Genomic DNA, 72,089 nt, shown 5'->3' with positions numbered 1-72,089 from the left:
ATAAATCATCAATAATAATTTTCCACAATAAAGAGCTCACAGCTCATGTCAAAATAATTCATCAATAATATTCTTCCACAATAAAGAGCTCACGGCTCCCTCACAACGAGTATAAAAATATTCAGGAGTAAATAATTTAGGAAAATAATATTTCAAAATCTTTACTACGTTGCTTCAATATCAAGTTTAAAAATATCAAATACTTCATATTAATAATATTTAATTTAAAGAAAATCAACCTTTAAATAATGCACAGAATAAAAGAAACCAAGTTTCAACTAAACAGGTAAAACAATTAGTAAGAAAAGATCAAACAAATTTGAAGTATATATCTCACATCAATGATGGAGAATATAACAAGATAAAATAATTTAATAAATGCGCAACAGTGATCTACACAATTTAAAAATATAATCTTTCTCAATTTAACCCGTGTACACACTCGTCACCTCGTGCACACGACTTTCAATACATTTCAATAATCACATCAATACCAATCCTAGGAAAAATTTCCCCCACACAAGGTTAGACAAGTCACTTACCTCGACTTGCTCCAATTTAATCAAGTATTATGCTTTTTTCTCGAATTTTCGACTCCGATCGACTCGTATCTAGTCATAATTAATTCGATATAGTCAACAAAAATTATAGTAATCACTTTCATAAGAAAATATTACATTTTCATTAAAAGCCGAAATTAGCTCAAAATTTTCCCGTGGGGCCCACATCTCGGAATCCGGCGAAACTTATAAAATCCGACAACCCATTCAATTACGAGTCCACCCATACCAATTTTACCAAAATCCGATAACAACTCGACCTCCAAATCTTAAATTTTTGTTTTTGGAAGATTTTACAAAAATCTTGATTTTTCTTCCATAAATTCACGGATTCATGATGTAAATGAGTATGGAATCATGAAATATAATCAATATAGGATAAGGAACACTTACCCCAATATTTTTCCTTGAAAATCGCCCAAAAATCGCCCAAGAACCGTGCTCCAAAAATTCAAAACGAAATGAATGAAATAACCATTTTTGGTCCTTAAGTTTCTGTCAATCTGTCACTAAAACTCCATTTTTCGTCACTAAAAGTCCACCAGAAACAGCTCTACCAGTCTTACTTCAATTGATCATAACTTTATGTACAAATGTCCAAATGATAAATGGTTTAACTTTTTGGAAACTAGAATCCACCGACTACAACTTTCATGTTTTGCGCATTTTCTGATTCCTTATGCATTGCGAGATATAAGCTTCCAAACTTGGCTCCACGCACGGAATTTCTGCAACAGAAATTTCTGCAAACAGAAATTTCCAGCACTTTGTCCGAAATCCATTCCGTTTACCTTCCGAAATCCACCCGAGACCCTCGGGACCTTAACCAATTATTCCAACATGTCCCAAAATACCATACGAACTTAGTCGAGGCTTCAAACTATATCAAACAACATCAAAATGACGAATCGTACCTCAATTTAAAATCAATGAACTTTGAACTTTCACATTCTATATCTTGTATCGAAACACATCAAATCAATTCGGAATGACTTCAAATTTTGCACACAATTCATAAATGACATAACTGAGCTATGAAAATTTTCAGAATCGGATTTCGACCCCGATATCAAAAAGTTAACCTCTCGGTCAAACTTTCCAAAAATTCAACTTTCGGCATTTCAAGCCTAATTCTACTACGGACTTCCAAATAAAATTCTGATCACGCTTCTAAGTCCAAAATCACCATACGGAGCTGTTATAATCTTCAAAATTCTATTCCGGGGTCGTTTGCACATAATTTGACATCTTATTTGAACTTAAACTTTTAATTTTTTATCAAAATTCCATATCTCGGGCTAGGGACCTCAGAATTTGATTCCTGGCATACGCCTAAGTCCCAAATCACGATACGGACCTACCAAAATTATCAAAACACTTATCCGAGTCTATTTGCTCAAAATGTTGACCAAAGTCAACTCAGTTGAGTTTTAAAGCTCTAATTCACATTTTAATTCATTTTTTACCTAAAAACTTTCCAAAAAATTTTTTCGGACTGCACACGCAAGTCGAGTAATGATAAATAGTACTTTTTTCGAGGTCTTAGAATACATAATTAATCATTAAATTTAAAAATAATATTTTGGGTCATCACACGCGCCGCGGGGCACAAGGTGCTAGTGCAAAATTCCTGCAGAGTGAAAACAAACCTGCTCTCTGAACTTTCTCACTTGCGCGGCGCATGGGGCTACGCGAGACGCGCCACGCATGTGTAATTTTCTTAGAGTATTGTCCCACTTCGGCTTGAAAAGGATAGTTTCGTCCGGACTCATTCCTACATGGTATAAATACATCAAAGCACAAGAATGGAAGAACATTGGAGACTCAAAGCACAAGAATGGAAGAACATTGGAGACTCAAAGCACAAGGATTCATCATTCTTTCCTCAACTCAACACCCGAGTTTGGATTGAATTCATGTTTTCTTATTATTCAACTTTATTTGTGATGATTTTCTCCATGAATATGGAGTAGTTTCCTTAGGGTTTGATGGTTATGGTATTTTGATTGATATTTATAAATTTTAACTCTAGTTCTTTGCTTGAATTCGTTTATGGAGCTTTGAATTGTTTGCAACTTTGTTCACCAGTTTATTTAATCGAAAGAGGAATATTTTGGTGATTATCTTTGTATTATTTTGTTTGGTTTAATTCAGTGATTCTTTTAACTAATCAAAAGAGCTTGTTGAATTGTTGATTAAATCAAGATAGGAGAATATTCGAGAGACGTTTTCCTAAAGACTAATCCATTAACGCGTGCTTGCATATTTTCACAGTACTTTATATTAGTTCACATTGTAGAGATAAGATTTAATCGAGAGAGGTGTCTTGACTACACATTTGAATTAAGCATCGATTGAATTCGTGAGAATCATTAGAACATTAGAGTGAATTGAACTAGAGTTGGATCCCAAATAGCTATCTTGCACCTATCCTGTCACGACCCTTATTTCTCCTATTGACTATTTCGGTGTTGCTCAACTCTTGTCTTTCTGTGATCAATTGTTACCTGTTTAGTTTTCATAGTTAATTTTAGTTATAAGTCATCCCAACCAAAAATTTAATCATCCTGAATAGCGTTAAGCTAGAAATTACTTGAGCATTATTTAAATCCAATCTCTGTGAAGACGATAATTAAACTATACTATTTTTGACTAGCAAACATCAATTTTGTGTTGTGTTTTGTGCTCGTCACCATTCTAGTTTTAACTAATCTATCTTATTTTCTCTTTCTTATTTATCACGATAAGAGGGAGAGAAAATTCCCTTCATCTTATTTTTTCATAGAAAGAGAGATGAGAAGATTGCGATGTGTCGCATATTAGAGCGTATGATCAATATATGCGTAAGTGTGTTTTTCTGCTGAGGTTTTTCAGTCCACATGTACTATGTACTTGTTACACCCCATATTTTTGTACGTGAAAGTGCATCGTAAGTCAATTGATGTAAGCTTAAAAATGAGATCCTCTTTGAAAGTATATAAAGTGATTTAATGATGTTGCGTCCCATTTTCGCAAGCCTTTAAGAGTTATCATTCGGGGATAAATATTTCTAAGGGGACATATTGTTACATCCCGTACTTCATATGTCACTGTCATTATAGGATTATCTAATATAAGTTCAAAAAGGACGAAATCCTTCTACAAGGATAAGAAAGGTTTACCGAAGTCTTAAGTAAGTTAAAATGAATATGAGACTTGTTAATCATGATTTAAATGAGTTTAAAATTATTATTTGACTATATATGATGTTTGGATATGAAATATAAAGTTTGGAAAAAATCGAATTTAAGTTGCAGAAAAAAATTGAGCTAAGATTTGCCTTGTAACGAGCCGTTTTAAGAAATTAATTCGTAAGCTTTATGATGTCATTTTGGGACATATATCATACCAAAATGAAGGTATTTGAACCTAGTTTCCAACGGTCCAAACCATTTATTCATACGATATCGGGATAGAGAAATATGGATTTTTAAATAGAGTCACCAAGTCACGTCGCCGCACTTCGGAAAAACTGGCAAGTTTATAGGCTAGGTTGTGAGGCAGTTTTCTCCCAATATATTGAGAGTTACAGGGAGATCTTTATATTGAATTAAATCCCCATGTATCTTGTTTCTAACGCCGCAAACCGTTTGTCAATACGACATCGGTGTAGAGAGATATTTGCGTTTTCCCGAGACTGCGTAGGAAGCGCCTATGGGACCCACTTGGTCGGGGGCGACCTTCACTTATTCTTATCTCATTTTTGGGATGAGCTTTGCTCAGTTTTCATGCTCCTTACAGCCTCACACTCTCCAAACCCTCCCAAACAGTTCCCCAAAGACTCTAAACAAATTCCAAAGAAATACATCATAATCAAACATCAAAGTTAGCCTAAGTGAAGAGGAGAGTCTCTATGGTGTTGTGATATGACTAAGGGTGATTGTAAGATAAGGTATGTATAACACCCTATTTCTTGAGATAAATCTTATCTATGTGTTGATTAAGTTATTTAGATGAAGATTACAAGATAACACTTGAAAGGGGAAGAGATGTTGTTATCTTTTATTGGGTTGTTTTAAGGCTATATATATGTTGTTATGGCTGTAAAATGGTGAAAATAACTTTATTATGATATGGTTTCTGTTGTTATGCATGTATATATGTTGATCAAGTGAATTGATGAAAGAAACATATGAAACTTGAGATTGCAAGTGAAGATTAGCTTAAGTCACTTCTATGGTGTTGTAGTGACATTGAGGGATGTTATAAGCAAAATGTAACTTGGATTTCAACTTGAAGCTACTGTAGGAGGTATGTATATTGTGTTCTTGTATGTGTTTAAGGTTATCTTGACATTGACTAAGTTAAATGGATGGACTAGACATGAACTAGTGAATAAAGTTGTTAATTGAGGATAATTGGAGTTGTGGATTATTTTCTTTGTTATAAATATATGGTATAAGGCTGGAATCATTGATGAATGACTTCATTATCATGTTAATGATACTATTAATTTAAAGTAAGAAGTCTACAAGGGGTGATATGGGGTATACGAATTCTAATTGGAGCTTGCCGCTCGTCGTGAAGTAGTTGTGACTTGTTCTTGTTATATGGTGTCTTGTTATTGATAATTATGTATTGATGGATTGCTCTAGTCATTGTTGTTGGTATATGGTATTGGAGGAAGCTCTTGTTACAGGGGAGATACTGCCCAAAGTTGCGGACTTAGCCTTTACTCAACACTGATTTTGAATCTCCTTATGTTATGGTAGATTGAGTTAAGTTATTTGAAGAATTGCTTTGAAGGTATTAAGGACTCAATGGAGTTAAGGTATGTTAAGGCTATCCCTTCTTTTCTTTTGGCATGATCCATATGATGCAACGAAACGAGCAACCACGCAACTTTCACAAATGATTCTATTCTTAGAAGTAATATGGGTGTCTATGTTCTTGATTCCCCGTGTGTCCTATTATTCCATCGTTTGTTCATGGATCTTAGAAAATACGTAAGTTGATAAAGTTTATTTCATGATATTAACCAAGGCATATTGATCTTATGATATTCCGAGAGATCTTACTAACTTACTTCATTGTGCATTGCATTCATTTATACATGTACATTGACCCATGCCCATATGGCATTATATACGCGTATATTATATGTATATGGGATTTGGAAAAAGGTTATGGCGTTATATACCCATCATCACATGATCAGCTGGTATACGTTGATGATTTCGCCCACAGTGGCTGAGATGATATGATGGGATGCCCTCAGAGGCTTGATGCTGTTATGTACGCATATACCTATGCATGGTATGGCTATGGCATTTATACGCACATGCATGACATTATAAATTTTTCATGATTCACAGAGCTATTCAGAATTACAGGTTGAGTTCTTTACTCCATGTTTCTTTCATGTATTTTATATACTACTATCATGCCTTACATACTCGATATTTTATTTGTACTTACATCCCTTTTGCCTGGGGACATTGCATTTCATGCCCGCATGTCCCGATAGACAGGTTGAGAGTCCTCCTAGTAGGCTATCAGCTCTGCGGAAGGTGTTGGTACACTCCACTTGATCCGTAGTTGCCATCTGGTCAGTATGATTTGGACTAGTATTGATTGGTATGGTGGGGCCATATCTCGAACTTTATGACATTTATGTACTCGTAGAGGCTTGTAGACAGATGTCATGTATATGGATACTTGTATGGCTTTCTCGGCCTATGTTTTGAGTATACAAATGATTATGTCGGCCTTATAGGCCCGTATATCGCATGCATAAGCTTCTATATAATGTTGGGTCATCACATGTCTAGTATTCTCTTATGTTTAATTCTAGTTATCTCATGACGGCCTTTCCGGTTTATTTAACCATGATGGTATGATAAGAAGGATACATTACGTTGGTACTCGGTTGAGTTATGCACTGGGTGCCTATCACGGCCCTACAGTTTGGGTCGTGACAAAAGTGGTATCAGAGCAGTTCTGTCCTAGGGAGTCTACAAGTCGTGTCTAGTAGAGTCTTGTTTATGGGTGTGTTGTGCACCACACTTATAAGTAGGAGGCTACAGGGCATTTAGGACTGTCACTCTTTATTCTTACTCTAGATCATGTGGTAGAGCTCAGTTGTAAGAATTCAAACTCCTAAATTTTATTTTATTGGCAATACAACGATACCTACATCTAGAAAGACAATTGGTAAGAGATTGAATGTGGTTGTGGAAGAGTTGAGTCAGAGAAACTTGCTTTTGCATCATGCTTATGATGAGTAAATATGAGGTTTTCAGCAGATCATGTGTGTACTAATATGTGTAAGCTTCTTGATAAGGAGCCCTAAGGCAAGAATATCTATTCACCCATATGGTAAAAATAAATAAGAGAATCAGAAGGTAGATACAAGTTTCGGCAAGCAAAAGAAGCAAGATGAAGAAGGGCACGAGGTACCTAGTTAATGAAGATTATCAGTATTTGCAATTCAGACAGAGAAATACAAGCATTATGAGTTACTTTCAACAGTAATAGAGTTATATACAATTTTCCACACTCATCTTAATTATGCCATATGGGAGCCAGCAGATATAGTTTAAGAGAAGGATAGGATATCAGGATCCGGTTGGGGTTAGAATAACCCAAAAATGGTGGATGGATTGTTATCATTAGCTAACATTTTCGAAGATAGTGCAAATGTGGTAATAGATCTCCTTGTGAGACACCCAGATGGTGAACTCTAGAATAGTACAGTCAGATATGAATACTAGAATGTTCAGAAATTTCAGAAGATAGGCAGTGAAATCCTAGAAGGGATAAATATTTACCTTAGTATGACTCCAGCCCCGAGTAAACAAAAAAAAAGGGAGAACGTTAGGCATTCTGAAAAGCCAGTGAGATGAAGCAAGGGGAGCTAAAAGTGAAAGAACGTTTTGTTGAAGTTTTCAGAATAAAGTGATAGACAAAAATATTATCCGGAGAATAAGAAGAGAGTAAATGAAGCATCATGAGTAAGATGTGATATATGGGTGATAACAGTAAATCAAAATATGACGCGATGACAGAGTCTATAGTCAAGTGAAGGAAAAGACAAGAGGAGACATGCCTTGAAACAATAGAATAGTATAAGCCATAAAGTCATATCCTTCTTTCGAGAAATAAGTTGGCGACTCCAACGTGATTACCAGAAGGAAACGTTAGACCCCGGAGTAATAGAAATTAGTATGAGCTGGTGAACAAGATAAAATGAATATGAATTAGGGATCAAATGATTTGACAATAGCCGGCATCATGAGAATTTTAGAGATCACATTCCGGTAATAATAGAATGGACAAAAGAAGAATAACCTTTAAAGGTCATTCAGGAAGACGCTTCTTAAAGCGAGCACTGTGAGCAAAGTTAAGCTTAATGGACTAAGTGTATCAGTTACACTAGGTGTCACCCTTGTGCATAAGAACTTTAGTTATCCTTGGTACATAAGGGTTACCACAAAGCGGGTAAGATGTCAGTAAAGATGTGGGGGAAAAAAACGCCAAAGATGAAGAAGTAATTATGGAATAGTAAAGGAAGAATGCGGTAAAAAGGTGAAAAGAATGAGATTGCATTTGTTCAGACCCTGCAGATATGATATGACTCCAGAACATTATGCAAGCATGACGTCGGGGAGAAGCAGTAAGGGTTACGCGCCCGATGTTATTAATAAATAAGTATGAATAAACACTTGATACATAAGGAGCCAATGTGAGAGATAAGTTCAAACAAAAGACATATCCCAAGGGAGATTACGTAGAATATAGAAATGAGAATAGACCAACGAGTAGTTAGTAGTTGATTCACGAAGAGTCTAGTTATGGCTAGATAAGAAGATACAAAAAAATCAGTAGATTGTGCAAGATAAACATAGTAAAACCCAACATAGGGAATTCAATCTCGCAAATATAATGACATTGTGATCCTTAAGAAATATTCAGATAGGAGTTGGGGTTGTTAAAGGTACCATATAAGTGTTACGAAAATAAAAGATGGTGCAACTGAGAAGACAATCAAAAATTTTAGTTCAAAAGCAACCCTACAAGCACAAGGGTGCAGAGGTAAGTAACTAAGGATAATTATAGGCGAGTAAGAACATAAAAAATTCTTTTGGGTATACGATGTAATAAGCTCGCAGCTTTACAGGAGTCAAAGGGTCTCCCTTAAATACTACAACGAAAGACTAGCTGAGGAAATAAGGAAGAAGGCTTCAATTTAAGCATAATGACATAAAGAAGAAATGGTCTTGTAATAACGATCTCACTACAACATTCTATGTACTCCATAAGAAAGTGGCACCTATCGTGGCTAATGAACGGGAAGAAAAAAAATCAAAAGGTGATATTTGAGATCATATGAGTTAACGGAATTTCTAGTATTCGTGGGCAATAAGAAAAGCCAAGTATTCATGCAACAAGTGACAGAACGACCAGGAAAAGTAATTGCTTATATTTAAAGGTAACTGAGAAGGCACAAAAGTAAATCTATGGTGCTAGCAAGTTAAATGAAAGCTGCGAGTAGTATGAATAGATATGTGTAGGTCGGAGTCTAAAGTATCGTAGAGCGACAAGGGTTTAGGTAGATAGGAGTAAGGATAAGTAAAGATGAGTGAGAAGGTGACAAGAATAGGTAATGCCTGGGATTAAGCCCATCAAAATAAGAGAGCTGATGGTTTCCGTAAGTTATAGAAAGCTCAGTATAGCTTGAATTGACTCGGAGGAGTCTAAGACTAAGAGCAACTAGAAGAGATGAAATATTGCCCTGGTAGTAGAATAAGGGTGTAATAGTGATAGATAAGAGGATGACGTTTAGGCTTTTGAATGAGTAATGATTTTAAGAAAAGGGATTTCATGAATTGTATGGGATTAGAATACCCATATAAGATTTTCATGAAATGCATGGGATTAGAATACCTATATAAGATGAATCACACCGGGATGCTATGAAATGCTGTTATTGAAGTATAGTATCACCCCTAGGTGGATCAGTAAAATCACTTCAGATGTTCCCCGATGAGACGTGAGCCCTAGTGACAATGTATTACGTAAGAGGTCTCAAGTTATCAGTGGTAGATATAGATTAACATTAAGGTAAATCAACAATAGATTGATAAAATATGATGCCATTCTTTAGATGAACAGTAATAAGGAAGCATTAAAGGACTTAGATTTATACATATGGGATAAGAAGTGAGAGAGTAACCGGGAGTTAGGTAGCAGACATCGGTAATAATAAACCGAAGTAAGTGTTATAGTACGGTATGACTTACCTAGATGCACTAATGCCATAAGGACAGATAACCAAGGCTAGGAAACAAAATATAGCAATAGTGGTACATTCAACAAAGTACCAAGCGAAGAACTTCAGTATACCTATAGATGCCCAGAGGGACAGCTTGTCGTAGTCCTGTATATTTTCAGAAAGTGAGATCTAGAGATTGGCTAAAAGATGGAAGAAATGAGAGAAGAGTCGCATAGGCGCACATACAAGGACAAAGTCGTACAGACTACATGATAGAAGGTAGCAATAGTTACGAGATTGGAAGAATTCTGACCACGAGTCGTGGCGTGAGAAAGAGGCCTAAAGGGGGGAATGCCCTAACCTTTGGATTTATTCATAGAACAGTTGCCTAGATGGCAAAAGACAATATTAAAGTAAACATAAGAGCCATAGGTTATGAGAATGATATGCGCATCAGTCAACATTTGAGGACGAATATTCCAAAGGGTGGAATGATGTTGCACCCCATGTTTTTGTACGTGAAAGTACGTCGTAAGTCAATTGATGTAAGCTTGAAAATGAGATCCTCTTTGAAAATATATAAAGTGATTTAATGATGTTACATCCCATTTTCGCAAGCCTTTAAGAGCTATCATTCAGGGACAAATATTTCTAAGGGGACATGTTGTTACACCCCGTACTTCAAAAGGTCACTATCATTATAGGATTATCTAATGTAAGCTCAAAAAGGACGAAATCCTTTTACAAGGATAAGAAAGGTTTATCGAAGTTTTAAGTAAGTTAAGATGAATATGAGACTTGTTAATCATGATTTAAATAATTTTAAAGTAATGATATGACTATATATGATGTTTGGATATGAAATATAAATTTTGGGAAAAATCGGATTTAAGTTGCGGGAAAAAATCGAGCTAAGATTTGCCTTGTAATGAGCCATTTTGAGAAATTAATTCGTAAGCTTTATGATGTCATTTTGGGACATATATCATACCAAAATGAAGGTATTTGAACCTAGTTTCCAACGGTCTAAACCATTTATTCATACGATATCGGGGTAGAGAAATATAGATTTTTAAAATAGGGTCGCCAAGTCACGTCACCGCACTTCGGAGAAACTGGCAGGTTTATAGGTCAGGTTGCGAGGTAGTTTTCTCCCAATATATTGAGAGTTATAGGTAGCTTTATATGGAATTAAATCCCCATGTATCTAGTTTCTAACCCCGAAACCCTTTCGTCAATACAACATCAGTGTAGAGAGATATTTGTGTTTTCGCGAGACTGCGTAGGAAGCCCCTATGGGACCCATATGGTCGGGACCCGGCCTTCACTTATTCTTATCTCATTTTTGGGATGATCTTTGCTCAGTTTTCGTCCTCCTTCCAGCCTCACACTCTCCAAACCCTCCCAAACAGTTCCCCAAAGGATCCAAACAAATTCCAAAGAAATACACCATAATCAAACATCAAAGTTAGCCTAAGTAAAGAAGAAAGTCTTTATGGTGTTGTGATGTCATTAAGGGTGCTTGTAAGCTAAGGGAAGCTTTGGTTCGAGGTTTTTCAGATTATTTAAGGTATGTATAACACCCTATTTCTTGGGATTAATGTCATCTATGTGTTGGTTAAGTTATTTGGATGAAGATTATAAGATAACACTTGAAAAGGGAAGAGATGTTGTTATCTTTTGTTGGGTTGTTATATATATATATATATATATATATATATATATATATATATATATATATATATATATATATGTTGTTATGGCTGGAAAATGGTAAAAATAACTTTATTATGATATGGTTTCTGTTGTTATGCATGTATATATGTTGATCAAGTGAATTGATAAAAGAAACATATGAAACTTGAGATTGCAAATGAAGATTAGCTTAAGTGACTTCTATGGTGTTGTATTGACATTGAGGGATGTTATAAGCTAAATGTAACTTGGATTTCGACTTGAAGCTACTGTAGAAGGTATGTATATTGTGTTCTTGTGTGTGTTTAAGTTTTTCTTGACATTGATTAAGTTAAATGGATGGACTATACATGAACTAGCAAATAAAGTTGCTAATTGAGGATAATTGGAGTTGTGGATTATTTTCTTTGTTATAAATATATGGTATAAGGATGTAATCATTGATGAATAACTTCATTATCATGTTAATGATACTATTAATATAAAGTAAGAAGTCTATAAGTGGTGATATAGGGTATACAGATTCCAATTGGAGCTTGCCGCTCGTCGTGAAGTAGTTGTGACTTGTTCTTGTTATATGGTGTCTTGTTATTGATAATTATGTATTGATGGATTGCTCTGGTCATTGTTGTTGGTATATGGTATTGGAGTAGGCTCTTGTTACAGGGGAGATGCTTCCCAAATTTACGTAAACAAGCTACTAGTTTATATTGCGGACTTAGCATGTACTCAACACTGATTTTGAATCTCCTTATGCTATGGTAGATTGAGTTGAGTTGTTTGAAGGGTTGCTTTGAAGGTATTAAGGATTCAATGGAGTTAAGGTATGTTAAGGCTATCCCTTCTTTCCTTTTGGCATGATCCATATGGTGCAACGAAACGAGCAAGCACGCAACTTTCACAAATGATTCTATTCTTAGAAGTACTAGGGGTGCATATGTTCTTGATTCCCCATGTGTCTTATTATTCTATCGCTTGTTCATGGGTCTCAGAAAATACGTATGTTGATAAAGTTTATTTCATGATATTAATCGAAGGCATATTGATCTTATGATATTCCGAGAGATCTTACTGACTTATTTCATTATGCATTGCATTCATTTATATGTACATTGACCCGTGGCCTGATAGCGTTATATACACGTATATTATATGTATATGAGGTATGGGAAAAGGTTATGGCGTTATATACACACCACCACTTGATCAGCTGGTATACGTTGATGATTTCGCCCACAGTGGCTAAGATGATATGATGGAATGCCCTCAGAGTCTTAATGATGTTATGTACGCATATACCTATGCATGGTATGGAATTTATACGCACATGCATGACATTATAATTTTTTCATGATTGATAGAACTATTCAGAATTACAGGTTGAGTTCTTTACTCCATATTTCTTTCATGTCCTTTATATACTACTATCATGCCTTACATACTCGGTACTTTATTTGTACTTAAGTCCCTTTTGCTTGGGGATGCTACGTTTCATGCCCGCAGGTCCCGATAGACAGGTTGAGAGTCCTCCTAGTAGGCTATCAACTCAGCGGAAGGTGTTGGTGCACTCCACTTGATCCGGAGTTGTTTATCTGGTCAATATAATTTGCACATGTATTGATTGGTATGGTGGGGCCATATCTCGAACTTTATGACATTTATGTACTCGTAGAGGCTTGTAGACAGATGTCATGTATATGGATACATGTATGGCCTTCTCGGCCTATGTTTTGAGTATACAAATGATCATGTCGGCCTTATAGGCCCGTATGTCACATGCATAAGCTTCTATATCATGTTGGGTCATCTCATGTCGTGTATTCTCTTATATTTAATTCTAGTTATCTCATGACGGTCTTTCCTGTTCATTTACCCCATGATAGTATGATAAGAAGGATACATTACGTTGGTATTCGATTGAGTTAGGCACCAGGTGCCCATCGCGACCCTACAATTTGGGTAGTGACAGTACTTTTGTGGGGGAAGTGCACAGTTAGCCACTAATTAGAGATGTCTTTACTCTTTAGCTACTTTTTAAAATGTATTTACTCTTTAGCCGGTGCTTAATAAATTTTTACCCGTACGGACGAAAATACCCTTGTGCTAGACATGAGTGCTGTGTAAATATTAAGGACATGGTGTCCTTAACTTTATGAATGTTGTGTAAATATTAAGGACAAAGTGTCATGTATTTGCACCTTCTATTGTTAAACTTTAGGACATCATATCCTTAACTTCATATGTGCAGTGTAAATGTTAAGGACATGGCGTCCTTAACTTCATGTATGCAGTGTAAATGTTAAGGACATAATGCCCTTAACTTGTATTTGCACATGTCACGACCCGAAATTCCCACCTTCGGACCGTGATGGCACCTAACATTTCACGTGCTAGGCAAGCCACTGTTAGAATAATATTAGCCATTTTTCAACAATTTTTAAATTTATTAATAACAAAGAAATAAATGCGGAAGTAAGGTCTGAAATATAGTGAATAATCCATAAAAATAGCGGTGTCTAAATACCATCCCAGAATTAGTGTCACAAGTGCACGAGCTTCTAGAATAATACAAATAAAGGTCTGAATAAAATAAAGCTGTCTGAAAGTAAATACACAGCTAAAATAAGATAGACGGGGACTTCAGAACTGCGGACGCTGTGCAGTTATACCTCAAGTCTCCTCTGAGTAGCTGAAATCCGAGCAAGTCTATGGTACGCCGCTAGGACCAACTCCAAAATCTGCACAAGAAGTGCAGAGTGTAGTATCAGTACAACAGACCCCATGTACTGATAAGTGCTGAGCCTAACCTTGACGAAGTAGTGACGAGGCTAAGGCAGGTCACTTACATTAACTTGTGCGCAATAACAATAATAGAAATAATTCAGGTGATTTATTTTAATAGTTGAAATCAACTTAGCAGTCATATCCAATTATTATTTCCATCAATTTTCGTTGCAGCGTGCAAACCGCTCCCACAATATATTCATATTCAATCCTCCAATATATTTATTTTAGTCAAGTATATATAGACTTTTAAATAAGTTTGTTGCGGATCAAATACGAACATTACCTATTTAACCGAACAAGTTGCATTTGATTCGATCGAGATATCTCTACATGTGCAAAAATAATTTAATACGTATACATACCTTGAAATTGCACTAAAATTGCACTCATTTACCATTGATCCTGAATACCACATTTACATTACCTCTCTTCAATTTTTTACATTCACACTTTGCTCCACTATATATTATTATGTTCGCCAATAATCCATTCGCAACATTGCACGCAAATCAATAGATAACCAAAACTTAATCCGTTTGATACCTTTGGGTTTGCTTTTAGGAATTATAGTTGAAAGGTGGTGACTATTTTTCGGATTAGTTTCTTCATCTATCATGCTGCTATAAACTCATTTTTCTTCTATGTCGGAAAATTTGATTGGCAATGGATGTGGATTACGCGTGAATCTACTACATCCAATCCTACACATGACTGAAGGTAATTGATCTAATCTAATCAAAACTACCTTCAACTTTATATACTACTTAGTTATCTATTATATTTAATTTTCATTTTGAATTCAGCCACAGAATCAACAAACAATACCTTACTTCGTCAATTAAAAACTTGGTGACAAGTATGTTTACCTTCAAAATCGGATAACAATTGAATTTGTACGTAGTTTTAAGGATACATGATCTAACTTGATACAAAATGAGAAATCAGATTAATATTGAAATAAACAATGAAAAAGTAAATGCAAATCACACAAGTTGAACAATCTTAGCCTTGAAGATTAGTCACGCTCGAGTCAGAAACGCTTTTATCGATGCCAGAACAGAATGACAAGATAATGAGAACTAGAAATAATAATAATAATATATTACTTTGGGATGCGTATTACAATGTGTTGAACGAATTATCAGATCCTCTTTATATAGTAGAGGAGTCTTACTCTAGGTATATTTCTATAAAAGGTAAAAATCTCTTGATTTGCTGATTGCCGGTTCCTTGCTGTTACGTGCCGAGATTCCCGCCGTAATATCCGACCGGTCGCGGATATTTCAGTCTTCTGTTAGTTATCTCAATAATGTTTCTTCGAGTTAGTTCGAGGCTAAGGTCGACAACGGACTCAATGTTCCTCGAAGGCAGGCTTTCCCACCTCGGGTTCTAGCTCGGTGGGACTCGAGGTCGATCTTTAGTCCTTGGTTGCCACGTTACAAGCCTAACCTACCCAGTTGTAGTTGAGCTCGAATTCGACCGTATATAGATAATCCTCTCATTTTTCGAAGAGTAGACGACGAGAAACAACATGAACTTCCGATCCCGACTTCGATATTTTGTGACAGAAACGACTAAACCGTCAAAACGTCTCGTCAGTCAAGTCTTAATGGCATTAAATGCCTGTCAGTTTTCGATTAGTCACTCACAGATGTGAACATTCACTGAGAAACTATAAATACCCCCTCATTAGCTCATTCAAACTTTACTTTCAAACCTTCTACCCTCGTATCTAAGAAATTTCAACACTCCCAAGCATTAATTTTCTGGTTACTCTGAAATCCTTTTATAAGAACTTCTGTTCTTTTATCCCAAACCATCAAGCATACTCTTTTAACTTCCTCTTTTTTCTTCATTTTCCAAAGAAATGGTGAAGACTTCAAAATCCATTCCCCAAAAAGAAACTCCCTCTGCCTCGCGACCGACTGTAGAGGAAAATATTTCGTCTAATGCTACTGAGGAACCGACACCGGAACCTCCCCTGAAGATGTTCGTTCCTGCGGGGTGCCCAACCGGTGCTGATTTCAAGGTCGAGAAACCCTACTCGGTACCGGGTTGGTGTGAACCGATCTCGAGATATATTTGCTAGGTCACCAACAGTTTCCTCTCTAAGGTCAAGGAGGATTGCAACTTGGTTAATAAGCACGTGGTGGTCCCCACACCCGAGGAAGCGATTACCACCCACGTGGAGGGTTTTTTAAGTGTTTACACTTATCCCTTCACGCTGGGCCCCTTGGATCCGATCATCATTGTATTTTGTAAGAGGTACGAGGTGACCCTCGATCAAATTCATCCTTCTTTATGGAGGATAGTAATTCTCCTCCGCTTCTTCTTAAGCAAAATCGAAGGGTGCTCCTTCACCATCGACCATCTCATGCGTTTGTATAGTCCCCGACTCTATCGAGGGGGACTAATCAAACTTGCCCATCGGGATAATAAGGCCTCATTCTCGATCATCGACAAGGATCGGGACCGAGGCTGGTTAGGCCGATTCATCCGAGTGAAGACCTCAGATTTAATCCCGACCGAGTATATGCCATTTCCTGAGAAATGGAACATGACACGTAAGTATAACCTTGCTTTCAAGATTTCGTTTATCGCTTTTCTTCTTCCTCCCTTCTCATCGATGTTTTGTGGTGGTGCAGCTATTGCTCGGATACCGGATGTAGTTCCTCGACTCAAGGAGTGAGTTGAGGGCATCGTGTCGCAGAAACCATATTCCTAGCACGTATGGCGCGAACTTTCGAAGGACTGGTGGGAGGCCCGTTCTCATGGTGAGATTTCGTTCTCGTGTAGACAACATTTAGGTTTCCTCCGTGTTGCTGAGCCCATACTCATTTTCTTTTTCTTTGTAGGTCTTCCCAAGGATGTTGCAATGAGGCCTTCATCTGGTGGCGAGCATTACCCCTCTAAGTCCCCTGCTCCGAGACAGGGTGAAGAGAAGAAGAGAAAAGGGGCTCTAAGCTCTCCGAATTTGGAGAAGAAAAAATCGAGGCGGAGGCTCGTACAAAAATCTAAAGAAAGTACCGGCGCCCGAGAGCTCCCATCGGACTCACTCCACCTATTGAGGGATGAGTCCGAAGAAGAATAAGAAGAAGAAGACTCTGAACTGGTGGCCCGCGTGCGGTCGCAGCCCGAGGGATGAGGGGCCTCTGAACCAGAGAGAAATGACACCGAATCGCCCCAACTTAGGGGGGCTGATGAAGAGGCAATGACCGAAGCCTCTGAATCACAGAGGGGCGAGGCCGTTTTGCCTCAAGTTAGGGAGGCCAACAAGAAAACTGCGCCGGTACTTCTCGGGCAGAGGACAATGCTCCGGAGAATGTACTTGGAGTGATAGATCTTTCTGAGTCGCCTTCATTTACTAACTCCATGATCAACGATGCTCAGACGCTGAAAAGTCACCTCCGCAAAGGGCCCCAAGGGGTGGCAGACCCCTTTAACAACTTTTTTAACGGTGAAGACTCCACCGCCATAGAGGACGTTACCGGGTTGGGTGACTTACCGGTGCCAAGGACAAATCCATCTTTGGGGAACGGCGGACCTTCCTCTAGTCTGAAATTAGTCGACTGATTCCCAGCTCCGAGTGCGAATCCAGACCAGAAGCGGTCAATCATTATGTCTATTTCGGAAGATGCCCGGGTTCTTTCGGCCCCCGTAGGGTTGCCAGTTATCTTCGGTGTCTGGTGACCGAAGAGGATCAAGATATAATGAACGAGGTATAGGTGCCCTGCCTGTTCATCGAAGCACAACATACGTTAAATCGGGAAACTTTGAATGCCTCTTTATTATGTACTTAGATTTAGTCGCAAGCAATCGTAACTTTTTTATTTGTGTTTACAGGCCTCGGTGCTTCACCACGAGACTTTTCTTTGATATCGGAAAGAGTAAAACCAATATGAGGTCAAGACTCGAGGGTTCACCGAGAAGAGGGACGCTTACAAACTTCTTTGTGAGAAACTCCAGGCTGACCTAGAGGCGGCTCGAAAGAAGCATGCCGACCTGATCGAGCAGGTAAGAAGAGTATTTGAAGTTAGTGACGATGAGTTAGACACGGTGGCTAACGATCCGAACCCGCAGGTTCAAAAGAAGCTTGATCAGATCGAGCAGCTCCAGGCGGAGGTGGATGCGGTAAAGGCTGAGGCCGAAGAATGGAAAAGAAACATGGACCGCTTGGCCTCAGAAAAGGAGACTGCCCGGGCACAATTGACTTTGGCTGAGGTCCATCTTCGAGCTGCAAAGGAAAAGGCCTTGGTGTAGGCCAAAAAGGTCGAAGGGCTCCAGTCTTAGTTGAGTTTGGCTGTCTCCGGTCAAGAAAATCTGGCCAAGGAGCTCGAGGCGGCCAAGTCAGAGGTCGTCGTGGTCAAAGCCGAAGTTGATGAAAGGGTGGACAAGTACAAGGCCGATGCCGAGGCGGCTCAGGACTTTGTAGAAAATACGGTTGAGCATATGAAGTGGCAATCCCGAAGGGAGGCCGTCGAGGAAGTTCACGCTCGGGGCTTTGATTTATCAGCTGAGATCAAGGATGCCAAAGTGCTCGAAGCCATGGCTAGGAAGCTCGCTGATCCCGAGGAGGAAGATTCTGAAGATTCGGGTGAGTCCGAGGGCAGCGGAGACCCCGATGGTGATGATGCTGCCCCGACGAAGACTAGGCCGCGTGGGATCCTTTTAGATGTTTTTGTCTTCTGCTTTTTGCATCACCCTTTTGTTAAGGCTGTTAGGCCTTTGTAAAAATTTGCATCGGGGCTATTTTGGCCCTTGTAAAAAGAATTTTTTATATGTATATATAAGGCTTTTCCCTCAGCTTTTGAATTTCCCTTTGCTTTATTATTTGTATTCGCAAAGATTGAAATGCCTTAGCATGAAATGGTTAGGTTATGTTCGGGGGTTAGAACAAACCTTGCCTTTAACATTATTTTATTTTTAGACATCGTGGGGATTCGGTATTACCGAAATGTTTTCCCAAAGTAGTTTAGATTATTGTTTGCCAAGGGTAGCCTTTAAAATCGGTTATGAAATATTTTTGAAGGCCTTGTTTTTGTTACGAGTCTCGGACATTTTCGAGCCTCGTTAGTATGGCCGTAGCCTTTTTAGTTCGGGTGTTGCCCAGTGAGCTTGATACCCCGAGTTATCCGGGCTTACATAAGATAACAGTCCCCGAGTTGGGGTGGCCATGGTCTTTGAAATTCGGGCGTTACCTAATAGGTCTTATGCCCCCGAGGTCTTATAGCTCGGACTGTCCGAGTTTATTTTCGGACGGCAGTCCCCAAGTGAGAGTGATTGTTCGAACTCGGATTAAGGTGGCCCTTGGGCTCGATACCTTTAGGGGATCGTATGTAGGAAATTCTTTGAGAAATGCAAGAAAAATTTAAAGGACAAGATGTTTGTGCGCAAAGAAGAGAGTTCTTTTCATATTGTGCATAATAGTTATACATGTATACATGCTTGATGCCAGGGTTCGAGCAGTCTATGTGGGCACAGTTCATTTGACCGTTTGGCCCTTACAATAAAACCTATCGATTGAGTCTTTTTCCTTGCTAAAGTTTATATCCGAGGGTAATGCCCCTTAGTGTTCGGGGCTGATCGAAGAGAGGCCTCGAATGTTGTTGTGATCATCGTCACTGGTGTGTGGCCGACCTTTAATTCTAAGTTTGCATGATTTACTTGTTTCCTCATTAAAAACCTTGTCGGAAAACCCATTTGGGACAAAATCGATTCAAGGGAAAAAGAGTGCAATACGTGCTTTCAGACCTAAAATCTCGTATCGTCCCTAGTTGGTTACCTGCAAGCATTAGCTTAAAATGTAAATAAAAGAAAGAACGAGGTCATACCTTAGCAGTAATATCACTTCAAGTGAGTTATATTCCAGTTGTTCTACAGTTGCTCGCCGTTCATTGTTCCGAGTTTGTAGGATCCCTTTTCGGTGATCTCGATAATTTGGTACGGTTCTTCTCAGTTCAGCCCCAATTTCCCTTCATTCGGGTTTCAGGTGCTCAGTGTGATCTTCCTTAGTACCAAGCCCCCAGTATTTAAGTGTCAAAGGTTGGCCCTTCAATTGTAATAACTTTCGATCCGCTATTTTTGGGCGGCCAACCGGACAAGGGCGGCTTCGCGCCTTTCATCTAATAGCTCCAGGATCGTACTCATGGCCTCGTCGTTTGATTCCTTTGTCGCATATCGGAATCTGATACTTGGTTCTCCGCCAAGTATCAGAGCTTCGGCGCCATAAACCAAAGAAAATGAGGTGGCCCCGGTACTGGACTTCGAGGTCTTACGGTATGTGTCACGACCCAAAATCACGCCTGCTGTGATGATGCCAATCTCAATACTAGGCAAGCCGACAACCTCAAGAATAAAAACATAGTATCTAAATTTAATAGAAAACCCCACACATACTGATATAAATACAATCCCAAAACTTAGTGTCATTGAGTATATGAGCATCTAAATGATAACAAAGTCTGACTGCTAAAAACACTGTCTAAAAATATAGAACAGTACAAAAACTGAATGGAAAGAGAGTCAAGGTCTGCGGACGTCAAGCAACTACCTAGATAATCTCCAATAGATAAAACCCCGAGAACTAGCAACCGTCGTGTCCGGAAGTACCTGGATCTGCACACGAGGTGCAGAGTGTAGTATAAGTATAACCAACTCAACAAGTAACAATACTAAATAAAGAACTGAAACTAGTGACGAGTTTCACAGTTAAGTCCAACTACAGTAATTTCCAACATAAGAAGGTAGGAATGCTTTCAAGTTCAACATTTAAGACAAAACAATAATTATATATCAAGTTTATCTGAAATAGAAGATGATATCTCTCAAAATTTCCCGAAACAATGATATATGACAGCTGAAGTGCAACAATAATGAAATCAGTGCATCCTCTCAGAGCAACAATCACTCAGTCCTCCCATTCACTCCAACCTCACAATCACTCTTTCCTCTCAATCATTCAGCACTCGGCACTCGCACTCAGTAGGTACCTACGCTCACAGGGGGTATATACAGACTCCGGAGGGGCTCCTTCAGCCCAAGCATTATAACAAGCCAATCATGGCATATAACAATGAAACATGTTGCGACGTGCATCCCGATCGCATAAATATCCTCACAATCAGGCCCTCGGCCTCACTCAGTCATCAACCTTTCCAATCTCTCAGAAATCATGATAAACAGCCCAAACAACAATGATATGATGTATCAATAATGAACAATAGAGACTGAGATGAAATGTGCAAGTAAAACTATGACTGAGTGCAAAACAATAATTTAGCAGATTATTCAATAAGTACACGACCTCTGTGGGTCCCTACAGTGTAAACACATGTTTTAAACATGATTTATAGATTGATTTCACTAATACGTAGAAAATGAACGAATATCAACAGATTATTCAACCACACAGTTCCATGGAATTTATCAAGTCACAATTCCTACGGTGCACGCCCACATGCCCGTCACCTAGCATGTGCGTCACCTTAAAACTAATCACATATCACAGAATCTGGGGTTTCATACCCTCAGTACCAAATTTAAAACTGTTACTTACCTCAAACAGTGAAATTCTTTATTCTGTTATGCCCTTGCCTTGCGAATTGGCCTTCGAACGCCTCAAATATAGTTACAATTAATTCGATTCAATCAATAAAAATTATAGGAATTAATTCCATATGAAAATATAAAATTTCTAACAAAATCCAAAATTGCACTCAATAATTACCCGTGGAGCCCACATCTCGGAACCCGACAAAAGTTATAAAATATGAACGCCCTTCCAACCACGAGTCCAACTATATAAATTTTACCAAATTCTGACATCAACTCGACCCTCAAATCTTCAAATTAAACCAAGAGGGTTTTCACAATTTTTCCAACTTAAATCACCAATTAAATGTTAAAAACAATCATGGATTCGGGTAATTTGACCAATATTGAGTTAAGAACACTTACCCTGTTGTTTTCCTTGAAAATATCTCAAAAATTGCCTCTTCCCGAGCTCCAATTTGTCAAAAATGAAAAATGGGACAATCCCATTTTCAGAGCTTAAACTTTTTGTCCAGACCTTTCTTCTTCGCGAATGCGACCACTGCCTCGCGTTCGCGAAGCACAATTTTGTTCCGCCCAAGTTTCCTCCTTCGCGAACGCGGCATCTCCCTCACGTTCGCGAAGCACAAAGTGCTACTTCCCCAAAATCCCTCTACGCGAATGCGAGAACCCACTCGCGAACGCGATGACCAAACTTCCTAGGCCGACTTTCCCCTTCGCGAACGCGAGGACCCAATCGCGAACGCGTAGCTTTGCCCCTAAAACCTTCGCGAACGCGTGCCCTCAGTCGCAAACGCGAAGCACAAAATGGCCAGTCCAAATTTCCTTCTTCGCAAACGCGTGAGTCCTTTCGCGTTCGCGAATAACAACACCAAAACCATCAACGGCAGTAGCAAAACATGAAGAAATGATCTGAAACCATCCCGGAACTCACCCAAGGCCCCCGGGACCTCAATCAAATATACCAACAAGTCCCAAAATATCATACGAACTTAGTCGAAGCCTCAAATTATATCAAACAACGCTAAAAACACGAATCATACCCCAATTCAAGCTTAATGAAACTAAAAAAATTCAACTTTTATATTCGATGTCGAAACCTATCAAATCAAGTCCGATTGACCTCAAATTTTGCACACAAGTGATAAATGACATAACAGACCTATTTCAATTTCCAGAATTGAATTCCGACCCCGATATCAAAAAGTCAACTCCCCGGTCAAACTTCCAAACTTAAATTTCTATTTTCGCCATTTCAAGCCTAATTTTGCTACAGGCTTCCAAATAATTTTTCGGACATGCTCGTAAGTCCAAAATCATCATACGGAGCTGTTGGAATCTTCAAAACTCTATTCCTGGGTTGTTTACATATAAGTCGACATCCGGTCACTATTTTAACTTAAGCTTTAACCCTTGGAACTAAGGGTTCCAATTCATTCCAAAACCTCAGCGGACCCGAACCAATTACCCCGGCAAGTCACATCACAACTGTAAAGCATAAATTGAACAGTAAATGGGGGAACAAGACTACAATACTCAAAATAACTGGTCGGGTCGTTACATTCTCCCCCTATTAAACAAACGTTCATCTTCGAACGAGTTTAGAATCATACATGGAGCCTCAAATAGGTGTCGATATTTGCTCCGCATCTCCCGCTCAATCTCCCAAGTAGCTTCTCCGACTGGCTGGCCTCTCCACTGCACTTTCACTGAAGCTATGTTCTTTGATTTCAACTTTCGAACATGCTAGTCTAAAATGGCCATGGGCTCTACATCATAAGTCAAATTACCGTCCAACTGCACTGTGATGAAATCCAAAACATGAGACGGATCCACGACATACTTCTGAAGCATAGATTCATGAAACACTGGATGAACACCCTATAGACTAGGCGGCAATGCAAGTTCATAAGCCACCTTTCCAATCTTCTTAAGTATTTCAAAAGACCCAATATACTAAGGGCTCAACTTGCCCTTCTTCCCGAACCTCAACACACCCTTCGTGGGTGAAACCTTGAGCAGAACCTTCTCCCCAACCATGTAAGCAACATCACGGACCTTCCTGTCGGCATAACTCTTTTGTCTAGACTGTGCCGTGCAAAACCTCTACTGAATCAATTTAACCTTCTCCAAAGCATCTTGAACCAAATAAGTACCCCAATAGTCTAGCCTCACCCGGCTCAAACCAACCCACCGGAGACCGACACCGTCTCCCATATAAAGCCTCATACGGAGCCATCTGAATGCTCAATTGGTAGCTGTTATTATAAGCAAACTCTGCCAGTGGCATAAATTGATCCCAAGAACCTCCAAAATCTATAACACAAGCGCGTAGCATATCTTCCAATATCTGAATAGTGCGCTCGGACTACCCGTCCGTTTGAGGGTGAAATGTTGTACTCAACTGAACCTGTGTACCCAAACCTCGCTGAACTGCTCTCTAAAACTGTGATGTAAACTGTGTGCCTCAATCTGAAATGATGGACAATGGCACACAGTGTAAGCGAACAATCTCACGGATATAAATCTCAGCCAACCGCTCCGAAGAATAAGTAGTACCGACTGGAATAAAATGTGAGGACTTGGTCAACCGATCTACAATCATCCAAACAACATCAAAATTTCTCAATGTCCGTGGGAGTCCAACTATGAAGTCCATGGTAATACGCTCCGACTTCCACTCCGGAATTTCGAGTCTCTGAAGTAATTCGGCCGGTCTATGATGCTCGTACTTCACCTGCTGACAATTTAAACACCGAGCTACAAACCCCAACAATATCTTTCTTCATTCTTCTCCACCAATAGTGTTGCCTCAAGTCCTGGTACATCTTAGAGGCACCCGGATGAATGGAATACCGCGAACTGTGGGCTTCTTCAATAATCAATTCACGCACCCCATCTACATTTCGCACACAAATACGGTCATACATCCTCAATACCCCATCATCCCCAATAGTAACATCTCCGACATCATCGTGCTGAACTATGTCCTTAAGGACAAGCAAATGGGGATCATCATACTGGTGCTCTCTGATACGATCATATAAAAAAGACCGAGAAACCACACAAGCTAGAACACGACTGGGCTCTGAAACATATAATCTTACGAACTGGTTGGCCAAGGTGTGAACATCAACTGAAAGAGGCATTTCACCAAGAGGAATGAATGCAATGCTACCCATACTCACTGCCTTTCTACTCAAGGCATCGACCACCATATTGGCCTTCCCTGGATAATACAGAATAGTAATATCATAATCCTTTAGCAACTCCAACCATCTCCGCTGTCACAAATTTAGATCCTTCTGTTTGAATAGGTGATGAAGGCTCCGATGATTTGTAAATACCTCACAAGACACACCATAGAGATAGTGTCTCCAAATATTCAATGCATGAACAATGGCTGCCAATTCTAAATCATGAACATGGTAGTTCTTTTCATGTGGCTTCAACTGACGCGAAACATAAGCAATCACTATACCTTCCTGCATTAAGACACACCCAATACCGATCCGAGAAACATCACAATACACTGTATAAGAGCCTGAAGCTGAAGGAAAAACTAGAACTGGAGTTGTGATCAAGGCAGTCTTGAGCTTCTGAAAGCTCTCTTCACACTCATCCGACCACCTGAATTGAGCACCTTTCTGGGTCAATTTAGTCAAAGGCGATGCAATAGATGAGAAGCCCTCCACAAAGCGACGATAATAACCGGCCAAGCCAAGAAAGCTCTGAATCTCAGTAGCTGAAGATGGCCTGGGCCAACTCTGAACTGCATCTATCTTCTTCGGATCCACCTTAATTCCTTTACTAGACAATATGTGTCCCAAGAATGCCACTGAACGAAGCCAGAACTCACACTTAGAGAATTTGACATATTGTCTCTCCTCTCTCAGCCTCTGCAATACAATATCTAAGTGATGGGCATACTTCTCCTGGCTACATGAGTACACCAGGATATTATCAATAAATACTACGACAAATGAATCAAGATATGGCTGGAATACACTATTCATCAATTGCATAAATGTTGTTGGGGCGTTGGTCAAACCAAAAGACATCAAAAAAATTTCATAGTGACCATAACGAGTCGTGAATGCCGTCTTTAGAATATCTGAATCCCGAATTTTCAACTGGTGATACCCGGATCTCAAATCAATTTTGGAGAATGCCCTCGCTCCCTGAAGCTGGTCAAATAAATCATCAATACGCAGCAAAGGACATTTGTTCTTGATTGTAACTTTGTTCAACTGCCTGTAGTCGATGCACATCCGCATAGTACCATATTTTTTTTTCACAAACAAAACCGGTGCACCCCCAAGGCGACACACTAGGCCTAATAAACCCCTTATCAAGAAGTTCCTGAAGTTGCTTTTTTAATTCTTTCAATTCAGCTGGTGCCATATGATACAGAGGAATAGAAATAGGCTGAGTGCCCGACACCAAGTCAATACCGAAATCAATATCCCTATCGGGTGGCATACCCGGCAGGTCTGCAGGAAATACATCGGGAAAGTCTCGCACGACCGGTACTGAATCAATAGTAGGTGTGTCTGCATCAACATCTCTCACAAAGGCCAAATATGACAAACACCCCTTTCCAACCATACGTTGGGCTTTCAAATAAAAAATTACCCTGCTCGGAGCATAATCTAGAGAACCTCTCCATTCGACCTTTGGCAATCCCGACATCGTCAACGTCACAGTTTTTGCATGACAGTCCAGAATAGCATGACATGGAGACAACCAATCCATACCCAAGATTACATCAAAATCAACCATACTGAGCAATAAGAGATCAACTCTAGTCTCCAGTCCCCCAATAGTTACCACACATGACTGATACACACGGTCCACAATAATAGTATCGCCCACCGGCGTAGATACACGAACAAGTGAAACTAAAGACTCAAGGGGCATATCCAGATAATGAGTAAAGTACGATGATACATACGAATAAGTGGAACCAGGGTCAAATAATATAGAAGCTTTCATGTGGCATACTAAGACAATACATGTGATCACTACATCTAAAGTAACAACATTTGGCATGGCAGGAAAAGCATAGAATCGGTCATGACCGCACTTGATTGGCTCCCCCTCTGAGGCGACCCCTAGTTGGTTGAGCCACACCACGAGCTCGCTGGGCGGGTGGCGTAGTAACTGGTGCTGAAGTCGTAGCCTGACTCATCTACTGCACTGGACCTCTAGGGCGACGAGGACACTACCTCCACATATACCCAAACTCCCCACACTCAAAGCAACTCCCCGGTGCTGGTGGGGATTGAATCGGGGCCCTAGAACCAAAATAACCGCTAGAAGCACCCGGTGCAAATGAACCCTGAACTAAATGAGCATGAGACGAACTCTGGTCTGGAAGGGCACTGAGAGATGACTAACCCTAATGAAAACTGTATGAACCATGGCTGGATGATGCACCATGATGAACTGGACACCCCGTCTGAGCGTGTCTGTAAGAACGACCCCTGCCGTGGTAGAACTGACCCTCTGAAGGAACACCGCTGAAACTACTCGATCCACGAGGCCTCTTGGCCTCCCTCTCTCCCCGCTCCTGTCTATGGGCCATCTATATCTGTCGAGCAATGTCAACTACCTCATCAAAAGTAGTTCCAGATACCCTCTCCCGAGTCATAAGTAACCCAGAAAACTGAAAAGTAGTGAACGAGACCCCACTGGTCTCCAGAATACCCGCTGTCTGAAGCATCCACTGGCACTTATCCAGAAAACCCTAAGCATCATCCGACTCAGCAGTGCTAAATGATGGAGGTCAAAGCCTCCCAAATCTCTCAAGTCTTCGCTGCTCATCATCAGCCATAACGGGGACTACCGGAGCCTGAGCAGCTGCAACCGGCTGGGCTGGTAGTGCCCCCAGTATCTGAAGCCCCTGCACTTCCTACTCTAGAGTACGACAACAAGGGTATGAGTACCTCCCTTGGCCTGAGCCGAAACCACCTGAGCAAGGCCAGTGCAAACAGTCAATATCTGTGTTAGAGCCTCCTAAAGGCCTGGAATCACAGTAGGCACAGGTGGTGCCTGAGCTGGTCCCACCGGCTCAACTATATCTAGAATCTACTTCTGAGATGGAGTAACTGGTGGTGCTACAGGTGCTACTCCAATTGCTGTACGAGTTACACCCTGACCTCTACCTCAGCCCCGGCCTCTACCAAGGCCCCGACCTCTCGCAACCCTAACCGGTAGCAGTGGTGGTTGACCATCCAATTCGGTAGTACATGTCCTCACCATCGGTGAGAGAATAGAATAACATAAATTTAGTTTCCGAAATCAACAAATTCGCACGACAGAATACAAGAAAGTGAAATTTTCCTAAGGGTTCGGCAACCTCTCGAAGATAAATACAGACGTCTCCGTAACGATCCGCAAGACTCTACTAAACCTGCTCATGACTCGTGAGACCTATGTAACCTAGGCTCTGATACCAACTTGTCACGACCCAAAATCACGCCTTTCGTGATGGCGCCTATCTCAATACTAGGCAAGCCGACAACCTCAATAAACCACAATTTCTTTTAAGATTGAAAACATAATATCTAAATTTAATAGAAAACCCCACACATACTGATTTAAATACACTCCCAAAACCCAGTGTCACTGAGTACATGAGCATCTAAATGATAACAAAGTCTGACTGCTAAAAACACTGTCTAAAAATATAGAACAATACAAAAATTGAAAAGAAAGAGAGTCAAGGTCTGCGGACGTCAAGTAGATACCTCGATAATATCCAACAGATAAAACCCCGAGAACTAGCAACCTCCATGTCCGGAAGTACCTGGATCTGCACACGAGGTGCAGGGTATAGTATGAGTATAACCAACTCAGCAAGTAACAACACTAAATAAAGAACTGAAAGTAATGACGAGCTTCACATCTAAGTCCAACTAAAGTAATTTCCAACATAAGAAGGTAGGCATACTTTCAAGTTCAACATTTAAGACCCAAACAATAATTTCATATCAAGTTTAACTGAAATAGAAGATGATATCTCTTAGAATTTCCCGAAACAGTGATATATGATAGCTGAAGTGCAACAATAATGAAATCAATGCATCCTCTCGGAGCAACAGTCACCCAGTCCTATCATTCACTCCAACCTCACAATCACTCTTTCCTTACAGTCACTCATTCCTCTCAATCACTCAGCACTCGATACTCAACACTCATCACTCGCACTCAGTAGGTACCTGCGCTCACTGGGGGTGTGTACAGACTCCGGAGGGGCTCCTTCAGCCCAAGCGCTATAACAAGCCAATCATGGCATATAACAATGAAACATGATGCGGCGTGCAACCCGATCCCATAAATATCCTCACAATCAGGCCCTCGGCCTCAATCAGTCATCAATAATGAACAATAGATGCTGAGATTAAATGTGCCAGTAAAATTGTGACCGAGTGCAAAACAACAATTTAGTAGATAATCCAACAAGTACACGACCTCTGTGGGTCCTTACAGTGTAAACACATATTTTAAACATGATTTATAGTTTCATTTCTCTAATACATGGAAAATGTACGGATATCAACAGATTATTCAACCACACAGTTCCATGGAATTTATCAAGTCACAATTCCTACGGTGCACGCCCACACGCCCGTCATCTAGCATATGCGTCACCTCAAATATAGTCACAATTAATTCGATTCAGTCAATACAAATTATAGGAATTAATTCCATATGAAAATATAATTTTTTTAACAAAATCCAAAATTGCTCTCAAAAATTGCCCGTGGGGCCCATGTCTCGGATCCCGATAAAAGTTACAATGTATGAACACCCATCCAACCACGATTTCAACCATACAAATTTTACCAAATTCTGACATCAACTCGACCCTCAAATATTCAAATTAAACCAAGAGGGTTTTCATAATATTTTCAACTTAAATCATCAATTAAATGTTAAAAACAACTATGAATTCGGGTAATTTGACCAATATTGAGTTAAGAATACTAACCCCATTTTTTTTCTTGAAAATCTCCCGAACATCACCTCTTCCCGAGCTCCAATTCGTAAAAAAATAGAAAATGGGACGAACATAACTTAAACTTTCTGTCTAGACCTTTCTTCTTCGCGAATGTGGCCACTGCCACGCGTTCGCGAAGCACAATTTTGTTCTCCCCCAAGTTTCCTCCTTCGCGAACGCGGCATCTCCCTCGCATTCGCAAAGCACAAAGTGCTACTGCCCCCAAAGCCTTCTACGCGAACGCGAGAGCCACTCGCGAATGCGATGGTCAAACTCCCAAGGCCGTTTTTCCCTTAGCAAACGCGAGGACCCAATCGTGAACGTGTAGCTTTGTTCCTCAAATCTTCGCGAACGCATGCCCTCAGTAGCGAATGCGAAGCACAAAATGGCCAGTTCAAATTTCCTTCTTCGCGAACGCGTGAGTCCATTCGCGCTCGCGAAGAACAATACCAGAACCAACACAACAGTAGCAAAACATGAAGAAATAATCTAAAACCATTCTGGAACTCACCCGAGGCCCCCGGGACCTCAACCAAATATAGAAACAAGTCCCAAAACATCATGCAAACTTAGTCAAAGCCTCAAATCACATCAAACAACGCTAAAAACACGAATCATACCCCAATTCAAGCTTAATGAAACTAAACAATTTCAACTTCTACATTCGATGCCGAAACCTGTCAAATCAAGTCCGATTGACTTCAAATTTTGCACACAAGTCATAAATGACATAGCAGACCTATTTCAATTTCCAGAATCGTATTCGGACCCCGATATAAAAAATGCCAACTCTCTGATCAAACTTCCAAACTTAAATTTCTATTTTCGCCATTTCAAGCCTAATTTGGCTACGGGTTTCCAAATAATTTTTCGGACACGCTCCTAAGTCCAAAATTACCATACAGAGCTATTGGAATCATCAAAAATCTATTTCGAGGTCGTTTACATATAAGTCGACATCCAGACACTATTTTAACTTTAAGTTTTAACCCTTGAAACTAAGTGTTCTAATTCATTCCAAAACCTCACCGGACCCGAACCAATTACCATGGCAAGTCACATCACATTTGTAAAGCAGAAATTGAGCAATAACTAGGGGAACGAGGCTGTAATACTTAAAATGAATGGTCGAGTCATTACTTCGGGTAGTATTTCCTTTCATTTTCCTTAAGCATCGGTTAACCTCTTTTTAAGGTTTTGGAGTATAGTTTTGTTGGTAGATTCAGCTTGTCCACTCCCACTAGGGTGATAGGATGTCGATAGAATCCTTTTGATCTCATGGTCTTCAAGGAATTTGGTTACTTTGCTACCGATGAATTGTTTTCCATTGTCGCATACAATCTCGGCCAGCATTCCGAATCGGCATATGATGTGATCCCAAATGAAATTGATGACCTCCTTCTCCCTGACTTTCTCGTACGCCTGGGCTTCCACCCATTTAGAAAAATAGTCAGTCACAAACAATATAAATTGAGCCTTACCGGGTGCCCATGGAAGGGGGCCGACGATGTCCATTCCCCACTTCATAAACGACCATGGTAATAAAACTGAATGCAGTAGCTCCCTGGGTTGTTGAATCATCAGAGCGTGTCTTTGGCATCCATCACATTTTCAAACAAACTTCTTTGCGTCTTTTTCCATGTCAATCCAGTAATAACTAGCTCTGATTATTTTTCGAACTAGCGATTCGGCACCCGAATGATTCCCATAAGTACCTTTCGTGGATTACCCTCAAAACGTACTTGGTATCCCCTAGCCCTAAACATATTGCGAGTGGGCCATCGAATGCTCTTCTAAATAGGATTCCGTCTTCAGACAAGCTAAATCGGGCTGCCTTTGTACGCAGGGCCCTCGATTTTTTTAGATCCGAGGGCTGTTTTTCTGTCCTAAAATACTCTACATACTTATTCCTCCATTGACAAGTTAGGCTCGTCGAGTTGATCTCGGCATGGCCTTCCTCTACCACCGATCACATAAGTTGTACAACTGCCCCCGAATTGAACTCGTTATCTTCGACCGATGACCCTAAGTTAGCGAGAGCATCAATCTCACTGTTTCGATCCCGAGGTACGTGTTGTAAAGTCCATTCTTTGAACCGATGTAATGTTACCTGCAACTTGTTGAAGTATCTTTGCATTCGTTCTTCTCTGACCTCGAATGCTCTATTAACTTGGTTTACTATAAGGAGGGAATCACACTTGGCTTCGATTACTTCTGCCCCCAAGCTTTTGGCTAGTTCAAGGCCTGCAATTATGGCCTCATATTCGACCTCGTTGTTAGTCAATTTCACAGTTTTAATAGATTATCTAATTATATTACCTGTTGGTGGCTTCAATATGATGCCAAGTGATGGACATTTTGGTGTGTTTTAACATTGGCCCCTGCGGGATATCAACCCACCAATGATCATGTTAATGACGTGTTGAGGCTCTTCGTGTTCTATCTGCTTGTTAGAATCCCTGTTCCTAAAATGATTTTTGGCTCGGTCGCTCAAGAATTCTCGGAGATGCCCATTATTAAATAGTCAGGCCACTTCCTCTCTCAGCGACAATCTTCTATTCTGTGTCCGAGAGTGCCATGATATTTGCCCATCTGGTTAGGATCCCTTTGGGTTGGATCGATTGTAGAGGTCGAGGCCATTTGGTATCTTTGATGCGCCCGATAGCTAGTACAATGGCGGAAGAATCGACATTAAAGTTGTATTCCGATAGCCTCGGCGCTTCTTTAGGCCCGATAGACCTGTCGAAGCTGTGTTTGGTCATGAGTCCCCGGTTGTTCTGACCTCGATCATTTCTCCTTTTTGTTTCTTATGGGGTTCCACCCGAATACGCTGCTTCTCCGATCTCTGTTATATGGCTGATACCGATCTCTGTTTGGTCTTGGTTCATGATCAATGTCTCTCTTGATTCTATTGAGGGTTCTGACAGGATAAATAGACCCCGAAGGGGCCCCGAGTTGATCATCTTCGACTCTGATTTTCAATTGATATCGGTTATGCACGTCGGCCCAGGTAACGGCCGTGTATTCTATTAGGTTCTGCTTCAACTGCTGTGAAGCCACCAAGCTTCGAACATTGAGTCCCTGAGTGAAAGCTTGAATGGCCCAATCATCAGCTACTGGTGGCAGATCCATTTGTTCCATTTGAAAACGGGACACGAACTCTCTAAGGCATCTTGTTATCCTTCTGTTTTACTTTAAAAAGGTCTGATTTCCTAGTCTGGACCTTGATGGCACTAGCGTGTGCTTTCACGAAAGAATATGCAAGTATAGCAAATGAGTCAAAAGAATTAGGAGGTAAGTTATGATGCCATATCATAGCTCCCTTTCACAGGGTCTCCCCAAATCTTTTCAGCAGAACAGACTCGATCTCATCGTCCTCCAAGTCGTTCCCTTTGATGGCACACGTATAAGAAGTTACATACTCGTTTGGGTCTGTCGTTCCGTTATACTTAGGTATTTCGGGCATACGGAAATATCTTGGGGATCGGCTTCGGAACCGCACTCGGAGGAAAAGGTTTTTACACGAACTTCCTAGAATCCAAGCCTTTCAATATCGGAGGCGCTCCTGGATTTGGTCTACCCTAGAATTGTAGGTTTCCACCTTTTTGTCATTAGCTTCGATTTTCTTCTCCTCTAATTCTATCCGTTTTGTCAGTTTCTCGAGCATTTTTATGATCTCGGGGTTAGCCCCCGATTCATGTGCATTTGACCTTTCTATGACCGGTTCATCCCTGCGGGTGACTTCCCGGGGAGGATCGGGCTCAACCCTGCTCGGTGCATGGCTTTAGTTCTGCAACTGAGCTATCGCTGCCTGTTAAGCCTGCAGCATTTCGAAGATCACTTGTAGATTGTTCCCGTCCCCTTCAATGTTTTGTGTGTTTTGAGTTGCCGATCGGGCTCCACCACGGACGCTATTTTCGGGGTCGGTAGGCAAGTTTGCGTCGATAGCCACATGTGAATTAGCATCAATCGTATCTGCGATCGGAATTCCAATGGGATCAGCTGGCGGTACCTCGTTATCGGGTGCTATATTGTTATTTTTACCCTGATGACCGGACTCGTTGTCCACTTGTAGGGGTGTTGATTGAGAGTTTGACATTTTTTTTGTTTTAGCCTGGAATCAAAGACACTTCAAAGAGCAAGTGTAAAGTAGTGTGTGTTATGGAGATTTGTACCAAACAACCACTATTATCCTTAGCCCCGCGGTGGGCGCCAAACTGTTTATACTCAAAATCGGATAACAATTGAATTTGTACGTGGTTTTAAGGATACATGATCTAACTTGATACAAAATGAGAAATCAGATTAATATTGAAATAAACGATGAAAAAGTAAATGCAAACCATACAAGTTGAACAATCTTAGCCTTGAAGATTACTCCCCCTCGAGTCAGAAACGTTTTTATCGATGCCGGAACAAAATGACAAATAATGAGAACTAGAAATAATAATATATTATTTTGGGATGTGTGTTACAATGTGTTGAACGAATTATCAGACCCCCTTTATATAGGAGTCCTACTCTAGGTACATTTCTATAAAAGGTAAAAATCTCTTGATTTGCTGATTGACGGTTCATTGCTGTTACGTGTCGAGATTTCCGCCGTAATATCCGACCGGTCGCGAATATTTTGGTCTTCTGTTAGTTATCTCACCAATGTTTCTCCGTTTGTTCGAGGCTAAGGTCGACAATGGACTCAATGTTCCTCGAAGGCAGGCTTTCCCACCTCGGGTTCTAACTCGGTGGGACTCGAGATCGATCTTCAGTCATTGATCGCCACGTTACAAGCCTAACCTACCCAGTTGTAGTCGAGTTCGACTTCGACCATATACAAAGTATCAGCTTCTTCTAGAATTCGTAAAGGTACTGCCAATATTCTTTTGTTCCCTTCTAATTTAATACTGTAGTATTTTGGAATTTTAAGACAGCAATTCGGAACTTAATGCTAATCAAGTTGGTGTTGAGTAATCATAGAGAATTAATTTTTTCTTTTGTCAAAATTGATAAGAAAAGTGCAATTCTGTCTTCAACTGAGTTTACTCGACTGATTCATCTACTTGAAATTTGTGTAAAAATTACTAAAACGTATAATTATACAGGAAGAACTTTAATTGCTCAAAAAAAATATGAACTTGAAGATGTTGATGCTACCACAGTTGAGGAAGAAGATAAATCAGTTAAACAAAGAAAGATGATGAAAAGAACCAATGAATATTAACGTTCACTAAATAAAGATTAGTGATCTTTCTTTATAGTGGAAGAAATTATGAACTAATTTGATTTTTGAAGTTTTATTTACCGAAAAAATATTATTGTTGGTGTATCAAGCTATATATCAAATTTCGTGTTTTTCTTCGTATAAAAAGCAACTTGTGCTAGCATAATATTCAAAATTAGAGCCCGTTTAGATGAGCTTATTTTAAGCGATTTTTAAGCCAAAATAGCTTTTAAGCCATAAGTTAGAAATTCTAGCTTTTGATTTTTGGCTTGTTTTTGTCATTTTAGCTTAAAAACAAGTGCTTAAAAGTATTTTTTTACTCTATCCTAACACTACAAAATGGCTTTAAAACACGTATAATAAGCCAATCCAAACGGGCTCTTAGATTTATATTCTTGCCTTCTTCATTTTGATCCATAATTATTCTAATATTTCTATTTTATTGATTTTCACATATTATCTATCTCTTATACTATATGAAGACAATTATTCAATCAAAAAGAGGCATAGATGCAATCTGTACTATATGTATGTTTACCCAAAAAAACGGATAGAGTTGAATTTGTACGTAGTTCTAAGGGTACGTGATATGACTTGACACAAATCGTTAAAGTGGGTACAAATATTGAATATTGACCATAAATAACGAAATACAAATAAATTTAAAAGGGGAATGATTGATGAATAAGCAAGATGAATCAATGTATAAAGCTCAAAGGGATAATCTCTCAGAATGGGAGTATATCAACAGTATCTGAGTTATATTCTATATCACTGCCTTGATAGTCCTACTTTACAGAAATATAGCCATCCCTCTTATAGTGGAGGGATCCTACTTTAGATATAATTAAAAATACATAGGCGGGAACCCATGATAAATCAGCTTTTCTCTAATTCCCGTCGAGATTCTCTCCCTTAGTGTGGATGTAACGTCTCTTGTCTATAAGCTCGATCTTGATTGGACTTGATATTGATCGATCTCCAAATTTAGAGCTCGATATTGACTCGAGCTAGATATTGATTTGGGGCCCGGTATTGATTCGGGCTCAGTAGTGGTCGGTCTCTGGCTCTTAAGCTCGATAACACCGCTTTGTATCAGAGTTCGATTTGGACTCGAGCTTGGTAATGACTTCGAACTCGGTATTTGATCGGTCCCTGAAACTCGAAGCTCGGTAACCTGACTTCAGACCTCATCTCAATATTATGAAGACGCTCTTCGGTCTATTAAGTTCCCATCTTGACCAATCGTACGAAGGTCAAAATCAGAATTGACTATATACAGATAGTCCCCTCGTTTCTCGGGAAGGATACGGCGAGAAACGACATGATTTTCCAACGGCACAATTAGATATACACTGACATTTGCATCGAGCCTGACCATGACGTATGTGATAGTTGTCCCGTCAGTTCAGTTTACCAAAGCATTAAATGTGTGAGGCGATTGTCGGCCACTGCGGATATTGAACCGCCATTGCCCAATCTATAAATAGCCCCTCTTTTCACTATTTTTCACTTTCAGATCTCCAAATCTTCTAAGTTCCTTTTTGCATCTTCTGAGTTTTTCATCTGCAAATCTATGATTTTTACTGCAAAATCCCTTCTCAAAATACCAAATACTCCCGGTCTTCGTTCACAGAATTTTAGATGGCAAAAACGTCTAAAATTGTTCCACAAAAAGAGGTCGCTTCTTCATCTTGACCCGCCGGTGGCGAGGATGTGGAGGATCCCCGCCCTGAGGAATTCATTCCGGTAGGGTGTTCAACTGTAGGTGATTTTAAAATTGAGAAGCCTTCTCCGGTACCGGGTCGGTGTGAGCCGATATCGAGGTACCAGTGTTCAATTACCGAGAAAGTTATCGAGAAAGTCATACAAGAATGAAACTGGGATAATAAACTCGTAGTAATCTCATCGCCTGATAAATCTATTACTACTCACGTCGAAGAGTTCTTAAGTGTTTACACTTATCCTTTCACGTTGGGCCCTCTAGACCCCGTCATCGTTGCCTTCTGCAAGAGGTACGACGTGACCCTCGGCCAGATCCATCCTTTATCTTGGAGGATAGTGATTCTTCTTCGATTTTTCTCGAGCAAGATCGAGGGGCGTATCTTCACCGTCGATCATCTTATTGCCTTTATAGTCCTCGACTTTACCGAGGAGGGTTAATCAAGCTTGCTCGTTGAGCAACCAAAATGCCGTTCTCGAGCATAGATGAGACTCGGTATCGAGGTTGGATGGACCGTTTTGTTCGAATCAAAACCTCGGACCTGATCCCTGCCGATGACTTGCCATTTCCTAAGAAATGGAATATGAGCCGTGAGTAAACGTTTCTGTTTGCCCGTTTTGATTTTGTGATTGCCTTTCATTTTGTTGATCCATTTTTCTTTTCTTATCACAGTCGTAGCTCGAATGCCGAAACCGATTCCGGATCTTAAACAATGGGTTGAAGTTCTGGTGCTGCAGAGACCGTACTCCGAGCGTGCTTGGGTCGAATTATCAAAGGGTCGATGGGAGGCCCATAGTCATGGTAAGTCTCTTTCTCGATTTGTCTATTTTTTTGTTCTTCTTTATTTACTTACTCCCTTTTTTCCCTTTGTAGGACTTGGGAAGGATGTAGTCATGAGGCCTCCATCTAGTGATGAAGAGATTCCTTCCCCGAATCAGGTTAAAGAAAGGAAGAGAAAAGATGTACCGAGCTCCCCGAGCTTGGAAAAGAAAAAACTGGCTAAGAGATCTCGTAAGCCAAACGGGGGCTCCGGTGTCGTACCTTCGGAAGTGGTCCGCCAATTAAGGGACGAGCCCGAAGAAGGAGAGGAGGATTTAGCCTGTGTACGGGCGAATGTTGTGATTCAATAGTCTTCCGATTTGGCGAAAGCAAATCAGGGAATCCTGGCCATAATCCTAGAACAAGAAGAAGCCGAGATTATCCCTTCTCGAGCTAAGATGATTGAAGGGGAGACCGAGTGTAGGACTTCTCGGGCAGTAGAAGATATTTCGAGGGATGAGTTTGGGATAGTTGATATTAGTGGATCCCCTCATATTTTGGATGCCATGATTCGAGAGGCCAGCATGTTGGAGGGTCGGTCCTAAGAGGGCATTCAGGAGTCGACCGATATCCACGATTTTTTGGAGGGGTTCGAGTCAGCTGCCTCGGATGAGGTTATCGGTTTTGGTGGAATGTCGATTCTCAAAAAAGCATCATGGTCGGGTCCTACCGAGCCTTCATCAGTTCATAAACTGGTGAACCGATTCCCAGACCCGAGTGTCGATCCCGACTGTAGGCGGAAGATAGTGCTCTCCGTACCCGAGGATACTCGAATTGTTTCTCCCCCCGTGGGGATTGCCAGTTACCTTCGATCCTTGGTGACCAAAGAGGATCAATTAGTGATGAATGCGGTGGGGCTCGCCTGTCTCTTCAACGAGGCCCAACATGCTTTGAATCGGGTAACTCTGATGGCATCTTTGCTGTTTCTTTTATACTTAGAATTGTAGGTAATTCTAACATTTTTCCTTCTGTTTGTAGGCTTCGGTGTTGCATCACGAGGCCTTTTTTCGAATCCGAGAGGAGCATGATGCTGAGGTTCGGAGCCTCACTAAGAAGAGTGACTCTTACAAGCTCCTTAGTGAAAACCTTCGAGCAGATTTGACAGCAGCTCGGGAAGAGCACGAGGAGATGGTTGAGCATGTATTCTGAATTTTCTATGATAGTGAAGATGAAAAGGAGATAACCACTAATGATCCAATTCTACAGGTTCGGTAGAGGATCGAGCAGATCAGATAGCTTAACTCACAGGTAGATGGGCTATTGGCCGAGGCAGAAGAATTTTAAAAAAAAGTATGGATACCCTTGCCTCGAAAAAGGAAGCCGTTCAAGCTCAGTTGGATTTGTCTGATGCCCAACTTTGATCCGCGAAAGAGAATGCCTCGGGGTTAATCAAGAAGATGAAAGAGTTTCAGCATCGATTGGATTTGGCCATTACTGATAAAGTAGGCTTGGCTAATGAACTTGAAGTGGCCAGATCTGAGGTGATCAAGGCCAATAAAAGAGCCGATGCTAAAGTGGCTCAGTTCGGGATCGATGTTGAGGTTAACCAAGCCAAACCCAAGAGCATGGTCAAACATGCAAAATGGCAAGCTCGGAGAGAAGCTCTCGAGGAGGTCAGTGCTTAGGGCTTCGATGTTGGGGCCAAGATTGAAGTTGCCGGGGCGGAGGAGAACAAGGCTCGAAGGTTGGCCTTTCCTGAGGAAGACTCTGATAGCTCGAGTGAGTATGAAGGTGAGGAAGATGCCGAGAGCATGGCCTCCGATGAAGATCGAGCCATTTAGGACCTTAGGTAGTTTGTTGTGTTCTTTTGAGGCCGTTTTTGGTCTTTGTATAAAGAACTTCCTTTTGGCTGAGTTGCCTTTGTACAAGATTTGTAAATATAAAACTTTCTTCATTTGAAGCAAAATAGCCTTTTAAGCTAAATAAATAGTTTGAATTGTAATCATTGTTGCCTTCGGGATTTGTGGGTAGTTCCCTTTGCTTTGTTGGGCTCGAATAGCCTTCAGCCTTAAATAGTCGAGTGTTTGTTCGAACTGGAAATAATGAGTAACTCATTCGAAGTAATGTAGCCCATAGGCTGTAGGCTTTATGGTCGAGTGATTTCTCAAAATTGAAGTAATGTAGCCCGTAGGCTTTATGGTCGAGTGAGTGATTGCTTGAACTCGAAATAAGAGTAGCCCTTAGGCTTAATAGTCGAGTGAGTGATTGCTCGAACCCGAAGTAATGTTAGCCCTTAGGCTTAGTAGTCGAGTGAGTGCTTGCTCGAACTCAAAGTAATGTAGCCCATAGGATTAGTGGTCGAGTGAGTGATTGCTCGAACTCGAAATAAGAGTAGCCCGTAGGCTTAGTAGTCGAGTGAGTGCTTGCTCAAACTCGAAGTGATGTAGCCTGTAGGCTTAGTGGTCGAGTGAGTGTTTGCTCGAACTCGAAGAAAGGGAAGCCCTTAGGCTTAATATTCTAGTGAGTGCTTGCTCGAACTCGAAGTGATGTAGCCCGTAGGCTTAGTGGTCGAGTAAGTGATTGCTCGAACTCGAAATAAGAGTAGCCCTTAGGTTTAGTGGTCGAGTGAGTGTTTGCTCGAACTCAAAGTAAGGGTAGCCCTTAGGCTTAGTATTCGAGTGAGTGCTTGCTCGAACTCGAAGTGATGTAGCCAGTAGGCTTAGTGGTCGAGTGAGTGATTGCTCGAACTCGAAATAAGAGTAGCCCTTAGGCTTAGTAGTCGAGTGAGTGCTTGCTCGAACTCGAAGTGATGTAGCCCATAGGCTTAGTGGTCGAGTGAGTGATTGCTCGAACTCGAAATAAGAGTAGCCCTTAGGCTTAGTAGTCGAGTGAGTGCTTGCTCGAACTCGAAGTGATATAGCTCGTAGGCTTAGTAGTCGAGTGAGTGCTTGCTCGAACTCGAAGTAATGTAGCCCGTAGGCTTAGTGGTCGAGTGAGTGATTTCTCGAACTCGAAATAAGAGTAGCCCTTAGGCTTAGTAATCGAGTAATTGCTTGATCGAACTCGAAGTGATGTAGCACGTAGGCTTAGTAGTCGAGTGAGTGCTTGCTCAAACTCGAAGTAATGCAGCTCGTAGGCTTAGTGGTCGAGTGAGTGATTGCTCGAACTCAAAATAAGAGTAGCCCGTAGGCTTAGTAGTCGAGTGAGTGCTTGCTCGAACTCGAAGTGATGTAGCCCGTAGGCTTAGTGGGACTTGATCTCGTTGATTTTTCGGTTGGCAGTCCCCGATTTATCGGATAATGGTCGGACCTTAAGCCTATTTGCATAATAGATCACGAAATAGATGATGGATTCTGAGATATGAGATATCGGTAAAAAATTCTCTTTATGTCATTATACATGTGTTTATGTTCTGTACCAGGGATCGAGAAAACTACATGAGCATGGTTAGTTTTGACCATTTGGCTCTTACGATTTTTCATATCGAAACCATGTTGTCATTAAGTAACTTTCTTACGTCGAAATTGATATATTCGAGGGTAAGGCCCCCTCAGTATTCGAGGTTGATTGTAAAAAGGCCCCGGATACTGTTGAATTGTTCTAAGTTAGCACGATCAATGGTTGCCTCATTAAAAACCTTGCTGAAAAACCCATTTGGGACAAAACCGGTCTAAGGAAAAAAGAGTGCAACGCGTGCTTTCAGGCCTAAAGGCTTTGAGTTGAATAACCCACTCCTGTTTCTGATCGAACACCTGCAAGGGTTAATTTCGAGATATAAATGAACATATTGGGGTCGTACCTTAACTGTAGTATCGTTTTAGGTGCGACACGTTCCAATTGCTTGGTAGTTGTTTGCCGTTTATTACACCGAGCTTGTAGGATCCTTTTCCGGCGATTTTGAGAACCTGATACGGTCCTTCCCAGTTCGGACCCAGTTTTCCTTCATTTGAATTTCTGGTGTTGAGGGTTCCTTAGCACTAAGTCCCCGAATTTAAAATATTGAAGATTGGTTCTTTGATTATAATACCTTTCGATCCGCTGTTTTTGGGCGGTTAATCGGACGAGAGTTGCTTCTCATTTTTTGTCCAATAATTCTAGGCTCGTGTTCATCATCTCTTTATTCGACTTATTTGTTGCATATCGAAACCTGATGCTAGGTTCCCCGACCTCAACCGGGATAAGAGCTTCGGCGCCATAAACCAACAAGAATGGTGTCTCCCCGGTGCTCGATTTAGATCCTGTGCGGTAAGCCCATAGGACTTTAGGTAGTATTTATCTCCATTTTCCTTTAGTGTCAATTAATCTTTTCTCAAGATTTTGAATGATGGTTTTGTTGGTCGATTCGGCTCGTCCGTTTCCCTGGGATGATAAGGTGTTGATAGAATCCTTTTGATTTTGTGGTCTTCGAGAAATTTGGTTACTTTGCTTCCGATGAATTGCTTTCCATTGTCACATACAATCTCGGATGGCATCCTGAACCGACATATAATGTGGTCCCATATGAAGTCTATTAAACTCATTTTCTCTGACTTTCTCGAAAGCCTGTGCTTCTACCCATTTAGAGAAATAATCAGTCGTAAACAAAATAAACTGAGCCTTACCTGGGGCCGATGGGAGGGGGCCGACGATGTCCATTACCCATTTCATGAAAGACCAAGGAGCTAGGACCGAGTGGATAAGTTCCCCGGGCTGATGAATCATGGGCGCATGTCTTTGGCATTTGTCGCATTTTTGAACGAACTCCCTGGCATCTTTGTCCATATCGATCAAATAATATCCTACTCTGATTATTTTGTGGACTAATGAATCGGCACCGGAATGATTCCCATAAGTGCCCTCGTGAATCTCACGTAGGATGTAGTCGGTATTTCCCGGTCCCAAACATATTGCCAGTGGACCATCGAACATCCTTCTGAACAGCGTTCCATCATTGGATAAGGTGAACCGTGTAGCTTTTGTGCATAGAGCTCTCGATTCCTTTGGATCCGATGGAAGTTTCCCATTCTCGAAGTATTCTATATACTTGTTTCTCCAATCCCAGGTTAAACTCGTGGAGTTTATCTCGGCATAATCTTCTTCGATTACCGATTTCATGAGTTGTACGACAGTCCCCGATTTGAGTTCGTCATCCTCGACCGAAGAACCTAAGTTCAAAAGAGTGTCGGCCTCATTGTTCTGTTCTCGAAGCACATGTTGCAAAGTCCATTCCTTAAATCGATGTAGAGTCACTTATAATTTATCCAAGTACCTCTGCATTCGATCTTCTCGGACTTCGAAAGTCCCGTTGACTTGATTTACCACGAGAAGGGAATCACATTTAGCCTCCACGACCTCGGCTCCCAAGCTCTTAGCTAGTTCCAAACCTGCAATCACGGCCTCATATTCAGCCTCATTATTAGTCAATTTTGTAGTTTTAATAGACTGTCTAACTACATTACCTGTGGGCGATTTTAGTACGATCCCCAGTCCGGACCCCTTTGCATTCGAGGCTCCGTCCGTAAAGATGGTCTAGATTCCCGAAGAGGTATCCGATTTTATCAGTAATTCCTTTTCAATTTTGGGTACCAAGGCTGGCGTAAAGTCAGCTACGAAGTCCGCTAAGATCTGAGATTTGATAGCGGTTCGAGATCGATACTCGATATCGTACCCGCCGATCTCTATGGCCCATTTGGCCAATTGACCTGAGAGCTCAGGCTTGTGTAAAATATTTCTTAGAGGATAAGTTGTCACAACATGCATCGGATGGCACTGGAAATATGGTTTTAGTTTCCTAGAGGCACTTATTAAAGCAAGCGCTAATTTTTCTAAGTGTGGATATCTAATTTAGGCCTCACCTAAAGTTCGACTGATATAATAAATAGGGAATTATGTACCTTGTTCTTCTCAAACTAGGACTCCACTTACCGCTATATCCGAAACAGCTAGATACATGTAGATTTGTTCATCTGCCTTCGGGGTATGAAGCAATGGAGGGCTCGATAAATACTGTTTTAACTCTTTCAAAGCCTGCTGACATTCCGGAGTCCATGCAAAATTGCTTTTCTTTTTAAGCAGAGAGAAAAATCGGTGGCTCTTATCCGAGGATCTCGAAATGAATCGTCCCTGGGCGGCTATCCGCCCCGTTAGCCTTTGCACGACCTTTACACTATCTACCACTGTGATGTCCTCGATTGCTTTGATTTTAACGGGGTTAATCTCGATTCCTCGATTGGACATCATGAAGCTGAGAAACTTGCCCGAGCCAACTCCGAAAGCACATTTTTCGTGATTGAGCTTCATATTGTACTCCCTTAGTATGTCGAACGTTTCCTGCAAATGCTTTAAATGGTCCTCTGCTCGTAGTGATTTAACTAACATGTCATCAATATAAACCTCCATTGTTTTTCAAACATTCTATTTACTGGGCGTTGATAGGTTGCACTAGCATTTTTTAGGCCGAATGGCATTACGTTATAACAGTAAGTCCCGTACTTAGTGATAAACGAGGTATTTTCCTGATCCTCCGGGTTCATCTGTATTTGGTTATACCCGGAGTAGGCATCGAGAAAGCTAAGAGTCTCGTGGCCGGCCATGGAATCGATCATACGGTCGATATTAGGCAAAGGAAAAGAATCCTTAGGGCATGCTTTATTCAAGTCTTTATAATCTATACACATTCTAAGCTTGTTCCCCTTTTTTGGGACTACCACCATATTTGCTAGCCATTCGGGGGACTTTACTTCCCGAATGGACCCTATTTTGAGGAGTTTGGTTACCTCATCTTTGATGAAAGCATGTTTGACCTCGGACTGGGGCCTTTTTTTTTGTTTTACCGGGTGAAACCTTGGGTCCAAGATTAGCTTATGAGTGGTGATTCCCGGTGGGATCCCTGTCATGTCAAGATGGGACCAAGCGAAACAGTCTATGTTAGCTATAAGAAATTAAATAAGCTTTATCCTGTGCTCGGGATCTAACCCTGTGCCCAGGTATACCTTTCGTTCAGGCAGATATTTGAATAGTATGACTAGCTCCAGTTCTTCGACTGTAGATTGAGTAGCGTCGGAATCATCGGGGACCACGAAGGATCGAGGGATCCCATGTTCATCATCTTCGTCAGTCTTTCGTTTCTCTAATTGGGTCGGAGCTGATGTTTGTGATTGCTATTTAGTATTCCGTTCTTCCTTCGAACCCGATCCCTTTCCCGATGATAGTGAAGATATCAGAGTTGTTTCTTCGACGGCAAATATTTCTCTTGCGGCCGGTTGTTCTCCGTAAACTATTTTGACTCCCTCCGATGTTGGGAATTTCAGAACCTGGTGGAGGGTCAAAGGCACAACTCTCATATTGTGGACCCACGACATTCCATAAAGGGCGTTGTACCTCATATCGCCTTCAATTACGTGAAATTACGTTTCTTGGATGGTTCCGGTCACGTTTATTGGCAAAATTATCTCGCCTTTGGTTATTTCATATGCCATATTGAATCTGTTTAGAACCAGGGTTGCGGGTACGACCTGGTTCTGCAGGCCGAGCTGCTCTACGACCTTCGATCTAATAATGTTGGTTGAGCTACCTGGATCAATTAACACACGTTTGACTTTAATTTTATTCATAAGTACAGATATTACCAGTGCGTCGTTATGAGGTTGCATGACTCCTTATGCATCTTCATCATTAAAGGACATGGTTCCTATGGGTGCGTAATCTTGAGTTTGAAATTATTTTTCTCTTATAACCGACATCTTAGTGCGTTTAAGCACCGGCCCCTGAGGGGTATCGATCCCACCGATGATCGTGTGGATGATGTGTTGTGGCTCTTCTTATTCGTTCCGCCTGTTGAAATCCTTGTCTTTGAAATGATTTTTGGACCTGTCACTTAAAAATTCTCGAAGATGCCCTTTGTTGAATAACCGGGATACCTCCTCTCTTAATTGCCTGCAATATTCCGTTCGGTGGCCATGAGTGCCATGATATTTGCACATTTGATTGGGATTCCTCTGGGCAGGATCGGTCTGCATAGGTCGAGGCCATTTAGTATCTTTGATGCGTCCGATAGCCGACACGATAACGGATGCATCGATGCTGAAGTTGTACTCCGATAACCGAGGTGCTTCCCTAGGTCTGGTATGCCTGTCGAACCCATTCTTGTTCATTAACCCCCGATACCCTTGGCCTCGATCATTTTTCTTTTCACCTCATACGGGGTTGTGTGAAGGTTCGCTACCCCTACAATCTCCGTTATATGGCCGATATAGATCCTTGTTCGCCCTTGGTTCTCGATCGATATCCCTTTTAGTATCGGACCCAGGACCCAACTGGCCGTCTTCGACTCTTATTTTGGATTGATACCGATTGTTCACATCGGCCCAAGTAATAGCTGGGTACTCGATTAAGTTATGCTTCAGCCGCCATGAAGCCATCGAGCTTCGTTCGTTTAGACCTTGAGTGAAAGCTTGAACGGCCCAATCCTTTGTGACTGGTGGTAGATCCATTCGTTCCATTTGAAAACGAGATACGAATTCTCTTAGCATCTCGTTATCCCTTTGTCTTACCTTGAATAGGTCCGACTTCCTGGTTTCTACCTTTATGGCCCCGGCATATGCTTTTACGAAAGAATCTGCAAGCATAGAAAATGAATCGATAGAGTTAGACGGTAAATATTGATACCATATCATTGATCCCTTTGACATGGTTTCACCAAATTTTTTCAACAATACAGATTCGATCTCATCGTCCTCTAGATCGTTCCCTTTGATGGCACTTGTGTAAGAGGTGACATGCTTGTTGGGGTCGGTCGTTCCGTTATATTTAGGAATCTCGGGCATGCGAAACTTCTTTGGGATTGGTTTAAGAGCCGCGCTCGGGGGGGGGGGAAGACTTTTGTATGAATTTTTTGGAATCTAAACCCTTCAATATTGGTGGTGCCCCCTGGATCTGATCAACTCTGGAGTTATATGTTTCCATTTTTTTGTCGTTTGCCTCGATCCTCCTTTCTCCTGACTCTATTCGTTTTGTAAGTTCTTCGAACATCTTAACAATTTCAGGATTAGTCCCCGATTCTTGCTCATTTGACCTTACTATAGCTGGCCCCGTTTTGTGGGTGACTTCTTGGGGTGGACTGGGCTCGAGTCTGGTCGGTGCTTGGGTTTGGCTCTATAACTGGTCTATTGCTACTTGTTGAGCTTGCAACATCTCGAAGATCATACAAGTTGATTCCGTTTTCCTCAGCGTTTTGGGTATTTCGAGCTGCAGATCGAGTTCTGCCATGAATGCTATTTTCAGGGTCGGAACGTTGGTTCGCCTCGATGGCCGCATGTGAATTGACGTCTATTGGCTCTTCGACCCGAGCTCCAACGGGATCGACGAGTGGCCTTCCACTCCTAGGGGTTAAGTTGATGTTCTCATCTTGAAGGCCAACTTCGTTGTCGATAGGTAGGGCCATTAATTGAGAATTTGTCGTTTTCAACCTGAAATCAAAGATACTTCCAAGAGCAAGCGTAAAATGATGTATTTTGTAGAGATTCATACCAAACAACCACTGTTATCCTTAGCCCCACGGTGGGCGCCAAACTGTTTACCCGAAAAACAGATATAGTTGAATTTGTACGTAGTTCTAAGGGTACGTGGTATGACTTGACACAAATCGTAAAAGTGGGTAGAAATGTTGAATATTAACCGTAAACAATGAAATACAAATAAAGTTAAAAGGTGAATGATTGATGAATAAGCAAGATGAATCAATGTATAAAGCTCAAAGGGATAATCTCTCAGAATGGGAGTGTATCAACAGTATCTAAGTTATATTCTATATCACTGCCTTGATGGTCCTGCTTTACAAAAATATAGTCATCCCTCTTATAGTGGAGGGATCCTACTTTAGATATAATTAAAAATACATAGTGGGGAACCCATGATAAATCAGTTTTTTTCTAATTCCCGACGAGATTCTCTCCCTTAGTGCGGCTATAACGGCTCTTGTCTATGAGCTCGATCTTGATTGGACTTGATATTGATCGATCTCCAAATTTAGAGCTCGATACTGACTCGAGCTAGATATTGATTCGGGGCCCGGTATTGATTCGGGCTTGGTATTGGTCGGTCTCTGGCTCTTAAGCTCGATAACACCGCTTCGTATCAGAGTTCGATTTGGACTCGAGCTTGGTAATGACTTCGAGCTCGGTATTTGATAGGTCCCTGAAACTCGAAGTTCGGTAACCTGGCTTTAGACCTCATCTCGATATTATGAAGACGCTATTCGGTCCATTAAGTTCCCATCTTGACCAATCGTACGAATGTCGAAACCGATTTTGACCATATACAATGTATAAGACAATTCGATATTATTATCTGTTTAGCTAAATTATTAAGGGTGTGTTGTAAATAAACTTATTTTATTGGTCTGACGATGTTATCCTGTGATATTCTTTAAGATTATCAAAAGTTGTATATGATAGATCGACATAGATCATTTATGAAAATATATTGTTTACCCGAAGAATCGAATAACGTTGAATTTATATATGGTTCTAAGGGCAAGTAGATTCCTTTGATCTGAAAATAACAATACACGTATTTATGGTACAAAAATAGAAGATGATGAACAAAGATATTTAGTGAGCTTTAGAAAGATAAACACAATGAATTCTTAATCCTAGCCAAAAAGTGCCTTCTATTACAAACTATCTTTTTCCTTTTATAGCCAAGGATCACTACTTTATCTATAGCAACATGATGGAATAAATATTACTAGTGGAGGACCCATGATGGTGTGTCTCCTCCTTAATTCCCGCAGAGATTCTCTCATTTGGTGCGGTTGTAACAACTTTTTGTCTGTGAACTCGATACCGACTCGAGCTCGGTATCGGATCGGAACCTCGGCCTTGGTTTCGAGTTAGGTGATCAGTTTTGGGCATCGATGTTCGGGACCTGTATCGGTCGATGTTACCTCGGTCGATTCGAACGCCCGAGCTCGACGCCCCCATCTCGGAATTCTTTCAGGGTCTCCATGAAGATACCCCTTGATTAAAATGCCATCCTCGATCGATCTTCATGACCGAAGCTTGATTTTAACCGTATACAGATAGCCCCCTCGTTTCTTGGAAAGGAGATGACGAGAAACTATGTGATTTCCCTAAGGTTCGACCGAATCGATAATGACGTTTCTATTGGCTTTGACTATGACGTGCGTGATAGTTGTCCCATCGATTTGGTTTTATCGAGGCATTTAATGTGTGTCAGTCGGTGGTCGGCCACCGCTAGAAACGAATCGCCATGCCTTATAAATAGTTTTCACATATAATGTTTTCCACTTTTGTGCTTCCTCTTTTCCCAAATTCCCTTTGATTAGTTTCTCTTATTTCGTTGCTTTAGTGCCGCTTATACCGGAGTTACGGTGTTGTCCCCTCTTTCACCTTTCTTTGCGATTTTTTCTTCTCATATTAATGGCGAAAACTTCAAAAATCGTACCTCACAAGGAGAAAGCTTCTTCCTCGCGGCTGTGTGACGATAAGGCGCTGCCCGAGCCGTCCGTTCAAGATTATATTCCCGGCCCGTGTACTTTAAAAACTGATTTTAAGGTGGAGAACCCTTCATCAGTTCTGGGTCGGTGTGAGCACGTATCGATGTATACATGCTCTATAGCGGAGATTCACCTCGAGGCCGTCATAAAAGACTGCGGCTGGGGTTCTGAGGTCGTGTTACAAATCCCCTCCCCCGATAAGAGCATCACTACCTATGTGGAGGGATTTTTAAGTGTTTACACCTATCCCTTTACGTTAGGAGCTGTCGATCCCGTGATTTTTGATTTCTGCAGGAGATATCAGGTCACCCTCGGCCAAATTCATCCTTCCTTATGGCGTATAGTCATCTTATTACGTTTCTTCTCTATCAAAGCCGGAGGGTTGGATTTTTCTCTGAGCCACCTTATACGACTGTATCGGCCTCAGATTTATCGTGGACTTATTAGGCTATATCGTCGGGCATCGAAGGCTTTGATGTCGAGCATCGATGAAGATAAGGATCGAGGCTGGATGGGTCGATATATTCGAGTGAGGACTCGTGATCTTATCCCGGAGGAAAAGATGCCGTTTCCTGAAAAATGGAACTTCGACCGTAAGTGATCCATGTTTGCTTTTCGTGTCTTTTTCCGTATTTGTTAATATTATTTTCTGATGTCCAGTTGCACCTTGGATGGCACAAGCTGTGCCTGATCTCGAGGATTGGGTTCGAAAGTTAGCCTCGACTTCATCCTATGCCGAACGCGCTTGGCGTGATTTGGCTAAAGGTAGATGGGAGGCCAAGAATCATGGTGAGGTTTGGTTCCTGTTTCCCTCGAGGTATATTCTGCGTTCATTTCATTATCAGTTTTTCCCTTGTATATAAGTGTAACTAGGGATGCCATTTTGCGGCCTTTGAGCGGTAATGAAGGAAACCAGCCCCCGGTCCTGGAACAGGGGAAAGAAAAGAAACGAAAGGCTTCCTCTCGGCCGGAGGATCCTAAGCCCAAAACTCAAAAGGTGAGAAGAAAAATCATTGCACTTTCGATCGACTCAGTCCATCGACTGAGGGAGGAAGAAGAAGAAGAAGATAGCTCCTCGGCTTTGATAGTCCGACCTACGGAGGCAGTCGAGGTTGCTAGAGTTGCTGAGCCGATGGCGGCCGTGCCCATCGGGGTTGGTTCCGAAGACCTAAGTCTCGATCGGAGTACTCCGAGTGATTTGCTCGGGGAAATGGCAATGGGTCATTCACCTTCCCTTTCGTCTTTTTCTGAGGAGGCGTTGAAGGAGGCTCGAGAACTAAAGACTCCCGACATTGGTGCTGGCTCAGGTGCAGCGGATCCTTTTAAGGATTGTTTTACTGGTGTTGATGACAGTTCCGATATCGGTGATGCTTCTCTTTTGTTAGAGGAAGCTCAGCGTTTTATTACTCGGGTAATGATTCTTCCAAACTTGGCTTCTTTTTTCTTTTCCATACTTGGCGGTTCCCATATCGGTGATCCCTTTTTGCTTTATTGGTGTTGATGACAGTTTATAACTATGCAGGCCATCGGTAGGTTCCGAGTTAATCTTAGCCAGTATGAGGCCGAACTCCGGAAGGTCCTAGGTGAAAGAGATGACCTTCGACTTCTTTGTTGCAAAAAGGAGGAGGCTATAAAGGATCTTCAAGCGGATTTGGCTAAGGTTCGTGAAGAAAGGGTCGAGCTCGATCAGCAGGTGAGCCTCGTTCTGTTAAAGTATGGATTCGCCTCGACTGTGGAAGTTAACCCTCCGTTGTCTCAGTTGCAGCAAAAGATCGAGAAGATCGGGCTACTTCGGGAGGAGGTCGATCAAATCCGGACCGAATGCAACCAGTGGAAGGAGACTATTGACCGCCTGACAGCGGAGAAAGAAACCATCTTAACAAATTTATTATCAGCCGACGTTCAGCTTCGAAACGTCAAGCAAAAGGTGTCGGTTCAGGCTAAGAAAATTGATGAGCTTGAGATACGACTTGCTGAGGCTAAGGCGGAGGTTGAGTCGTCGAAACTTTTGGCGAATAAGTCTATTGCTGTATATCGAGCTGATGCTGAGGCTGCTCAGGTGGAGGCCCGGGAAGCGGCAAAGATTGCCGATGCTCGAGCTCATTGGGTTGCCGAACTTGTTAAGTGTAGATCTCGGAGGGAGACCCTTGAGGAGATTCATGCTCGAGGTTTCGATTTTACCGAAGAGGTAAGAAAGGCAAAAGAGCTTGAAGCGGAAGCTGAAGCCTTGGCTTCTGATGATGATGATGATGATAACGATGATGGTAGCAAAAGCGGGTCCGAGGGTGGGGAAGACCCCGACCCAGAAGCTTAGAGTCTAATTCTCATTATCTGTAAATTAATTACGTAGGCAATTTTGTATATACATACCAAGGTCGATTTTGATCGATCAGATTTGGAGTGACGTTTTGCTTGTTGAGTTGATGATAATGTGGTGGTTAACGTAAACTCTGAGTAAACGTAGCTTTTTCAATGTTTCAAATTCGATTGGGTCCTTGTTCGAACTCGGTAGCCCGTAGGCTTTAATATTTGAGTGTTTATTTCGAACTCGATGCAGAAGTGGCCCGTGGACTTAATATTCGAGTGATTATTTCGAACTCGAGATAATGTGGAAGCCCGTAGGCTTAATATTCGAGTGATTATTTCGAACTCGATGTTGAAATAACCCGTAAGCTTAACGGTCGACTGAGTATTTCAAATTTGATATAGAAGTAGCTCGTAGGCTTAATATTTGAGTGTTTATTTCGAACTCGAGATAATGTGGTAGCCCGTAGGCTTAACGGTCGACTGAGTATTTCGAACTTGATATAGAAGTAGCTCGTAGGCTTAATATTTGAGTGTTTATTTCGAACTCGAGATAATGTGGTAGCCAGTAGGCTTAATATTTGAGTGATCATTTCGAACTCGAGATAATGTGGTTGCCCGTAGGCTTAATATTTGAGTGATCGTTTCGAACTCGATGTTGAAATAGCCTGTAGGCTTGTTTATTTCGAACTCGAGATAATGTGGTAGCCCGTAGGCTTAATATTCGAGTGATCGTTAATTCTGGTTGCATAATAAATCTCAAGTCATTATACATATGTTTTGGGGCAATCTAATATGAGCATGGTTCATTTTGACCATTTTGGCTCTCACAATTTTTCCTCTATTGTTGTGAGAAGACTTTGTTGCGTCTGAACTCGATGTATTTGAGGCCCTGGTGCCCCTTCCCCCCCCCCTATTCGAGGCCGTTCGGGCTAAGGGTTGAAAGCCTCAGATACTGTTCTGAAAGCGCAGCACGATCGATGGTTGCCTCATTAAAAACCTTGCCGCAAAAAACCCTTTTGGGAAAAACCGGTCTAAGGAAAAAAGAGTGCAACACGTGCTTTTGAGTAAAAGAATACTTCTGTTCTTCGTTCGAACTTCTGTACGGGACAGTTGAATAAATATGGGAAAGGTCGGACCTTAGTAGTAGTATCGTTTTAGATGTGATACATTCCAACTGCTTGATAGCTATTTGCCGTTTATGATGCCGAGCTTGTACGATCCTTTCCCAAAGTTCTCGAGCACCTGGTACGGCCCTTCCCAATTTGGTCCTAATTTTCCTTCGTTTGGATTCCGAGTGTTGATGGTGACTTTCCGTAACACCAAGTCCCCTGGCTTAAAGTGGCGAAGTTTAGTTCTTCGATTGTAATACCTTTCGATTCGTTGCTTTTGTGCGGCCAACCGGACGAGGGCAGCTTCTCGTCCTTCGTCCGATAATTCAAGGCTGGTGTTCATAGCCTCGTTATTTGCTTCTTCCGTCATGAATCGAAATCTGGGACTAGGCTCTCCGGCTTCGATTGGTATCAATGCTTCGGAGCCATATACTAAGGAGAATGGGGTCGCCCCTGTACTGGATTTCGATGTTGTTCGGTATGCCCAAAGGACTTCGGGCAGGATTTCTCTCCATTTTCCCTTAGCGTAGTTCAATCTCTTCTTCAGGTTTTGAAGAATAGTTTTGTTTGTTGATTCGGCTTGTCCGTTTCCGCTGGGATGGTATGGGGTTGCTAGTATCCTTCTTATTTTGTGGTCTTCGAAAAATTTTGTGATTTTGCTGCCAATGAATTGCTTCCCATTATCACATACTATTTCGGATGGTATCCCGAATCGGCATACGATATGATCCCACAAAAAATTGATAACCTCTTTTTCTCTTACTTTCTTGAACGCCTGCGCTTCAACCCATTTGGAAAAATAGTCAGTCATAAACAAAATAATCTGGCTTTACCTGGGGTCGATGGTAGGGGGCCGACGATGTCCATTCCCCATTTCATGAATGGCTATGGCAATAGGACTGAGTGAAGTTGTTCTCCGGGCTGATGGATCATTGGAGCAAACCTTTGACATTTATCGCATTTACGAACAAATTCTTTTGCGTCTTTGCCCATATCGATCTAATAATACCCTGCTCTGATCACTTTTCGAACTAACATGTCGATACCGGAGTGATTGCCACAAGTGCCCTCGTGTACTTCCCGGAGGATGTAATTGGTATCCCCCATACCTATGCACACCGCCATCGGTCCGTCGAATGTTCTTCGATATAACGTTCCGTCCGCAGCCAAAATAAATCGAGCAGCTTTAGTTCGAAGGGTCCTGGACTCTTTGTGGTCTAAAGGGAGCTTTTTGTTTTTTAAGTATTCAATATACTTGTTTCTCATATCCCAGGTTAAGCTAGTAGAATTTATTTCAGCGTGCCCTTCTTCGATTACAGACCTTGAAAGTTGAACGACAGTTTCCGAGTTCAAACCATTCACCTCGACCGATGATCCCAAATTAGCAAGCGCATCGGCCTCGTTATTCTGTTCTCGTGGAACATGTCGTAGACTCCACTGTTTGAAATGGTTCAAAGTGATAAGTAGTTTGTCCAAATACCTTTGCATTCTTCCTTCTCGGACTTCGAAGATTTTGTTTACTTGACTCACCACTAGCAAAGAGTCGTATTTGGCCTCAACGACCTCTGCTCCCAAATTTCTAGCTAGCTCGAGACCTGCAATTATGGCTTCATACTCGGCCTCGTTGTTAGTTAACCTGATAGTTTTAATAGCTTGCCTAATAATGTTACCCGTGGGAGATTTTAAAACTATGCCTAGCCTGGACCCCTTTACGTTCGAAGCTCCGTCCGTAAAGAGGATTCATGCCTTCGTCGATAAATTTGATTTTAACAGTAGTTCTTTTTCGACTTCGGGTACGAGGGTCGGCGTGAAATCGGCTACGAAATCTGCTAAAATTTGAGACTTGATGGCCGTTCGAGGTCGATATTCGATATCATACCCGCTGAGTTTGATGGCCCATTTGGCCAATCGGCCCGATAGTTCAGGCCTATGTAAAATATTATGAAGTGGGGAGTTGGTTAATACGCTTATGGGGTGCCATTGGAAGTACGGTCGTAACTTCCTAGAGGTGCTAACCAGTGCAAGCGCCAGTTTTCCAAGTGCGGCGCTTCCCCTAAGGTCCGACTTACATAGTAAATAGGAAATTGCGTACCTTCCTCTTCTCGAACCAGGACACTGCTTATGGCGACTTCTGATACTGCCAAGTACAGGTAAATTTTTTCGTCAGTTTTTAGAGTGTGCAACAGTGGTGGGTTCGATAGATATCGTTTCAGTTCTTGCAACGCTAGTTGCCATTCCGGTGTCCAAGCGAAGTCGTTCTTCTTTTTGAGTAGAGAGAAAAATTTGTGGCTTCGATCTGATGATCTCGAAATGAATCGGCCTAAGGCTGCTATTCTTCCTGTTAACCTTTGTACAACTTTCATGTTGTTCACGATGGTGATGTCTTCAATGGACTTGATTTTGTCTGGGTTAATCTTGATTCCCCGATTTGACACCATGAAGCCGAGGAACTTACCCGAGCCGACTCCGAAAGCACATTTTTCGGGGTTGAGCCTCATGTTGTATTTCCTCAGGATATCGAATGTTTCCTGCAAATAGGACAAATGGTCTTCTGCGCGTAGGGACTTGACTAGCATGTCATCAATATAGACTTCCATTGATTTACCTATTTATTCTTCAAACATTCTATTTACTAGGCGTTGATAAGTAGCTCCTGCATTTTTTAGCCCGAAGGGCATTACGTTATAACAATATGTTCCATATCTGGTCACAAACGAAGTCTTTTCCTGGTCTTCCGGGTTCATCTGGATTTGATTATACCCGGAATAGGCATCGAGAAAGGTAAGGATCTCGTGGCCGGCCGTGGCATCGATCAAGTGATCGATGTTGGGCAGTGGATAAGAATCTTTGGGGCATGCTTTGTTCAAGTCTTTGTAGTCTATACACATTCTAAGTTTGTTTCCCTTTTTAGGCACTACGACCACATTGGATAATTATTCGGGGTATTTTACCTCTCTGATGGATCCTATTTTGAGCAGTTTGTTACCTCATCTTTTATGAATGCGTGCTTCACCTCCGATTGGGGTCTTCTTTTTTGCTTCACCGGTCTGAATCTAGGGGACACACTTAGTCGATGTGTCGTTATGTCCAGCGGGATTCCTGTTATATCTAAGTGGGACCAAGAAAAGCAATCGATGTTATCGATAAGAAATTGAATGATTTTCTTCCTGAGTTCGGGTCTCAAACCCCTTCCCAGGTATACCTTTCGTTCGGGCTAGTGATCGATCAAAATGATTTGCTCCAATTCCTCAATAGTTGATTTGGTGGCATCGGAGTCATCGGGGGTCACGAAGGATCGAGGGATCCACTGATCATTATCTTCTTCGATGCTCTGCTTATCTGGCTGGGTCGGGGCCGATGTCTTTGATTGCTATTTGGCTTTCCGGTCTTCGACTGTCCCTCCTTTTGAACCCGATCCATTCACTGGCAAAGACGAGGATGTTGGTTTTGCTTCCTCGACAAAGAACATTTCCTTTGCGGCGAGTTGTTCTCCGTATACTATTTTGACACCTGTCGGTGTTGGGAATTTGAGGACTTGGTGTAGGGTCGAAGGTACAGCTCTCATGCTGTGGATCCATGGCCTTCCGAAAAGGGCATTATATCTCATATCGCCTTCGATCACGTGAAACTTTGTTTCCTAAATTGTTCCAGCGACGTTTATCGGTAGGGTTATCTCGCCTTTGGTGGTTTTGCATGCCATATTGAATCCGTTTAAAACCAAAGTTGCGGATACGACCCGGTTTTATAAGCCGAGCTATTTTACGACCTTCGATCTGATGATATTACCATTGCATCGTTATGGGGTTGGATGATTCCCTCTGCATCTTCATCATTGAACGATAAAGTCCCTGTGGGAGCATAATCTTGAATTCGAGATCACTTTTCCCTCACAATCGACGTTTTAGCGCGTTTGGGCAAAGGTCCCTGAGGGGTATCGACGCCGCCGATGATCATGTGAATGATGTGTTGTGGTTCTTCTTCTTCGTTTTGCTTGCCGAAGTCCTTGTTTTTAAAATGGTTCTTCACCCTATCACTCAAAAATTCCCTAAGGTGCCCTTTGTTAAACAGGCGGGCTACTTCCTCTTTTAATTGTCTGCATTCTTCCGTTTTGTGACCATGGGTGCCATGATACTCGCATATCTGATTGGGATTCCTTTGGGCCGGATCGGTCTGCATGGGTCGAGGCCATCTGGTATCTTTGATGCGTTCGATAGCCGATACGATGGCGGATGCATCGATGTTGAAGTTATATTCTGATAATCGAGGAACTTCTATAGGATCGGCATATTTATCAAAGCCTCTCTTGCTCATAAGTCCCCGAGAACTTTGCCCCCGATCATACCTGCGGTTATTCCTAACTGTCTTATGTGCCGAACTGTGGTTCACCCGATCTGTGACGTACGGATGGTGTCGATCTCTGTTTGACCTTTGTTCTCTGTTGGTTTCCTTCAGAATTTTAGTGGTTGCGCGGTTCTGACGCGTGGGTTCATACGGAAATCCCAATTGATCATTTTCGACTCTGATTTTCGATTGATACCGATTGGGTATATCCGCCCAAGTTATTGCAGGGTATTCGATCAAGCTTTGTTTCAGACGACGTGATGCTGTCGAACTCAGTCCGTTCAACCCTTGGGTGAAAGCTTGTACGGCCCAGTCGTCCGTGACTGGTGGCAAATCCATGCGTTCCATTTGAAACCGGGATACGAATTCCCTCAGTATTTCGTCACCCCTTTGTTTTACTTTAAATAGATCCGATTTCCTCGTTGCGACCTTTATGGCACCAGCATGTGCTTTTACGAACGAATCTGCTAGCATGGCAAAAGAATCGATAGAATTCGGTGGCAAGTTGTGATACCAGATCATTTCTCCTTTTGCGAGGTCTCTCTAAACTTTTTCAATAATACGAACTCGATCTCATTGTCTTCCAAATCGTTGCCTTTGATGGCACATGTATAGGAGGTGAGATGTTCGTTAGGATCGGTCGTACCATTATATTTGGGAATTACGGGCATACAGAACTTTTTTGGGATCGGTTTCGGGGCCGCGCTCGATGGAAAAGGCATTTCTTCGAATCCAGCCCTTTCATCATGGGCGGAGCCCCCGGGATCTGATCGATCCTAGCATCATATGTTTCGAATTTTTTGTCGTTGGCTTCGACTCATTTTGTGAGTTCCTCGAGTAGTTTAGTAATTTCAGGAGCGGTTCCTGATTTTCGCTCGTTCGATTTCACTGTGTCGGGCTCCGTTCTGGGGGTTACTTCTCGAAGAAGTGGATTGGAGTTAGGATTACTTTGCATATGAGTTTGGCTCTGCAACTGAGCTATCGCTACTTGTTGGGCTTGTAGCATTTCGAAAATCATACGCAAGCTGACCCCGATTTTTCCCGCGCTGTGGGTGTCTCGGGCTATGGGTCGAGCGCCACCCTGAACGCTTCTTTCCTGCTCGAAACGTTGATTCGCTTCTAGAGCTATTCGTGAATTGATATCTACTGGTACTTCGGCTCGAATTTCGGGTTCCTCGATTCGAGCCTCGTTGCCGTTGTTGGGTAGCCTTTCGGCCACGGGCACCGAGTTGTTGGTTTCATCCTGAAGGCCGGCTTCGAGGTCAATTGGCGGAGCCATTGCTGGTATGAAGTTGTAAGCTGGAGTGTACTGTATATTTGTATCAAATAATCACTTGTTATCCTTAGCCTCACGGTGGGCGCCAAATTGTTTACCCGAAGAATCGGATAACGTTGAATTTATGTATGGTTCTAAGGGCAAGTAGATTCCTTTGATCTGAAAATAACAATACACGTATTTATGGTGCAAAAATAGAAGATGATGAACAAAGATATTTAGTGAGCTTTAGAAAGATAAACACAATGAATTCTTAATCCCAGCCAAAAAGTGCCTTCTGTTACAAACTATCTTTTTCCTTTTATAGCCAAGTATCACTACTTTATCTATAGCAACATGATGGAATAAATATTACTAGTGGAGGACCCATGATGGTGTGTCTCCTCCTTAATTCCCGCAGAGATTCTCTCCTTTGGTGCGGTTGTAACAGCTTTTTATGTGTAAACTCGATACCGACTCGAGCTCGGTATCGGATCGGAACCTCAGCCTTGGTTTCGAGCTAGGTGATCACTTTTGGGCATCGATGTTCGGGACCTGTATCGGTCGATGTTACCTCGGTCGATTCGAACGCCCGAGCTCGACGCCCCCATCTCGAAATTCTTTCGGGGTCTCCATGAAGATACCCCTTGATTGAAATGCCATCCTCGATCGATATTCATGACCGAGGCTCGGTTTTAACCGTATACATATATACTATATACTTTTACGTATAATTATTTCCTCAAAATTTTGTTGTTAATAATATTGAAATTATTTTACAAAACTATATATTACATAACTTGATATAGTTATATAGAGAGAGAAAATTAATATAAATAAAATTAACTCAATTCTAAAAGTGCGTGCTGATGTCCTAATTATAGTTGTTAATAAAGTTGGACTGCATATCTAGAAAGAGAAAAAATACAGTAAGAAAAAAGAGTTGAAGAGGAGATGGCAGCGGTATTGAAGCCAACAGACAGAGCGCGTAAACTTTTTACTTAAAAAAGGGGGAGTGGCACTGTGTGTAAAGTTGGGATTGGGGATCAAAAAATTGGGTGTGGTCAGTAGTCATTAGTGTCGTACCGAGAGGAGAAGATCTGGGATTGGGCAATGAAATGAGAATAGGGAAAGCAGCAGCTGGTTCTAAGAGTAGCACCACCACCAAATTGGTCTTTATTTGCGTGGCGCTGTTAGGGGGCTTTCTTCTTGTAGATCTGCTCTGGGCTTCCTCTTCTTCTTCCTCTTCCTCCTTCAACTGGGCTCTCCCAACGTCCAATGTCCTTGTCTTTCCTAATCACACTCTCCCCAAGGTAAATCAACTGCGCATTCTTCACAGTTTCGTTTTCCCTTCAACTATCCTCTTAATTTTTTATTATTAGGCGAAGAAAGACGGAGATGCCGGTTCCCAGAGGATATTATCAGCTACTTTTGCGGATTTGCCAGCCCCGCAATTGAAGTGGGAGAAGATGGCCACATCCCCTGTGCCTCGCCTTGATGGTGCTGCTCTCCAGATCAGCGACCTTCTTTTCGTCTTTGCTGGTTATGGCACCATTGATCATGTCCGCACATCACCCTAATAATTTTCCTTTGTCCGTCGTTTTCTTTTTTATTAAGCGAACTGCCAGATTTTCTCACCTTCTGCCTGTAATGACATTAAATTTTTTTTTTTTTAAAATTAGGTTCATTCGCATGTGGATATTTACAATTTCACGGCCAATTCATGGGGAGGGACATTCGATATGCCCAAAGAAATGGCTCATTCACACTTGGGTATGGTAACTGATGGCAGATACATTTACGTTGTTACTGGGCAATACGGTCCCCAGTGTAGGGGTCCTACTGCTCGCAATTTTGTTCTCGACACTGAGACGAAGCAATGGCAGGACTTGCCTCCTTTGCCAGTCCCAAGGTACTGAGTTTATTGCCAGGCTTGAAGAAATGGCTCTTTCACACTTGTGCTTTCTCTTTGCTTTCTGAATTTGAGTTTGATGTAAAATTCTATAGCTTATTAATTAGGTTACTGCAGTATGTTTGAGTTTTATATAAAATTGTAAAAGCTTATTAATGAGTTTGATTCTCAGGTATGCGCCTGCAACACAGCTTTTGAGAGGCAGGCTTCATGTAATGGGTGGGAGCAAAGAGAATAGACATACCCCAGGATTAGAGCATTGGAGTATTGCTGTTAAGGATGGAAAAGCTTTAGAAACGGAGTGGCGGACTGAGATACCCATTCCTCGTGGTGGACCTCACAGGTATTTGGCTGACTTCATGCAGATATTATTATTAGCATAATATAATATATGTGGCAGATTGCATAATGCACTCTCAGAAGGAAAAGTCGGGAAAGGGAAATCTTGATGGGCGTGAAGGGTTCATCTTAGAGGGAATGAATGAACACCTGATAGCAGCAATAATACTTTGCGCAATCTAATTCAAGTTCAGTATAGAGCAGTTAGTGAATAGTAACTAGGGTCTAGGAGCTTTAAATTCAAAATAACAAAGATGAGAAATGAGTTTTCCTGCTAATCTTTCTAAAGGTGATGAAAACTTTGACAGTTTAGTGATAGTTTCCCTGCGTAGTGGTTTGAAATTCACAAGAGTGTGCAGTTTTTTGGGATAACATGGGATAAGGAGGGAAGTTGCATGCCACGTTTTCTTTTCTATTCAGGGAGATGTTATGTCCATTTTGATGTTGATAGTTTGTGTTGTTGTTTTTGTTCTCAAGCTTGTCCTTTCAGTTTCAACTGCGTGAGGAGAAGAATATTTGTGCTGGTGATTCAATTAGTATCTTCTGCGAATGTACTCTAGGATGTGGATGAGGGAACTGATTTAACAAATTTGATAAATCACTATGCCCCAAGTCTTGGTTGCTGGACTCAAACCTTTTTCAACTAAACAGTTGGTGTTTCTAAAGCTTTAGGTTTCAATACAATTAGCAAGAGAATAATCAAATGCAAGTGACATATGTGGACTGTATATCCAAATTTGCTTTGTGTGATGTATTCAGAAGTTAGTCAGACATGTATGTTAACCCGATAAGTTTTTAGGAGTGCATAATTGAATAAATTTTCTGCTTCTTGGTTGACCTTTCATGCAGGGCGTGTGTTGTATTTGATGATCGACTTTATGTCTTTGGTGGTCAAGAGGGTGATTTTATGGCTAAACCTGGATCACCTATTTTCAAATGCTCACGTAGAAACGAGGTAATCGGACCGTGACTTGGCTTCTGTAAGTCGTATATTTGTTTGATAAGATAAGGAAATTTCATTAATAAAGTACCAATGAGGTACTACAAAAATACAGACAAGGGATTACAGCATTGCTGTTCCAATTACATTCCCAGAAGTTCCTGAAAATCAAAATGTTGAGACCAGTTTTCTATCATGTTACTGCTACAACAAAAGTATAAATTCTCTAGGGATCTCTTTTTTTTATAAAGAGAAATATGATTTTTATTGTCCTTCAAAGCATCTCTTGTTCCTCTCCAACCAATGTGTAAGTCGTCTATTGGTTAAAAATATTTAAAAAGTTATGTTCCAGTTAAGCTTTGGGCATTAATGACTTTTTATGGAACTTTATTTTGCTTTGCATGAAAAAACTTGGCCAGATTAGGACATGTTTTTTCTCACTTTGGATGTAAACAGTTAGTTATTGTCCAAAAATATCTTCTTCTCGTTAGCTGAAATTTGCCAAGTGGAAGGTCATATTTCCTTTTGTGGCATATTATTACCTAAAGAGAGAAGAGGTTCTTGACTAGTTGATTCTTTGGCTACACCAGCAACAATTGAAGGATATTAGTGATTTCAAGTTGATATGATCATTCTCATCTTTGTTATCTACTATCCAGATCCTTTGCAAATTGAAAAACAGTATAGCTAAAAGATGAAAATTGGAAGAAGGGTGGGGGATTGATAAAAGCAGATCAAGTCTCACACTCCCAAAATACTGAGAATTGGAGCTCATGTAGGGGTTGAGAGTGTGTTTTACTCTAATGTCGTTTTGGCTAAATATAACTATGGAGCTTGGCTCTTACAGGTTGTATATGATGATGTTTACATGTTAGATGATGACATGAAATGGAAAGTGTTGCCTCCCATGCCAAAGCCAGATTCCCATATAGAGTTTGCTTGGGCTATTGTCAACAGATCTCTTGTAATTGTTGGAGGAACTACTGAGAAGCACCCAAATACCAAAAAGATGACCCTTGTTGGAGAAATATTCCAGTTTCAGTTTGATACACAGGTATTGTTTCTAATCTTCAACAAACTGCAAAGACGTTGTCTATTTTGTTTATCTTAGAATTTAGTGATTCCTTATAGCCTGTCACTTTAGTCAGCTACATTTAGCTTAGCAGATACATCGAACTGCACGATGCGCTTAGACGTATCCGTTCGTTTCAATTTATGTTCAGTCTGTACAAAAGGTACACAAAGGATCTAGAGCGTCTTATTAGGATCTTATTGATACCCTCCCCTCTTTCCTTGTCCAACAGTCTCCTATAGGCCTGTTAGAGGGAAACTGTTCAAAAACGTGGTCTAGCAGTTACAAATTATCCTTTAGCCCTAGACGCATAACTCATCAAAAGATATGCCTGAATATGGCTATTATCTATTTCAATTCCACATTTCTCTATCACATAGATTCCACGGGGACAGAACAAATACAACACAAATTTAGATCTCAACAATGCCTTTAATTTGGTCCTCAAATTTGTACATTGCAAGGTTGAATTTGGCTATGCAAGTGAAGATTCTTATTTTTTTTCCACAAATACATGGACTTCTTTCTCTTTTTATCGATCATTTGAACTGTTTACATGTTGGTGACGTGTTCACTGTCTTAACAAATACTCTGCCCTGGTATCTTAGCTTCACATCTTTACCTTAGGATCATCAGACTCTCAGTAAATCTCTTTGGTCACCTTGGTCATGCAGTTACCTTACCTTGCTCCTACATGTAAAAATCAGGTGTCACCATGATTAGAATGCATGCTTTTCACAACAGTGAGTGATGTTAGACAATTGATATTTTAACTCTCCACTTTATAGTTGTGTCAAGTCAAAAGTGAAAAGGTAAATTAGGATGAATGGAGTTAACGTGATGTGATTCTAGAAAACAACCTGTTTCTTATGTGCTGCTTTTTGTATTCTTGTTTTTTTACCTGCTGGTTTTGATCCAAAGCAGAAATGGAAGGTTATTGGCAAACTTCCTTACCGTGTAAAGACAACTCTTGTTGGCTTCTGGAATGGATGGTTGTACTTCACATCAGGACAAAGAGACAAAGGACCGGATGATCCAGCGCCAAGGAAGGTCATTGGAGAGATGTGGAGAACGAAATTAAAGTTGTTATGAGCTCATATATTTACCTAACCTTCTGCCCTCGTAGAGAAATGTTATAGTGTAAATTAATGCGAGTGCTTTTGTTACTCTTCTCTTTTTTATTTGTTTCCATGCGATTTATTTTGGTCCAACCTCATTTAACCATGGGTGGAAACCAATTACATAGTGGAGAGTGGAGAGTGGGCAGTGTTATATTCTTTTAGCTTCAATTTTTATCGTTGCAAGTAACTGAATAAACGCTTTAGTCTTCAATTTGTTTTTTTCTTTCTTTCTGGAAATGGATACGTGTTTTTAAAAATAAAAAATTAAAAAAAAAATCTCTTCTTTGGTGGTTCTACGTCATAACCTTGAGTTTCATTTTTTTTTTTGTGGGCGCTTGAAAGTGACAAGAAAGAAGGTTGTTTGCCGGTCTTGTCTGTAGAAGAGAAATCCTTTCATCAATCATCTCAATCCCAGTGCTTGCTATAGGTGGAGACGCCATTTTTGATTCCTTTATATAGAATGTTCATCATCTGAAATGAAGTAGCCAATCTGACTAAACTTAAACCTTTGGTCTAGCGTAACTATTTATTTCCCAAAGCTACATACCTTTTGGGATCTCTCTCTCTTTGCAAGTAATTCCGACCAACACTTTGCAAGAACTATTCATTGGCCATGTTGGGGCCAGACCATACTTCAAAATAAGGCAGGTGGCGATACATTCTTTCTTCTAAGTACAATTATGATACATTCTTTTTTCTAAGTACAAAATATGTGCATAGATCAAGATATGACTTTCATAACTAAAGTGCGCAAATTTTCACTCTACTGGTTTCCAAGCCGGCAGTTCAATAAGGTTCCAGGTACATGAATCATAAAGATACCTAATTTGCAAATAAAAGAGTGTGAGTTACGCATTGGCTTAATCTATACCAAAATATTTCAGATGCTTGGGAGCCCCCATCTGCAATGAAACCATAGAATTAGGTGGACGGGTTACATTTTCTGAAACGACGACGACCCAGTGAAATCACACAAGTGGGGTATAGGGAGAATAGTTTGTACGCAGACCTTACCCCTACCCGATAGGGCAGAGAGGCTGTTTCCGATAGACCCTCGGCTCAAGGAGACAGAAAAGACGAGAAGAGACAATAAATCAGTATCGTCAACAGAAATCATAGAAATAATAACAGCATCATAAAAACCAGAAAATAGATGACAAGTAATCAAGGCCCGGTGCTATGAAAAACACAAGGCGTTTTCTGATAAATAAAATAAATAAAAACCTCACCCACAGACACAACAACAATCCAGTATAATCCACTAGTGGGATCTGGGGAGGGTAATGTGTACGCAGACCTTACCCCTACCCTGGGGTAGAGAGGCTGTTTCCAATAGACCCTCGGCTCCCTCCCTCCAATAACTCCCCACCTTGCTCTTGGGGTGACTCGAACTCACAACCTCTTGATTGGAAGTGGAGGGTGCTTGCCACTAGAGCAACCCACTCTTGTCACCCAAAGACACACAACCTTTGTAAGTTTTACAAGTTCATGCTTCCCCAGGAAAATTTAATGATCTCACAGTCTTGCAACACAACTATTCTAGCACACATTATTTCACCTAGCCTTCTGACGTTCTTGAGTTACAAATGCATTCTGTAATGGTAATTTCATTTCTCCATATTGTACAATCGACCTCTATTTACCAGTTTCCACAGTGCTGCTTTTGCTTCTTCTAGTGTTTCAACGGAATGACCTTCAAAAGATATTCTCTGAATGTTTAACTGCAGGAGATTTTTAGTGAAAACACTTGGTTACAAGGGTAGAGGGCAAGGCAAAAGCCAATAACATAAACAAGAAGTACAGAGAAAGTACCTCTGCACCCTGCCGGACACGGATATCAGCTCCCTTGCTATCTATTGATATTATGGCAGCATCATCCACCTCAGCTTCTCGCGACAAAAGATCTTTTAGAGGCTTTGAAAAAATTGCATTTAGCTCCTATAAGAAAAACCAACTTGTTTTCAGACTTACTCCGAAAAAAGGAAGGAGAAAGAGGAACTTATGAGCTGCTACTTCCACAAATACCTTGATACATATAGCATTATAGCTGCATAAAAACATTAATCTAGTAGCCTAAATGTCACCGATTTCTCGAAATGCCAAAAGCACACCTTAAGATTTTGTTCACCTCCATCAATAGCAATCTTGTCAGGCCGCAAAGTTTCATAATCATTGACATCCACCCAAGCAACTGTTCCAAAGCCTCCAATGAAATATATCTCACTGTTGTAGGTGACAAGGCAGGTTAGTGGTATTAGCTAGAGAATTGCTAATCGTCTTAGCAACAACACGAAACTTGATTTTCACACATACATTGACTAAAGGAAAGTGCAACATGTGGATTGAATCTTCCTATTGATGTACTATGATTTGCAACAAAATAATCAGCTGAGGGAAACAAAATGATAGGGCCAATATAGAAGCTCGAAGTGGGTAGCCTAAACCAACATCCACAACAAAATAAGACAAGCCCTTAGAAGATCTTGTGCACTGCCAAATAGTTAATAGTTCAGAGATCAATTGTGTTGAAATTTGGCATATGCATACAAATTGAGGCAAATAGAGTGTTAAAAGAACGGGCACAACTAAAAGTAAATTTTACGTGGATGTTCTAAAGGAAATAGTTACCAGTAAAGTTGCTTAAGGCACGCAGATTATGACTATGTATACAAGAACAATAAAAATACACTAAACGTGTAGCAACACATAATCATCTGATTTGAGATGCAAGAAACTAAACTGTTGGCAAGTGGGTAATGCCAACAGACAGAAAGATTCCTACTTTTCCCTAGCATTTTAGAGTAAGCAACATCTCTATACTTGTACTATTTCTCAACATCAACATAACTCAAAACCACTTGGGTCAAAACTAGGTTTACTAATGAGGAAATATTTGGCAGCAAAAGAACTCATTATAAGCTGTTACAGACAGTAAAGAATTTTCATGTAATAGAGCTGATATCATCCAATTAAGCAGTACCACTATACAAATAAAGACTTATATGAGCCACCAAAAAGGTTGCGTAAGAATGGAGGCTTACAACTAAGTATGAAAAATCTGAGTTCACAGACACCTTTTTCTTTTCTTTTCTTTTTGTAGGTATTAGAAGGGCTGAAGATATCACACAATCCATTTTCTAATGAAGAATTTCCCCATATTGCCAGATTGTGCAACTGGCAACTCAAGTCTCTAGGAGAATATGCATTCAACAGTAGAACCAAAAATATAAAGATGCTATACGAGGAAAGAGCTACTCAAAGGAAAAAAGTGAGAACCTTATATTTTGCATCCGAAAGTAATAAAAGTTTCCCCATTGTTGAGAAGCTCCTTGCTGATGTTTTGCTATATATTGCTTATGTGCCCATTCCTGTGGTGACAACCAATATTGTATCATTTTAACATTTACAAATCGGAAAAATTGGGAGGGTAGTGTGTACGCAAACCTTACCCCTACCTTATGAAGGTAGAGAGGCTGTTTGAAATTAAGAAGAAAGAACAAAATATAAAAAGGCACGTGCAGCTCTGAGCCTCTGATATTAAACACTAAAATTAGAGAAACTAACATGCCACTGAAATCTAATGCAGGATCAAACAACGGAGAACACAATTAGTCCAAGTCAAATGCGATAAACCAACAGCGACAACGAGTACTCCCTAATCAAAAAGGAACATGACGGAAATACAATGAGGCATACAACAACAACAACATACCCAGTATTATACCACACCGTGGGGTTTGGGGAGGGTAGTGTGTACGCAGACCTTACCCCTACCTTGTGAGGATAGAGAGGTTATTTTCAATAGACCCTCGGCTCAGGAAAGTATAAGCACCACATTAATGAGAATATAGAGAAGAAGGGACAACGCCATAAAGCCATATAAAAGCAGAATAAAAACAACAAGATAGTAAGGTGATCAACAATGAAAGAAAATAACGGTTAGTCATAAAAACCTACTACCAACAAAAAGCGAGACTGCGTGCAAATACTACTGTTATGAACACTCTAGACTACCTACCCTACTACCCTAATCCTCGACCTACATACCTTCCTATCAAGGGTCATGTCCTCGGTCAAAATTATATACATGGGTAAAAGTATAAATGGGTAGAAGTATAAATATAAAAATTCCCAAGAGTACTTTAGGGTTTCAAAATTACTTTATTATATACATGGGTAAAAGTATAAATATAAAAAATTTTAACGGGTTAACGATTTATCCGATAAGGAAATTGAGTAATCCGCTCCAAAACCGTTAAGCTGTTAATTATAAAATCTCAATCCGTTCACCAACCGTTATCCCGATAACCAGATACCAATAAAACAATAAGTCGTTTTTTCGGTTCGGTTAACGGTTACGGTTCGGTTTTGAAAAACCCTAATGTGCACCTCTCCTCTCTACATTCACTGTAGGGGTAAGGTCTGCGTACTATCTACCATCCCCAAACCCCACTAGTGGGACTATAATGGGTTTGTTGTTTTTTTCCCCTCTCTCTCTCTCGATCTCTCTCGATATCGAAGAAATTCCCTGTGTGGTTGTGGCCCCACTTCAGTTAGTATCTTTCTCTTTTTTCACGTCTCTAATTGATGTCTATTTAACAATATTAGAATAGGAGAGTTTCTACTTACCTTTTCTACTAGAATAGGGTATTAAATTCGTAGCCAAAACCAGATAAATCACAAGAAGAACTACATAGTACTGATGGAAGTTAAATGAATTTGAAATGATCTCAGTCATCCAGACCACGATATTCCCCTTCTAAGAAGTATCTCAAATTTAACTTCCCATTTAAAAAGAGCAGAGAGAAAAGAAGAGAAAAAGGGGAAAATGGGGGTCTGGTATGATAATTCATTTGATACATTCATCTGGTGTGAGAATTCACTTGGTACAAACCTTGACTAGTAAAATTATTAAGAATAAACAGATCGGGCTTCATATACATCAGAGGAGATATGTAATTGCGTAAAGAACACATTTGACCCGATGCTTTCTTCTTATTGTTTTGATTACTATCATACAGATTGTAAAGGAGATATATACAAGATAGTTAGGAGAAAGTCCAAATGCCTCCAGGGTCACGAGTCTATAAGCAACAGTAACAATTTCAGGAGTGCCAAAAGAAAGCCTTTATCTAACAAATTCCTGGTGCAGTAAGAACCAGTTTATTCGACAATAGTTTATGAATAAATCACTAAAATTTGAAGAAGGCAGCTACCTGTTGATCTTCCGGGAGAGGATAGACATCACCGAATATTGTTACCCTTGCATTAGATAAACAACTCCAACCCGGGATCTAAAACGCAAAAGATCAAGAAACTCAAAGGCAGAAGATTTCAGTCAAACATAATGAATGCTTGTGGAAATACAACACTAACCTGTACAACCAGTGTGCATCTTGGGTCAGCTAGCAGGTTCCTTGTGTGTATAGCTAACGGTGAGAATGAAAATATTGGGTCTGAAAGTATGACAGGTCCATGTTGGAGCATTATTGGAAGATGGATTTGATGGAGATAACCTTGAACAAGTATTTCACGCCAAGATTTTGCTTTTCTTTTTTTATTATTATTCTTTTTGTATTCCATGTTCAGCTTTTAAACAATGCCAGGAACATTAAACTAGCTGGATTATTTAATTTACTTTGAAATTTACCTGTATCTTATTAGGCGTGGTTTTTCAGGCGAAGTCTTGTCAAACAGTAGAAGCACTTGGATAAATTGTTTAGTGGTCCTGATATGCTACAGTGAAACTCAAATCACCAAGATGAATACCTCTGTCACAATTGTAACATTCAATTGTGTAATCGGTGCAGTCAAAGAGAAAAAAATTACGAGTGAAACCTCCCATTATATCTTTTGTTTAGCATTCTGTTTATACTGTATACAATCAATTAGTAGTTGAGCCTGATGTTAAATTACAATCTGCTTGTTTAGCAAGCCTTTCTAGCCACCAAGAGTGCAATTTGTTTGCCAAGGACCATAAGTAACCCAATGCTCTGTACGGGAAAATGAAAGCAGAATTATTTCAGATCATTTATGGTCTCCTCTTGGATCCTTATCGTATTTTCTCAATCACGGAACTTTGCCACTATCAGATAGGAACTAAAAAGATGCCTTTGCAGCAGGACAATATTTTTTAGCTTTTACAATAATCCTGTTCGTAATATACTAGAACAGTGGATTTCTTATGGTCCATCACTCTTGGTCAGAAACTAGATATAAGGAATTCAATATTTCAAATAATCAGGTTGGTTTCTGTCCATGGAAATTGATTTGGAAGGTTAAGATTCCTTATAAAGTGGCCCACTTTACATGGCTGTTGGCAAAGGAGGCAGTCCTAACCTAGGATAACTTGGTCAAGAGAGGATACCAACTTTGTTCTAAATGTTACTTACGTGGAGAGGAGGCATAGACAATCAGTCATCGTTTTTTGCACTGTAGGGTGACTTCACAATTATGGAGGATGTTCATCAATTTGAGAGGATTATTGTGGGTTATGCCAAGACGATTTCTTGAAGTTCTAGCATGCTGGATCAGAGAAGGCAACCTTTCCAGTCATAAAAAAAGATGGAAGATTGTCCGTGCTTGCATCTGGTGGACAATTTGGGAAGAAAGAAACTGAAGATGCTTTGAAGATAGATCCAACAACATCCAGAAGATGAAAATGAAATGTTTAGTTCTTTTTTATTTTTGGTGTAAAGAAGAATACCTAGAAGATCCTGAATCTATTATTGATGTATTAGAATCCTTATGAGAAGAAAAAGGATTAGGAGAGTTCCTCCTGTACTTCACCTTGTAATTATCGATGAGACTACAGTTTCTATGTAGTCTTTTTATTTACATACAAATATGTTACCTTTTTAAAAAAAAAAGAGTTTAGTAGCTTACGTCCCATGGCATCTGGTGCAAAATCTACAAGTGAGCCAAATGGGTAACCTTCTCGTCGATGATGCATCCGAGACATAACGGTGCATAAATGAGCAAACCTAGCCTACAATGATGGATATACAGGGTGGAGGAAAAACTCGAGAAAGCTTTTAGCTTTACAAACTTGTGAGGAACACAACAAGATATCTGGTAACAAGGGAGTTACCTGCTCCATTAAGTTGCGAACAGCTAAGGCAGGTTTAGGTAGGCCATGAGCTGAGGTTGCACTTTGTACACCTCCAGATATGGGAGTTCGGAAAAGCCCAGCCCTTGTACCTCCAGCAGTCGTGCTGAGATAAGAGGGTGTAACGGACTTTGTTGATTGATCCAAACCAACCTCATTTCCTTGTCTTTGATCTGAATTATCCTTTAGAATATGAGAAAGGCCATCACAATTCACAACAAAGCTGAAGAAGCTATTACGAATTTCCGGTTATGGACTATATGGTGGAAAGAGAAGCCTGATTCGTCGTGCCAAAGACGAAGTGCATCTAAGGTGTTTAAATTAATAATATTGAATGGTGTCAAAAAGCTCAAGGTCTATTGTCTATTTATATCATCTAATGTAAAGCTGCCTCTGTCTACAATCTAAAAAATCTACCTTTCTCCTTTTTTCCCATCTAATACTCCGTTACAAGAAGGAAAAAGAGTAAGAAAAGGAACAATTTTAGATGTTGTACAAGGGAAAAGGTTGAATTTTTAGCACTATCCTACGACAAGGCGAGTTTAGTTACCTGTGACCAAGAAAAAGTGCCTTCAGAAACTAGAAGCCCATTATCATTGTCATCCTCTTGTTGGGCACGGGCAAGCGTTAGGTTGGGGAAGCGGCAGCCGAAGTAACTCGTTCGCAGAGACCCCGAACCAGGCTTGTTAGTTGGTCGAATGGATTGAAAAGCAGAGGGAATAGTTTCTGAAAACCTAGAGAGAGAATGGGAGCTTGAAAGAGCAGCATCCATTGACGAAGAGATAGAGATTGACGATGCCATCTTGTCTGTTATTCTACTCAGTTGGAGGGAAGACGTTGACCAAAAAGCTACACTAGTACAGTATTTGTAGTATTTCAAGTGTGCTTGCAAGTTTTACAGTTAGTTTGTATTGTTGTTACTCGTTAAATGTATATTCGAAAAAAGACTAAATGTATGTAACCGTAACGCACCCAACATTATTTTTTATATAAATCTATAACCACATGGATAATTAGGGTATGTTTTATATTTTATGAAAATAAACTGAAAAAATACAGAATCGTACCGAATAAATTTTATATGTAAAAAATATATTTATATACTAAGTTTAAAAATAATAATGCATTAAATTTTTCTTTGGGCCGTGAAATTATGAAAACTGCTACAAGCCAACAAATAATTAAACTCAAAATACTAATTCCTAAAAGCTATTATGCTACTTCTACTCAAACTAAGTTATTTCAAGTATCTTCATTAGCAAGACACAGAGTATTCTAGCGATTATAAGTAGCAAATTATAATGTATTGAATATGTTTCCTTTCATATAGTTTAGATTTATCTTTTTGAATATTTAATCTTGTATAGATTTTATTCTTGAGTCTCAGCTTGGTTAATATCTTTCCACTCGTGTGATTTATATTTTCTTTGCCTTTGCTTGGTTTCTTTTACGTTGTTGTACAATAGTTGATGGATCTATACTCTATCAATCTTTTATTTTTTTTAATTCATCACCCATTAAACAGTAAAAATGTCTA

The 72,089-nt window shown here is 40.8% G+C and overlaps 3 protein-coding genes across 4 annotated transcripts; 2 read left to right on the top strand and 1 right to left on the bottom strand.

The window, feature by feature from the left end:
* Positions 1-39,008: 39,008 nt before the first annotated feature.
* On the top strand, positions 39,009-53,797 carry LOC117275214 (protein WEAK CHLOROPLAST MOVEMENT UNDER BLUE LIGHT-like 3). Its single transcript, XM_070192516.1, has 7 exons — positions 39,009-39,224; positions 40,973-40,997; positions 49,709-49,760; positions 49,922-50,459; positions 50,571-50,741; positions 50,808-51,155; positions 53,738-53,797. Exons 1-7 carry the CDS (start codon positions 39,009-39,011, stop codon positions 53,795-53,797), a joined length of 1,410 nt encoding a protein of 469 aa, XP_070048617.1.
* A 5,133-nt stretch (positions 53,798-58,930) lies between these two features.
* Positions 58,931-63,655, top strand: LOC104089497 (kelch repeat-containing protein At3g27220-like). Of its 2 annotated transcripts, XM_009594416.4 has the most exons (7): positions 58,931-59,373; positions 59,443-59,622; positions 59,743-59,972; positions 60,145-60,315; positions 61,161-61,266; positions 62,099-62,305; positions 63,248-63,655. In XM_009594416.4, exons 1-7 carry the CDS (start codon positions 59,179-59,181, stop codon positions 63,413-63,415), a joined length of 1,257 nt encoding a protein of 418 aa, XP_009592711.1. In that variant the 5' UTR covers positions 58,931-59,178; the 3' UTR covers positions 63,416-63,655. The 2 variants fall into 2 exon arrangements, with proteins under 2 accessions (XP_009592711.1, XP_009592717.1); XM_009594422.4 differs by lacking the exon at positions 59,443-59,622 and having other exon boundaries at positions 58,985-59,373.
* A 905-nt stretch (positions 63,656-64,560) lies between these two features.
* Positions 64,561-71,413, bottom strand: LOC104089511 (uncharacterized). The gene is made up of 9 exons (XM_009594431.4): positions 71,103-71,413; positions 70,535-70,735; positions 70,330-70,432; positions 68,821-68,900; positions 68,661-68,738; positions 66,721-66,812; positions 65,556-65,667; positions 65,257-65,382; positions 64,561-65,165 (listed from the first exon to the last, which is right to left on the bottom strand). Exons 1-9 carry the CDS (start codon positions 71,352-71,354, stop codon positions 65,052-65,054), a joined length of 1,158 nt encoding a protein of 385 aa, XP_009592726.1. The 5' UTR covers positions 71,355-71,413; the 3' UTR covers positions 64,561-65,051.
* Between the last annotated feature and the right edge of the window lie 676 nt (positions 71,414-72,089).

This window comes from Nicotiana tomentosiformis, unplaced genomic scaffold (assembly GCF_000390325.3).
Source record: "Nicotiana tomentosiformis unplaced genomic scaffold, ASM39032v3 Un00216, whole genome shotgun sequence".
NCBI lineage: Eukaryota > Viridiplantae > Streptophyta > Magnoliopsida > Solanales > Solanaceae > Nicotiana > Nicotiana tomentosiformis.
Note: the sequence above shows the minus strand (reverse complement) of the source record. Positions and strands in the feature narration are given on the sequence as shown.

Bases quoted from the DNA above. Each gene is read 5' to 3' on its own strand.
- LOC117275214 (XM_070192516.1), top strand. From the start codon at position 39,009: ATGAAAGAGTTTCAGCATCGATTGGATTTGGCCATTACTGATAAAGTA. The intron at 50,460-50,570 runs GTAATGATTCTT...ATAACTATGCAG, and splicing joins CTCAGCGTTTTATTACTCGG to GCCATCGGTAGGTTCCGAGT. The intron at 51,156-53,737 runs GTTGCCGAACTT...CTCATATCCCAG, and splicing joins CCGATGCTCGAGCTCATTGG to GTTAAGCTAGTAGAATTTAT.
- LOC104089497 (XM_009594416.4), top strand. From the start codon at position 59,179: ATGAGAATAGGGAAAGCAGCAGCTGGTTCTAAGAGTAGCACCACCACC. The intron at 60,316-61,160 runs GTATTTGGCTGA...CCTTTCATGCAG, and splicing joins CCTCGTGGTGGACCTCACAG to GGCGTGTGTTGTATTTGATG. The intron at 62,306-63,247 runs GTATTGTTTCTA...GATCCAAAGCAG, and splicing joins AGTTTCAGTTTGATACACAG to AAATGGAAGGTTATTGGCAA.
- LOC104089511 (XM_009594431.4), bottom strand. From the start codon at position 71,354: ATGGCATCGTCAATCTCTATCTCTTCGTCAATGGATGCTGCTCTTTCA. The intron at 68,901-70,329 runs GTAAGCTACTAA...TCATACTTTCAG, and splicing joins TGCACCAGATGCCATGGGAC to ACCCAATATTTTCATTCTCA. The intron at 68,739-68,820 runs GTTAGTGTTGTA...TTTGCGTTTTAG, and splicing joins GATGCACACTGGTTGTACAG to ATCCCGGGTTGGAGTTGTTT.